This window comes from Diprion similis, chromosome 4 (genome assembly GCF_021155765.1).
Source record: "Diprion similis isolate iyDipSimi1 chromosome 4, iyDipSimi1.1, whole genome shotgun sequence".
Classification (NCBI taxonomy): domain Eukaryota; kingdom Metazoa; phylum Arthropoda; class Insecta; order Hymenoptera; family Diprionidae; genus Diprion; species Diprion similis.
In genome coordinates, this window is record NC_060108.1 from 24,720,680 (window position 1) to 24,786,249 (window position 65,570).

A 65,570-nucleotide genomic window follows, 5' to 3' on the forward strand; every position below is an offset into this window, starting at 1 on the left:
CTCGTCGAGCCCGCCGGTTTTTCACGCACGCATTTACCACGGTATTCATCGGCGACTATAATATTAAGGAGATATTGAGGTTGCCACAGCCAGTTTCCTGACTTACCGACGCACGCCTAGAAATCACCGACGGTGTTCTCACGGTGTGGTGACATATATATATATATATATATAGATATATAGATATATATATATATATTCCACTCCATCCGACCCCATTATTTTACCATCGGTACGATACGTATCGTGTGTGCCGCGTTAAATGCAAAGTGAAGAAGTGTGTTTCTATTTACTCCGAATTGAACGCGTCTTTTCTCTCCTCCTTCTCACCCCCCTCCCCCCTCCTAGTGTGACTCACTCGCCCCGCACGCTTCGCTTCGCTTCGTCTTCGCTCTTCGCTCTTCGCACTGCCGAAGAGTGTCTTTCTGGTTTAATATTATTTATTTATGTTTGTTTTGCTTTTATTTTTTCCCACCAGTTGTTCGGATTCTTTATGTTATATCTGTTGAGATTGTGAAGTGCGCTATAATCCGATACATATATATATATATATATATATACATATGTTTGTACATATATATTTATATGTATATATATTTTTTTCGCGCGCAGTTTGTATAACAAACAACATACCCACACATCGTACATATCGTCAATTCGGACCTTGTATAAAATACGTGTTTTATCATTGTGAGTGCGTGTCTTTTTAAAAGAAAAGATTTAAAAAGAGGAATTGACAAAATAAGATAAACATATAAGAGGGAAGAAGAAAATAATAATAAAGAATCGAATACGTTATAACAATAACAATGTGCTAATTATAGAGAGTGGATAATAAGATTGCCATGCTGGATGTAACCCCGTGCCGTTCCAGGTAAACGAGGCTGTCTTCTAAACGATCTCGTCATTCATCGAGTATTTAAATACACGAGTATTCGTCATTGTCTGGTAAGTACACGTAACGTAACAAGTACAAATTCATAACTCATTCATCGCTCGACTCTCTTCAAATTCTGTTCTATATCCACCATTTTCTACATTTACACTCGAAGTCGGTCTCTCTCTCTCTCTATCTCTATCTCCCTCACTCCCACTAATTCTCTTTCCAATTTTTGTCCCCAACAATGTTTTCTCATTCCAAAAGAGCAGCAGCCGGTGTTCGGTGCTTATCGAATGTATAAAACAACGACGATTGTAAGTAATTAGCGTAAGCACCAGCAGCAGCAGCAATTCTAACAGCGTGTTGTTCGTTACTCGGCGTGACTCGCCCTTCTTGGTACAGAGGTGATGTATTTATAGCTCGTGTAAACAATACTGCCCCGGGCATTAATGTAATCCTCCGAGGCACTCTTCTCGCTGGATGGACGCTTTTTAAGGGGGTGCTTCGAGGGGGTCGGTTTCAACGTTGACGTATATATATATACAATAAAAACACTACAATCCATTTGCATTTGACACAGAAACAAAGAATTCTTGCCATTTCTTTGTTTCAACGGCAAATGAAAATGCATTGGGAATGTTTTTGTTCAGAATGATGTGGAGAAGCGGGATCCTTTTGCCTTTCAATTTACGGCATCCCCTAAGAAACTAACAGAAAGACAAAACGAACCTCTACCCTAGAGGTGAGAGAGATTGTCGAGGAGAGAGAGAAGCGACGAAAGAAAGGTGGAAAAGGCTTCCTCCTCGACTTTTACTTATCGTTAGATTATAGGTACCTACCTACCTACCTACCTACCTACCTACCTACCTACCTACCTACCTACTCTTCCTTCGCTCCCGCAACGCTTCGGCTATATTTCGAACCAAGAGGACTCGTGCAGCTTCGATGTAATACGCGTACCATGTATATGTATCCATGTATACCCTCCTCTGCACACATATTTATGTATATATATTTACATGTTGCACTGCCTGATCGCCGCTTCTAAGTATACCGGGTGTCCCGTCGCGATAAGTAATTCACTCGGTAAATCGCTGTTAATTAAACGATGAAATTAACCAAAAGAAGTCTATACTTCACTGTAGTATATAGTATATATAATATAATCCTTATAATGAGGATAAAGTTCACTCACACGTGACGACGGACTCCATTTTCTTTTTCACTTTAGACTCCTTACACTATCAAAGTTTTTCACTGCGATTATTAGACGCGTTTTTATTCGACTGAAAATTCGTCATCTCGGTATATTTTATACGACGAAATCTTCATTACTCGTCAAATTTTTCGCGAGACATGTAACGTATAAACTATGGTGAAGATTTGAGAAGCTCTTGGAGTCTTTTTTCTCTCTTCTTCCTGTTTTTACACTTTTATTCATAATTTTTATCTCACTTCGGTATGATTAATAGTTTACGACGATGACTTTGCCTCTTATCGCGCTGCGAATCGTCGACGAAGATTTTTACTATCTTTGACACAGCTTTACGCTATCTACGAAACATTCAATCAAATTCTGTACCCGATTACTTGTTTACGTGCTAAAATTTTCGCTACGTAAATTTAGCTGAATTTTATAACTCTCCATTTCGCGGAAGATTAATCGAGAAGTAAAACTTATATGTTATCGTCGAACGATAGGTCAACATCGTCGATGATTTCTGGTTTTGAAAAAGTCTGGAATAATAAATCAACAAACGTAATACATATATTCAATACATCGTCATGTAGATATATTCCGAAAACTCAGCATTTGCAGAATCGTGTGCTCAGGTTGCGCAAATTAGTGATTCCCCCCGTTATTTTTTTTTAATTTTTTTGTTTATTTTTATTTTTTTGTCGATTCACGCAGACGTCGGTAACGTCGCCAAATTAATCTTCGTAAATTTTTAGTATGAAAACTTTAGCAAAAATCTGTTCATCCGAACTGCAGAGCGACTAAACATCGCTTCTAATACGCATAGGTACGTTAACGTGACTTTTTCGTCACCCTGTAATATTCGTTTATACGCTCCTTGCTTGCGCGACATACACCATAGAGATGCGTTTCTTGGTATAAGAAGATTTTTACGCCTCGACGACGCTGCGGGGACGCGTTATCGTCGAACCACAGATTTTCTGTCTGGGAGAAGTTTTTGGTTTGTCGATTCATTCCCCGTACCTTCGTACGAAAGTAGTTAATTTTTCGACACATATGAGTATTTTTCGTTTATCATGATTTAATAAATTTCAGACAATCTTAAACGTCCGAAGTAACGATTCTTCCCAAACATGCGTCGTAACTGTAACTTTATTAACTTCGGACATAGATATTATCCAGTCATCATTGTCATCAGTTAGTCGCGAAAGCCGGCGTATCTATGGATCACTCATAATTTAAGGGGGTCGTCTAGTGTGAAGGCGGTTTTTTAAAGTGTTTTTTTGGGGAATTTTTGAAATACAACTCATTGAAATGAAATTTCGCGAAATTTTCACATTTTATTTATTGAAGTTTCAACAAACTCAGTCAATTTGTTCGAGACGAAATATTGAATATAACCTAGTTTATACTGATTCACATGAGTGTGAACGCGAATTATCTAAAATAAAAAATAAAAAACAAACAGGATTTCAATCTTTAGGCTCGTGGCTATGGAATGAACTAGAATGGACTAAAAAAATTTTTCATCAAGAAAATTTGAACAGGATCGGTCCAGAGCGTTTTGAGATACCATATCAACAAAAAGAAAAATTCTGCGTCGAGAAAAACGCGTTTCAAGTTAACACGTTCAAAGTTTCGACCTCAGTTTTCACGCTGATTTAATATACAAAAAAAAAAATACACAATCGATTTTTCCAAACTTTCACACTAGACGACCCCCTTAATATTGTTCCATGGAAAGAACTTTTCACACAATTTACTCTGTAGGGTACATCCGAGTGGCCTGCAGCAGAAAGAAAAGAAACGGAGCGGTCAAACAACCTTTTTCCGTCGTCCTCGCGATCATCCGTCAGACGTATCGGCGTTACACAATAAATTAAATACCAAACGAAAGATGGTCATTGATCGTGAAAGAAAGTCTCGTGGAATGGTTAACGATATCGTTTTGGAAAATCTGAAAATCTTTTTAACAATTCATTTCCAACTACTTGTTTGCCACGCATTAGTTGCTATACTACCTATAAAAAGTTATCGAGTAGATGTGAAATTACACAGAGGTAGTTTGACCTGAGTAAACTACACGACTAATAATTTTCCAAACGGTAAAGTGTATAACAACAACAAGAGTAAAAAACCTCGAGTGTCAAAAACTTGGTCAATGTCAGGCTTTAAAATCGCACGGTTGAATCGCGTGAACCGAAGAGAAGAAACGAAATTGAAATCGAGAAATAAGGATTTCCGTCTTAATGGTGTCACAACTGCAATCAATTAGCATCCGTCCTAATCCCTCTTCTCGAAAAGACAGATGACGCTGAAATTATTAACGTTACCTTATAACGTTCCGTGTTCACAAAAAATCGTTACTTGGATCCTCAGGATTTTAGAAATTTCAGCTAGTAAACAACAGCGTAAAACGTTCATATTTTGAAAAGTCAACTGCTTGACAGTCGTTGCAAAATTGTACAATAACTGTTTTTTCCACGACGTTTACTTGCATCAACGTTAATAATTCAGGGTGTCCAGTTATTTCTGAAAACGTAATTCCCTCAGGATTTCAGGTTTTCCAGATAAGAATCATTATTTATCCAGTTTGTTCTCGTGTAAACAATAAATAAACAATACAATAGTCATACGATCACGAAAATTCTATATTTGACTGAAGTACAGCTCATTGTGAGGCGAATTTGTAAGAATTCGCTAGCACGTACAATTTTTAAGAAATGAGGGCTAGATTGACGTCCATTGCCTGAAAGTCATGAAGGAAAAATAGTTTTTTTCTCACCAAATGACTAAATTTTCATGATCTTAATATGAAAATTATTATATTCCATATACGACATGAAATTCCCTGAGATTTTCACAGCTTTTTCCCAGAGTATATCAAATGCCCTGAGAATTCCGTGATTCCACAATTTCCACGAATACTGGACCACCCCCCCCCCCCCTCTCCCAACCCTGTAAATTCAGCCTCTGAAAAAAAAAAAAACAGTCTGTTGAAATCGGTAATCAGGAAACATCGGCGCCCCGAGGGGCAAGCATATTCCGTACGAATCGCGGAGAGAGTAAAGAAACCAGAAGAACCATAACAAGTAGATTTCTCAGCAACTGCAGCGTGTATATGCATTGATTGCGAGTGAGCACCGATCAGCATGCATCGCACCGCGTTGTTCCTCGGCGCCATTGCGTGTCTGCGTTGGGCGAGGACTGCGAGGACGGTCAGGAGGACGGCGAGGATCGTCGTGGACACGCGGAGCGAAGCCGAAGTGCTGCCAGCATGTCTGCGAGAGCAGAGCCGAGTCGAGTCGAACCGAGGAAACAGCTTCGAAGCTAACCGAACCGAACCTACCGGTCCTACTACTGCCTGCCATTCCATGCCATGCCGCGTTTTGCCGCTCTTGCCGAGTCCCGACAAACACACTCGCAGCTCCATTCTCCTCTCCTCTCCTCTCCTCTCCTCTCTTCTCCTCGCCGCTCCACTCCACTCCACTTCGATGGGTGAGTTTCACGAGAGAGAGATGAATCCACGCCGCGTCCCAGCGTGCGTATAAATACTTGAAGGAGGACGATTGGGGGCGGAGGGGGGGGGATCAGACCGTCTAGGAAGAAGAGACCACGCGGCGATCGTTGTACAGAAATATTTTTATTTACAGCTAGTGTAGTACGGTTCCACTTCCGCTGACGATCTTACGTCTTACTTTACGTCTTTTTCTTCTTTTTCTTTTTCTTTTTGTTACGTTCTGCTGTGGTTGTTTGTTTGTTTGTTTGTTTGTTTTTTTTTCAATGTCTTTGAATTCTTCAACCGTGCAACACTCCTTATATGTCCCTAAATATTGGAATTATCTTGGAAAACAATAACGGATTTTACAAGATCGAAATTGTAAATTCGTAAAATTGATGCCATTTCTTTATTTCTGTATCAAATTAAAACGAGTTGCAGTGTTTTTGTTCAGAAATGCGGATAGAATGAGGCTGTTGAGCCTTTTTTCTCGTTTCAGACACGTGGACTTTGATATTTGGAGATATATACCGATACGGCAACGTCGAAATTGATCGGAGCACCTCCTTAAGTCCTGAAATAATTTGATTTGTACTCGAAAAATCGACCCAATACATTTTATGTTAAGAAATTTCAGAAGACGACCGATCATGCAGTCCCGTCCAATTCACTTTGCATGTAAACTGCTTGGATGTAAAAAAAATTTTAATTCAACACCTAACCAACTTATCCTATCTTTGAAAATTCATTGAAAATGAAATTAAGATCCTGGAATTTTTCACTCTATTATCCCGAAATTCCTGGAACAGTCCTGGAATTTTTAGAAATTTTCGACTCCAGTGTACACTTCGTATATTATAACATACATATATATTGGTCTCGATATGTGTACAGTTTATTCGATAAGCATGCTTCGACAGTCGACAATTTTGCCCGCTGCAAGTTAAGACGCACTTTGAGCTCTTGAACTGTAATCGCGATACGGCGGTTTGTTCTTCTCACAAATATACACACCCTCGCAAAAATTTTCTCGTTTCATCATCATCTTCCGTACATTTTCCTAATATTTTTTCCTCGAACGAAACATCGATATTCTTATGCCACAAATCTCTGTTATTGCATATGCAATTTTTTTTTAATGTTTCTAGAATCTCGACTATTTTCTTTTTTCTTTCCATACCTGCGTTATATATTATTTTCGAATGAATTTATGTTGCTGAATTTTCTGCAACCTTACCCCCCAAATCAACATCAAATAATTCGAAAAAAATTGCCGAATTTTTTCAGATTTCTACCTTAACTCTGGGAAAGTCAACTTTGTGATCGAAGTTTCTTATGGAAATAACACGGGAAAAAACTTGTTTCCTTAGTATATATTTTTTTTCACATTATTACTTTTACAATAAAATATATACTGAGAAAAAAACGGACTTTCTTAGAGTTGAGGTAAAAATCTGAGAAAATTAGGTAATTGTTTTCGACGACTCCGTGACCTAATCGATTCGTAAATACCTACGTACGTGTGACGATAACTAATCACGAGTAAAGTCATGTTACCTACATAATTGACGATTGGTCGACAATGAGCTATATATATCTTTCGTTCTTAGCTTTTTTTTGTTTTTGATTTCGCTCCTTTTCCTCTAACGTCTTTTTTCCTTCTTTTCTTATGATTCGGTCTTTTACTGCACTACAGTATAGAATAAGAGACATGAGGTTGAAGTAGTTGGTAACGAAACATCAACGAATAAATAATTATTGCGCAATTTTCGAATGACTTTTCAAGAAGTCGACTTTTCAAAATAAGCCCATCTTTTGTTTATCATGGTTTATTGAATTTCGTAAATTCCCAAAATGTGAAAAGTAATGATTTTTGTTAAACATGCATCGTTACAGCAACGTTATTAACTTCATGCTCACGAATAATCCGAGATAATCGTTATTAACAATTATTGTGTTTGTTACTATTGGCACGTGAACTGTTTTTTTTTTTTTTTTTTTTGCTTTTTTTCTTTTTCTATATTATTCATTTTTTTCCTATTCGTTATATCTGCGTTATTTTTTACACGCGAAATATGTCAGACTTTTTTAATCATGGTTGGTAAACAGCATCGAAAAAATGCTGAGAAGTAGGAGGAAATACGAGAGGATGAATGGACGATGTCTGCAACTGCGGAATACGGGAATTCGGTCAAACGTAAGCGAGCTTTATATGGTCGTCGCCTGTGTCTTTTAAATTGTGAAAACCGGATGTTGTCTTCGGAATTAAAAAAGGAGGGAACATAATTACTTAGCATTATATTATACTCCGCAGATTTTTATCGCTTATTCATCAACGCTTGTTAATTCTTGTTATTAAAAATCCCAGGTCATGTCGCTAATCGCGTATCTTATTGAATAATATTGTGCTTTGAAAAGCGTTTTTTTTTTTTTTTTTTTTTTTTTAATCTCTTATATCCATTCCCGTACTTAAAGATTATTCAAATTCTGCTGGTAATATCTTAGATTTGGATCAAAAAGAATTTTTATCCACAAGCATTTAATAATCAATTGGTTACGACTATCTTTTAAATTGCTGATTAGATTTCAATTGGTTTAAAATTACCTTATTGAACATCGTTGTTTTAAATACACATATATTCATATATCAAACTACAGGGTGATTGATACAGATCAAAATTATTCTTAACTACATGAACTTATACAACTTATTATATATACAAATTCAAACCAGTACCAGCGATTACGTCTACGTATAACATATCTATCGTTTGAATTTTTTTAACAATCTATTTCGAGAGGTATTTGCTTATGGAAATCGCAGATAAATCTGATTTTAATCTAAAGTGTATGAAGTTTGTTTAATGTATAATCGATATATAGTTACGGACCCTGAATAATTCGTGTATAATAAGACACACGTGGAGTTTGAGAGCAAATCTTTCATCTTCACTTATGATGCAAAATATTTTAATAGTAATAAATTCTCTTTAGGTAACAGCAATACGTACGGATGTTGCAGCGTTAATTCTCGCGATTAAACGCTTATTATTTTACACATATTTCGAAGTTTTGCGCTGACTTGTTTGCCTTTCTTTTCTTTCTTGATCTGAAATATTTTCAGTACCTCTTGAATTCGATTTCTCTACGAGTGGCGTCTTTTTCAAATTATCTTCTAGCGTTATAATTCTTCTTCTATAGTCCGTAATTTATCATCCGGAATGTATATAAATTATCAGATATACATGTCATATCTTGGTAGGTGTTCATGAGTATATACAGTAACACAATTTTTCTTATTCATCCGACTTTCTTACACGTTTTATTTCCTATTTTTTTTTTTTTCCGTTATTTGCGAAAAATTTACCGATGGATGAAATTGGGCTCACTTAAATTGCTAAGGATTAATCGGAGGGGTTTATACCACCAAAGAATAAAACGTATGACGAATTCAATTGAACGTTGTGTTCTTTAAATTTCTCGAGAACGACACGTGCTCAAATATTGATCGATCCAAGCAGAATTTTACGCCGTTTTTCGAATCTATTTCAATTTAGCAAAAATTAATTTTCACCCAAAAATTCGCCTGTAAGTCAAAAGTGAAAAAGAGAAATACTCATAAGTATATAATAACAAATCGCAAATTGCGTGGGCTTGTTTTAGCCCTGAAGAATAAACATTTCGTTCGGTTATTCAATTTATTCGATATCGTGAAACGAACCGGGACTTGTACTATCTTTTTCTATATTTATTTCTGCATTCACACTTTTTATGTCTCTCATATAATATACATATATATACGTATTTATTTTCAATGTTTTATTGCACATTTCTGAATTTTAGTTTACGTTTTTTTTTTTTTTTTTTTTTTTTTAGCTTAAATCTCGCAACGCCCGCCGTCTCGACATCGTCAATTACATCCAAATACCTCGCTGCCGAATCGTTTTTTTTACGATCGATTGATTATAAATTTTGTTATTTTTTATTTTATTTTTTTATTATTTGTTTCTTTTTTTTTATACCTGTGGAGATGTTACAGGATTTTTATGATAGGTACACGGTCTGTAAAAATATAAACGTAACTATTCTCAATATTTCACATTTATATCCTGTGTATTTATAAACTCCCGTTAAAATTCTTCATTTTATTGCATTTCTTTATTGCAGCAGAGTTACTGCGAATCTTGATGCGAATGTTACATGTGCGATCAGTCAGCGCCCCGTTATACGTTACGTGACTGTAGTAAACTACGCTTAAGAATTTTTATTATTTAGTCCGCGTATTTAACAGATGTATAATATATATACGTAGTATACGCTATTAAATGACACTGAGAATGTCACCGGAACTACTTGAGACCACTTCCTCCATCAGAGTATCGTTAAGTAATCGTGAATGTAATCTGGGTCGGAAGTTACTTTTTTTTTTTTTTCTCTTTAATTCTTCTTTCATATTTGCAAAGTAAAGAAGAAAGTTGCGAATAAAATTCGAAGTACGATTTATGATTCGAAAATTAGACTGAATTTCAACACTTGTGCAGTGATTATTTAAATTCAGTTCGATTAATTTCAAGTGAAATAATTATTTTATGACTTTTTCTCCGTTTTTTTTTTTTTTTTTTTTTTTTAAATTCTGATTCAGTGATGTGATTATTTTTTTCATTTCACTTTTGTTACTGTTACCGGAGAGTGTAAAATTTGCGATGATTTTCCGAAGATTGTTTAACCATGGTGAATAATAGTACTGATACAATTGTTCAAAAATCTTAGTCAAAGAAGAAAAGGGTCAAGTCCAATGCAGATGTAATGACAAGTAATGATGCGGTCCTCTAAAGATATATTTATCTAATCTGATGATCGTACTATCTTAACACTACTTCCGTTCCAACCTTAATAAAAGGTGTTTATTGATTCAGTTATCCGATTCGGATTTATTAACTTGTATATTTGCACTGACAATCAATTGTAGGTTGTATACAAGCACTTGTACGACACTGCAGTGGCGATACTCGATCCATTATATTACCACATCCACATACACTATAGACACAGACACTTAAACCCAATAAAAATATACCTGCTATAGATTCACTCCATCTGTTACTCTCGACGGACATTTTCATTTATTTTATTTTTTATCACCCTGAACCGAAACAATTGACCGTATAACGAGATCTATATATGTATATATAATTATACACTTGCTGCTCTCCGGATGACCAAACGAAACGTGTTTAAAACGAATTACGATCGTCGCGGCTGAATCGATGAGTAAAAAATCTAGCCTCTCGCAGACGTAATCGAGGTTCAAATTCGATCAAATGATTATTTGATTTAACCCCGGGCTACTTTAGCGCATCGACGACGTTGTATTAATAAATCTGTCACGTGACAAACACTTTGTCAAGATCTCATTCATTCATTCATTCGTTCGTTCGTTCGTTCGTTCGTTCGGATGAATGAAAATTTTTTAAACGTTAAACGAGTAACGATTTTTCCGATGAATCATTTACTGAAAGGGAAAAATTATTCTCACGAAGAAGGAGAGAGAATTTTTTATGGCTGTCTCTTGTTATTATATTATTTTTATTTATGATATTTTCTATCGTAATTGTTAGCTTTCTATATGTTCTGGTTGTTTCTTTGTTGAAATTCGTCGCGCTCTGATTCGTTGACGAATTTTTTCTTTCCCATTTTCAGGTTCCGGGTAGACGTTCGGGAATTCAAGTTGGGAAGAAGAGTCCTTTTTGGCGACGATATGCTCGCAAAGTAGCACGCCAAGTTCGACATTCTTCCTGCTGAGGCTGTCCGCACCATGTTGTGCAGGTAAATTGAACAATTTTTCTTCTCTTCTAAATTTCTCGCGGATTTAGCCTTGAATATATTATATATACATATATGTATACAGATAAGCGGTGTAAAGTCAGAATTTATGCAACAACTTTATCGAAATATTCTTTCACCGCCTGATAATATTTACCTATAATACACGGAAAAAGTCAAATTTTTTGACGTTATTACCTTACGTATCCGTTGATTTCATGTGCATCATGCGCGTATTTGTATAATATTATTTATCATAAGTCTTGGAATTTTATATAGACATTTTGATATTTGCGTCTTTCAAAATGAAATATTTTGGTCCTTCTATCGATCGACCATTCTGAATTTTTAAGCTTCACTCGAAAATATGCTGCTCCTTTATTCTCCTCATGAACAATATCTACATGTACATATATATATATACATATATTTGCGTTATACCCTCACACATGCGCGAATATGTGTGTCGTCGGTCAGTATAACCGCGTGCCGATCTGCAGCAGCAGCAGCAGCAGCAGGAATGCAAATCGAAAAGTGCAGCAGCTGATGCGATCGCCTATATATCTAGTATATACGTATATATAAACTGGGTACATATATTATATATACATATGTGTACATTTATATATAAAACATATGTGCATAATATTATACGGAGAGGGGGGCAAAGCTAGAGAAACCGGACACTCGTCGTATTATTGCGATATAAATACGTATAGACTATAGAGAAACGTACGTGCCTTTGATTGTGAGTATAATGGGCGGAGGTTTGTCTAACATGCATTACAAATGTTTTCTGTGCGTGCGTGTGTGTGTAAATATACGCACTGACGAACAAAAAGATGGTCTTTTAAAGAATTTTTTAAACTAGTTTTAACTGTAAATATTAATGTAGCTTTTGTTAGGCTTAATAAATACACTCTCGAATTACATTGAAAAATTTCTTTTTATTGATTTTAATCACTTTTTGTACACGAAAATCGTAGTTGAAAATCAGTCTGAAAAAAAGGTAAGTCTATGGTGTTGATGATTTCTCGGAGATGGTTAACCTGAAACCAAAAAATCGAATGGTTTTAGATTCAGCATGTTAATGGCCTTGGAATGAATCGTATGTTTTTTGAAATTTTGATTTTAACGATATTTTTTTTTTGCAAAAAACTGCGAACAAATGCGGTCTTTTTCACGTTTTTCGAAAAATGGACGCCATTTTTTTCATTTTGAAAATATGAACAATCGTACGATTCATTCCAAGGCTATTAATACGCTGAATCTAAAACCGTTTGATTTTTTGGTTTCAGGTTAAACATGTCCGAGAAATCATCAACACCACTGACCAACCTTTTTTCAGAATGATTTTAAACTGCGATTTTCCTGCATAAAATGTGATCAAAATCAATATAATTTTTTTTTGCATGCAATTCAAGAGTGTATTTATTAAGCCTAACAAAGCCTATATCAATATTTACAGTTAAAACTTGTTTAAAAATTTTTTTGACAAAACCCTTTTATCTTGCTCGTCAGTTGGGTAGACCCCCTTTAATACGATACGATTTAGGACTTTGTAATATTATGATGTAAGTATATGTATATTGTATATGCATAGCCTTTTGCACGCAGGGTGTTGACGCCGATATTTCTGCAATAATGCAACTTGCAAGTCCGCCAATTTGTTATTATTATATCCTACATGCGTTTTATGCATTTTTTCTCAACCGCTCGTCGTATCTACAGATTCCTAAATCTTTGCTTCACATCGATTATTTGATGAGAAGTATTTTGCATCTTTCTCTTTTTAAACATACCTATTATAAATACGATATCATACTCTCGAGCCGTTAATTTCAATCGCAATGATCTAATGTACTTGCTGAAACTGCATTATATAGAAAAACGTGCTGTTAGAAATTATTTACATATCAACCCTGCATATGCGTATTATATACATGCAGCGCAGTTGCATTATACCACCAGGCTGCAGTATATATATACAATAATAGACGGCGCGTTTTTGTAATGCGTACGTACGTATCTATTTGCCCAGATACGTGATACGTATATGCATGATACATTACACATATGCATATTATACATGGGTGAATTACCAAAGTGTGTCAATTGTCCACAAAGTTATCCAATTAACCTGCAGCGGTCGCCGTCGGATTAATTTCAATTACCATATCACTATATATATCGTTTGACATATATATATATCTCTGTATATACGCACACGTGTGTTTGTATATAGGTATACATATATTATTCGTCTCGTTGAAGATTTTTCGACACTCTAAGCGTACGCGTTTGAATGTTGATAATAAAGTTGATAAAGAAAAATGACTGCTGTGTCCTACATACTGCGTATTCGGATCAGTGTCAATTTTTATTCTCCTTGTGATGATAATAATTCAATATGTATTGAATATTGTGAGATACGTTGGAAAAAAAAATTAAAATAATGTATCATAAATTTGATCTCACGTCTTGCAAGATTCTTTAACATATCATTTACATATAATGTATAATTATGGAAACACGCATTTTATTGCAATAATTTGAAAATTCGAATGTAATATATACATATTTTTTCTTCTTTTGTTTCTTCGATATAAGCCAATAATGGTGATAATGATGATGATGATGATGACAGCGTTGCAGAAGATTTGTCACGTGCGATGCTGCGGATCTATATAAAAATAAAAAAATAATAAAGTAGTACCGTAATAAAGCTAATGGCGATGAAAGGCGAGATTTAACACATAATCGATATATATATATATATATATATATATACATATATCTTGCCACATCGGACCGCAAAATACGTTACAATCTTATATTACATGTATCCATTGAATAGGGAAAACAAAATTTCAGATGGTTTAACCAAGTGTAAAAGCACACTAATACACATTGCGATCTGTATTCTCTGGTTCGTAAAGCGATTTGCGATCGAGGATTGATCGTTCTGGCACGTATCCAAGAATATCCTCGTCTATGTATAATAAACCTGTTTATGCCTCTCGGCTTATAATATCTCGGGATAATTTTGACGGTGGTATCCAGCTTCTGTACCAATCGTATAGATCTGTACAGTTTACTTTGAGCCAAGCTTAAGCCAGTTTATTATACCATAAGATTTCATATATATATATATATATATATATATATATACGTATTTCAATTTTATTCGGAGAAATTTTTTTCAACCGAATTTTTAACAGAATTAGACAAATGAAACAAATAGAAAGAAAAAAGAGAGAGAAAAGAGAAGAGATTAAGGAAGAATGTTGCGACAGTCAAAACTATACGGAAACATTTTTTTCCTTGATTATTTTTATTTACTGTTAACAAAATACGTATCGTGCCTTAGTTTTTTCAATTTTATCATCCAGCTCATCCATGGGAGTTTCTTTTTTTTTTTTTTTTTCATATATATATATATATATCGACAAAAAATCTTGGCGATTGTTATAATACCAACATTTCTTGTCACATGCGAAATCCAGTTTTCCTGTTACTTTCATCTTCCGCAAAAGATCGTGATTTTCTATCTTTTTTTTTTTTTTTTTTTTGAGACATACCGTTGAATAACGGGCAATAATCGTATTGAAATTACACAATGATGTGAAAAAAAGAAAAAAGAAAAAAAAAAAAAAAAAACGAGAATGAATCCGCTTTTTGTACTCTCATGCATATGGCACGGCATATGTGTATGCATATACTTACGTTACGTGTATGCGCATGCGGTTTTATACCGCTGTGCAGTTTGGACTCTGAGATCAACGTACATTTTCAGTATGTTATATCAAAGTTTAAGCTGCAGCTGTGATGACGAGGCACTGCGGCAATGACAATAAAGTCAATCTGTACACATTTACCAGCCACAGACAATATTATACGCACGTCCGTTGTGTACACGAGATACTTATACACGGAAATATCGATACTATACAATAATAATAATAACAACAGTAACGGTAATATTGACAATAACATTGACATTAACATTGCCAATAGTAATAAAGTATCCACCTTGTTTTGCGCAATATTGTTCATTAACTATAAACGGTTGATATTGTTAATTATTAACGATGTTTCGTACGGACTTGGCTGAATTTATTATATCATATATCTGTGAAATTTTCAACGATTATAAATGGCTTATTTTTTTCGCGACTCATCGAATCCTCTGAATTCGTATCTGTGTGTTGGAAATAAATTTAGGATATTCAATTATTTTTATTTTATTCGTTAACTATACGCATCTGAACTTTTACTTGAAATTTCTTGACAAATGAGCCATGATGGCGCGTCGTCAATCGGACGACTGAGTTCCAGGTTTTTATCAACCAGCGGATGTATATTTCATTATTATTATTCTTATTGTTATTATTATTATTTAACCGTTGTAGAGATTATTTTACGTAAATAGCATTCTGATTATTTAAAAATAGTCGTCTCGGTAGTTGATATTGGTGAAATATTAACAAAACTGAATCACAACCTTGGGAATCAAGAATATAATATTAAATTCAACTTAATTTGAAAAGAAATTGAATTTTATATATTTACACGCAATTGTTGGCAATTATCGTTTCAAATATCACGTTAAATTACTTGTATATAAATCTAAACAACTATATGCAGGTACCGCGAATTGTTCACGTTTCAGTTACGCATGGTTAATAAAATGTAGTTGGTAAAAATAACCTTTGTAATAATTTGCCTTTATATTAAATTGTAAAAAAATTGGCCAATTAAGACGAGGACTGCTAGACTTCGTCTGTCATAAAGAAATAAAATATATAAAGAGAGTAATTAGTAATAATAATCGACAACAATTTTAGTCAAGTAAAACGTTGAAACAATTACATTAACAAAATACGGATCAGGAGCGAAATTCAATAACAGTGAAGAATGAGTGAGGAATGAACGCGGTGTGTAGAAATAATAAAAAAGGCCTTGATCGGGGTGGTGGGGGGGGGGGGGGGGGGGGCGACGTTACATGTTGATAAGAAAATAGACAATAAGGCGATATCCACTATCGTTAGAATTCCACATCTTTACAATGTGAATAAATTTTCGGCGAAACAGAAAATATTTGTTAACAATCGCATGTCATTGCAATACTTAGTATTATAAATATAAATATATGTATGTTTAGGCAGCGTGTGTTATAGACGATATTTACCACACTCGTCAATAATTCTATTTTTCCCAAAATAATATGCTTTACGTCCGTTGTCGTCGCGTCGCAGCCGCGCTTATCTTTAAGTTTATTTGTTCTTTGTCACAATCGTTCCAAAAATATACCCCGACGAAATAGAAATACTGTAGGTACCTATCGTACCGAAAACTTTGGTCTGTCGAATATTTCAAGCCAGTTATGCGTATTATAACGTGGCGTCTTCCTATAACCCAATCTTAACTATTATTTACATGCATATAGGTATATATATATATACAGTATACATATAGTAGGCTTAATGTCAATTGCCAAGTCTTGGGAGATGGAAGGAAATTTTTTCACCAGAAGAAGATAGATAGAGTCTGTATACTATATATATATATATATATGTATATATAGTAAATACTCATCTATGTATAATTAATGCAACGTATAAGCTACTTAATTATAATATTATATTATTCCACCGGCCGGCAAACGAGTATGTAGCAAGTTAAACGATGCTGCGGCGTTATCATCTTCATTATATACGAGAAGGAGAAGATAAATTCATTCTATAAATATCATCAAGGATTAATTCGCAACGTCTCGCAATATACCTACTTTGTCACCGCGGCGCGTGTCCACTGATGTCTGAATGAATGTGTCTGTGTGAATTTTAAAACCTGATCCACTTGAATGGTACATTATGCATCTGACTTTATATATTGTTAATTAACATATGTATATATATATATATATATATATATATATATATGTATATGTATATTTTGCGGTATCCGACACTCGGCGAAAATTTTCAGTGAAAAAAGTGATTTTATGGGGATTTATTTTTCTATGTTGTTTTTCTCATCTCGTTGATCATGAAGCATTATCACCATTATCACTATTATATTATCAGTTGAAAATATTTCAATTTCGTCCTGTTATTTACGACTTTTCACTCCATTTTCATTATCATGCAATTTATTTAATACAAGCGTGTATTAATTTGAAATATATCATGCTTGATGTAATTTTTATTCAAACGATCGTAGAAAGTTGAGAAAAAAAAAAAAAAAAAAAAAAAACTGCTCAGAAATTTCTCTGCCGTTTACTTTTTCATTTTTTTTTTTTGCTTTTTTTTTTTCTTTTCTTTTGCTTTGCCTTATAACGAAAATTTAAACATTCGAGTGAAGTGATAAGGAAATTTAAGCGCTGCTAGGCTTCGATCTCTACCTACTCATGTGTAATAATCACTACAGGCAGTCCTGCATAGTATCGGATACAGAATATTATTATTAAACAGGATTGATCAGTGTTTCTGGCATATTGAACGTACATACATCCCGTCGCGAAGAAAGAAGATCTGTGAACCCTGCAGGCGTATGTGTGTAATAAGGATATTACAGGCAAGTTCAACGATTTATGTATCCTTGGTTAATAACCTGCGATGCAACGGTGTCTGTCGGAAAAGGTGCAGCGATCCCTACATGTGTCCATCTCTTTTCACCGTGCAGGTATATCACGTGTATTATATACAATATACATGCACATAAGAGGCTGCAGATCGTCAGCTTAGATGCCTCGATGAAGCTTGAAGCTAGCTAGGAAGTTGTTGCATCCAGTGCAACTGATACCAGAGAGAGCCTTATCATATTATATACATATAATAATAGTAATAATAGTAATAACAATAATAATAATAGTGATAATAATAAGAATGAAATCCTGCAGCGAATGCTGCGCATGGATGCAGCAGGTCCACGCGTTACATTAGAAATGCATATTTATATTATACATAATTTACGTGCGTGTATATATATATATATATATATGTATATATATTGTATATATTAGACTGTATAAAAAAAACTGACGTATTTTTTTTTTTTAATGGTATACTGAAAATATTGTTCAAGATGACGAAAAAGAAATACCATAAAAATTTCAGATTTTAATATTGATATTTAGAAGTGCCTCATCGCGATTTTCTACTTTCCATAAGAATAACATGGCAAAAATGGTTCTTGCTCCTTGCGATTTTTATAACAAGATAACGACGCGTCGTACAGAAAATTCATAAACATGTTTTTGTAGGAAATTGAACTTTCTACAAAAAAGGTCTCTTGTCATTTTACGATAAATCTACTCCTTCCAAAGTTATTTGAGGTCAAACATCAGCAAAGGAACATCAGGCGCCTTTTTTCGGTATCCTGAACAATATTTTCAGTATATTTTTCAAAAAAAAAAAATAGTCCATTTTTTTGATACAATCTAACATATATATATATATATATATATATATATATATATATATATATATATATATATATATATATATATATATATATATATAAGATGTTATAATTATCGTACCCCATATGTATACATTTATACATATACGTATATATATATATATATACATATGATGTGGAAGCTTGAAGCGTGGAAAAAACACGGAGAAGTGATGTAAATATATATGTATATATATATAATAAGTATAAAAAAAGAAATGTCAAGTTCGTTGACGCGGGTGTTTATACATATATACATGTATAGTGCATATGATATGTGTACACGCAGACGTAATATACACGATGGTGTAAATGTGTGGGTTGCGTTGGTTGGAGAAATAATAATATGCCTATTTGCGGTCGCGGTGGCGTGTCGTTATTATTATTACCATAATAATAATAATAATAATTATTGTTGTTGTTATTGTTATTGTTATTATTATCATTATTATCATCACTATAACATAATATTATATGCACCGCGGTTTTGAGCTCCCCGTTAAATACGATGTATAAAATGTTGTTATTGTTTAGTTGCTATTGTCATTATCATGATCTTGATCATCATCATCATCATCATCATCATTGTAATGCTTAAATGAACTGTTAATGGATTAAGAATTATAATTGAACTCGAGTCGAATTGTGTGTAGTTTTCATAATTTTGTAGTTTATTTAAATTATTATTTTTTTTTTTAATTCGATCTTTCATTGGCATTTGGGTATGTATAATTGTATATATTCTTAAATAATTATTGAAGATTTTCTTTTTTTTCGATTTCTCTGATCGTTGATGGTCCAGATAAGGAAAACCTTCAATCGATGTATAAGTGTATTATATATATACTTTACAGTTTACCTACCTGATAGAAAGATTTCGATCAGGAAAATGAATTTGCGTTGCATTCAATGAATAATTTTTTTCCTGTCTTATTTTCATTCATACACCTATAGCGACGTGCCTTAAACCAAGAATACGATGAATTCAATTCATTCCCTTGAATCATACTGTCAAACAAAATGAATAATACGCTCTAATTCATGATACTTATGTTACCTACATGATAATCTATTTTTCTTCTACGCGTTCCAGAGTATTTAAACTTTACAGAATGAAAACGAATCTCTTGTTGCACAATTGTACTATACATTTTCTTCTTTTGTTTTATTGGATCATTTCTAATTTATGTTATTTCATGTTTTTAATAATCATTGTTATTATTGTTATTGTTATTGTTATTATCATTGTATAACAGTAATTATACAACAAAATTCATTCTTGGACAATTGTTTCTATACGTATTATGTAACAACGTGTAGGGGAGGGTGGGGCAAAGTCAGTTACCGGAGGCAAAGTGGGCACTTGAAAATTTTTGATATCTCAAAAAATTTGGGGGCTAAGTGGGAACCCTGAAATTTTTTGAATAACTAGGAATAAAAATAACTACGTGAACTTTTTATTAAATGTGAATGCTTCTCGGAAATCATTTACTCGGGTAATTTCACACCTCTGCATAACGCGAAACGTTTGAATTTGTGCTTTACCCTCAACTTCTCAAAGTAGAATAATTTTCTGAATTTGAATTTATGATTACTTTTTCTCGAGGAAGCTGGATAATAATTTAACATAATTGTTTATAGAAAAACTAAAGATTTCATTCCGATTTTAGGCATTATTTTCTTAAGGGGCCCACTTTGCCCTTATCCTACCCTATATTATAAATACAATTTTCAAATGAATTAATTATTACTTTCTTATCATCTGAAATACAATTCCCGGTTTCACGTTTTTTAATATGATATATACATATATTGGCGATTATCTGAAAGATTAATATAATGTTCCTTATTGACTAAATCTTCTCAGCTGTTAGAGGATGATGCTCGGTTATACGTCTGACACATTGATTTGTAGGAGAGAGAGAAACAGAGAGAGAGGGGGAGGGGGAGTTTAGGGAACTAATTTTCGAGGTTCCCCTAACGAGCAGCGGTATGCCTTAACTCACATCGTCGTTTGTATACATGCATACATACATACATACAAACATACAAACATACCTGAGTACACACGCATGCCGGGAGAGCTGCGTCAATTAATGCCAATGTCAAAAGTATGTTAAATGGTAATATTAATACATTGCGAGGCTCTAACCGACAGCTAACCACCGTTCTAAGGTAAACGAAAAGCAAGGATTATGTAATTCGCACTTGCCAAGCGCCTCACACTCACACTCACACTCACACTCACACACATACTCATCCTCAGACGCTCATCAACGCCGCGTCGCTTTGCTTGGTCCAGAATTATATATATTATTATCATCTCCTCGGGATCTCAAAGGAGAGAATCGTTCCATTTATACTCATTAATTATCATTCCGGATGAATCACTCGAATTTCATGCTTCCTCACCCCGATGCCCGATATCATCTCTTTAGGATCGGCGGTCAGCCTCGGATTTTCGATTTTAGGACGCCGCGTAGCGTCGGGACGCTGGGCGTCGGATTGACGCCGGATTTGCAGGGCTTTGTATTCTTCTATATATATATATATATATATATATATATTAGACAACTCCTTTTGCTTTGATACGATTTTTAAATGACGAGAAAGAATTTTTTATACACATTTAGAAACGTAATTCTACGTGCAGTGCTGGAATCTATTGTATATATACCTACTGTATGTAACGTATCAGGTGGAAAGAAAGATATCTAACAAAAAAAAAACATGTTTCCAAAACTTAACGTGACGGAGAAAGATTTTAGAAAAATTTTCGCAATTTCTTTAACCCTGTTACAATTCACTATATGTTATTTATTCGAAAAAAATACGTTCGTATAACAAAATAAAACAATAATTTTTGCCGCAGTTGATTTTACGAGGAATTTTATATTTTTTTTTTTGCTCAACATTTTTGGCACGAGACAAAAAACAATTTTTCCCTACACTCTATACATGTTTGTATTTTCGGTTTCTCGTCATTCGAGGAGTAAAAATTCTTACACACGTTATATGCATACCGATATTCCAGCTGCAGAAATATAAGCACGTTGGGTGTATAAATTTCGAGTAACTTTTGCGTGACTTTGCAATTCGCACAACCAGTGCAGAAAAAAAAGGGTAGAAGAGACGTACGTAGATGAACAAGATGTTTTTTCCTTTACTTTATCTTCTTACCCTCGACTTAGAAGATGCTTATAACAGGTTTATACGAATATATTAAATTAATAATAGATGTATATTAGATCCTGAAAAAAAAAACTATTTCTCAGCTGTCAGTTACAATAATACGAAATCTGTTACGCAACATCTTCCCAACGATGTTAGTAAATGTATTATAGAATTGTTACGATTTTTTTTTTTTGCCCCTTTAACACAAGACTCTGGTCTTTCCTAAATGTTTATAATGTGTAAAATTTTTATACGACTATAATTACCGAGATAATTATGCATATATTTAGGCATTGAAGTAATCATACGTCGATGAGACGTGTATAAAGTATATAATAATATAAAGTATACGCGCATATATAGGTATATATAATACGTCTACCCAAAAGTTTCCTGCACAAATTGCCGGTGATAATGTCCCGGATCCTTATAGCGCAGCTGAGAGCAAGGTACACAATTTTACCGAATGTAAACGCGCCCCGACGACTGTAAGAAAGCCGTAAAACTATCCCCCTTGGGAAGACATTTTTCGCACATTTTATGTGCACGCGGATGCCTGCAATCTTGCCTCTAGCTCTTGACAGATCCGGCTGAAGGAAACTCTTCGAAATGTAAACCGTTATACATTACATTATACGGTCTATAATTTTCTCCGATTTACGATCTCACCACTCCGGCTCAATTTAACCCAATGCTACTTTAATATATACATATATATGTATATGTATAAGGAAAGAATAATATATGTATATATATATATATATATATGTTTCATTTTATTTGTATGTAGAGTGGTTGTTGAAAAAAAAGTTCATGCTCCAATTTGAAAAATCTTAAGTTCACTTTGAGATAAAAAGATCCTGAAAGTTTCAATGATCTATTTCACTATTATAACGGGTTTCGATAGATTTTTGAAACAGTTTCTTTAATCAATGTTCTTTTTTTTTTTTTTTTTTTTTTTTTTATTTTGTATTATTTTTCTTTTTTTACGGAAACTAAGAACGACTGTTTTTTCATTCGTACCTTTTACAGTCTTTTCTAATTCTATACTCTCTTCAATTTTCCAGCGATTCGAAAGGAAGCTTCGACATATTCTATCTAAGCTTTTTTGATAAAAATTATTGTTATTTTTGTTTGTTTGTTTATAATTCCAGTATTTTTCAAATTACTTTTTCTTCTATATATATATATATATATATATATATATATATATATATATCTGGGTAGGTAGACGTAATAACAATTTGACCAAGAGTCAGACGCACGAATCGCCTTTGACAAACCCTGATTGAGAGTTTTGAGTAATTTGTTGTTCCTCTTTTTGTTCGTCGGATCAGGTGAGCCGGTGGGAGGCGCTGACCGGTGGCGACGGCGGCCATGCGCCCCGGTCCGCCATCACCGAGCTGCCGCAGGCCTCCCCGTCGTCGCCAGCCCCGGCTGATCGCAGCCTGCAGCTTTCAGGTGCTTTTGGCCCTTCTCCTCGCGGCCGCTCCCTCCCTCCTCGCCGACGCACCCCTTCAGCTTGCACAGACGGGCGAGCAAAAGGTGCAGCCGAAGATCGCCGAGAGAGGTCCGCTCAATCTCACCATCGGCTACCTCGCCGCCATCAAGGGTGACCTGAGCGACCGCAAGGGGTTGGCCATTTCCGGCGCAATATCCATCGCCCTCGACGAGGTGAGTTTTCTTTCTTTCTTTCTTTCTTTCTTTTTTTTTTTTACCTTTACGTTAACAATTCTTTTTTTTTTTATTTTTATTTTTTTTTTAAATTGTTCTTTCTTTTTATAGTTTATTTTGTACATCTTTTTCATTCGCTATATTAACTTATTGTTTTGTTACGGATCGTGATTTTTTAGTGGAAAATCGATTTCAGGAAAGAAATAATAATTTAATTGCTGTAACGCGTTTTTTTTTTTACAAATTCAGAAAAACAAAAAAATAAAAATACTTTGAAAAAAAAGTGGAAAATCAGACGAGCGCGATCTTTCACATAACGTAGAATGCTCAGCTTTTGCCAGAATCTTTTTTTTATAACCAGAAGAAACTTTTTAGGGGGTGCCATGGAGGAAAATCGTTAATGATTTTTTTTTTCTGAAACACCCTAGTACGTAATATGCTAGCAACTCGTTGCGGCTTTACACATGATTATCTTTAAATGCTTCTCGTGGCAAATGAACTATATATTAGACACATCCGTATGCTTTTTGGGCACTTTTTATAGAGTTTGTTCAGACCTTGAAATCTCTTGAACGTAACTTTTTCTTTATTTGTAAGAGCTTAGTTAATTATCCATAATGGTTTGGAAAATGGAACTTCAAAGTTTGTCTCGCGGCAAAATAAATAGAATCATTTTCATTACATTTGAGACACGGTTAGCTGCCGAATACCTATACATTTTTTAACAACTCGATGTTAATCAAAGTTGAATCTAAATTTGCAAAATTATCATCGATTTGAAACGTGTTGAAGGAAAATTTTGCTAAAGTTTGTTATAAAATTGTATATATAATATTTAATATAAACGTATTTTGGTTCTCAGTTAACTAGTCGTATAATTATAATTATAGGCAAACTTCCAACCATCCGTAAAATAATTTCTCTCCGCATAATGTGCGAAATAAATATACAAGATTTTCGGGCAACGTTGAATGTACATATGCAATTCATTTTAGAGCTTTGAGATACGGAGGAGTTCAGTCTTATTTATTCAGTTTTTATCCCAATTTTCTATATGTTGATCAAATATTTCACGCCTTGTCAGTTTTCGATTGCTTACCAAGTATCCATGTGTGTAGCATGTAATACCTGTTCATACAAATTTATTGCAAATGTCGGGTATAATGGAGGAAAAAATATCATGGGTGATATATATATATATATAATATATTTCATAAGTATAACATATATATACGATATCGCTTTTATACTGCCGTATATATAATAGAGAGATGCTTTTGGATGAAAGAGGTACTAAAATATCGGATCTCTGTTTATCGATATGGTATCCTCAAGTGGCTCGTAAAAAAAAAAAAAAGACGAAGAAGAAAGAAAGAATCAAAAAATACGTGAACCAGGCAAGCAATTTTATCGATTCCATCTTGTTAGTCACAATAAGTGACCATATCCTAAAAATCTTGGGCAATGTCGGACGTGTTTGTCGGAACGTGTCGTTCATATGCTACATCGGGGTCACTTCGTATAATACATCGATCACTTGTCTCGAATATTTTCTTTTTTACCGTCCCATTCGCAGAAAGTTTTTGGGATTTGATTTCTTTTTTCCGATGCTTTTATACGCGGTTGTATAGCAAAACTTGTCTCTTACAACTTTCTACAATGTTGAACATCCTTAATTCGACATCATGATACTTAAGTTGGTAACTTTTTCCTTGAGATTCCATGGGAATAAGGAAAAAGCGCTATTTCGCAATTTTTGAATTGTCGGAAATTTAGTAAAACGTAATAGAAATCTTAAATTCCTTAAAAATCACTGTAAAATTGAAAAAATTAAGCGAGATTTTTACCGACTTCGCAACCTCGTGATTTCTCAACTCTTCACGACGACCTTAAGGCAAGATAACGAAGGACGATCATTACGGAATCAGTCACGTTACACATTGATTGATCTGATATGATTAAAGATCTTTAAAGTTTTTTTTCATTCTCAGTCCCCGCACCTATATGGGCCTTATTTTCTCTCTGCTTGTGTCGTCCGCATTCCCTTGAATCGTATACCTTGCGGGTATAAAGTACAACACAAAGACACACTCGTACGCGCCTTTCCGCGTGACCTGCAACCGCACACGACGCGTCCTGCACTTGGAAAGTGCAGCCTGCAGCGCAGTGCGCGTGTATTGTCTTGTTGAATTAACGATTTACGTAATAAACCGCTTATACGTACTCTGATTTATGGTAATTTTTGCCATTGTAAACCCGGATGCGAGTAAAGTTCTCGATCGTTTATGGCGAAGCGAATGAAAAAAAGAAAATTATAGAAAGTTAAGGAAATCGAAAATGAGAATGAGGGAAAATCACAAACGAAATTTCATCATTTACTGCAATAATTCTCACGTGATTAGTTATAAGCTGTAAAAAAAATCGTTGATTCGGTGATTAAATTAATGTAATAAAAAGTGTATATATTTGAAACGCCTTTTAACGTGCGAATATATAATCTGCATTTAGATGACTTCATTTTAACAAAAAATTGGCTAATATTCGAAACATTAACGAAATTGATCGGCGATTTGTTTGCTATAATGTGTTATAGGCACTAGACATAGTATATTAATTTGTATTTCAAGTAAAATCATCAATTTTAATGTCAAACCCGCGATAGCAGATGAGATAAAGTATATATTATTCACCTATACCTACAGTTTAATATTCTATTATATCCTTGGCTTTATCTCAAGTAATCATTAGACCGATTAGCTTTGTCTTGCATATAATATAATCTACGTATGTTACATTTGTAATATGTATAAATATATAGCTATGCAACTTATCAAATTATAATTGACGCAGAACGAAAAGCTCGAGGCGATTTGAAAAACAGCTTTGTAGGAATCGACTGTATAAATAGAGAGATCTGTATATATGTATAAATAAACATAAGTATAAATACATCCGGAAACCATGAAGGCAAGGACAATCGATGCGTAAAGACGTCCCCGAAGGTACCGGAAGTCGTGTTCTTACTTCTTGACTGACTTCTCCTTATCGCTATTGCTTCACGCCGAGAGACTTTGACTCGACGCGTCTGTTTCAAGATCGAGAATTTATACGCTGTTCATGTAACAATGCATGCGGAATTGATTATTTTACACTATCCGCAACCTCGCCAAGGAGATCTAGGATATACTTATCTTATGTGGGTAATTTGATGAATTTATTTATTTAGTGCGTCAATCGGCGGTATATGAATTATCCTTACGATCCATCGGCAAGATCGTGATCTAGATTCCGGATAACCGCACGTGTATAACCGAATGAATTCAATTTGCCATTCTTTATTCCATTCAGATAGAAAAGTAATTTCCGAGTATTTCCGACAATTTTATATCGTTTTAAATGTTATATTAATTTATCGATGATGATATATTTTAGAAGTCTCGGTGAAATAAACTTTTACGGTATATAATTGTTTGATGTATATGGTATATCCTATCTCTGTAGTGCAAAGAGAAGAAGAATAGAAAGATTTGTTGTCGGCAGGCGAGTGATATTTGTTTGACCTGACCAAATATGGTAATCAAATACGACGAAACGAGACGTTTGTAGGTACGTCTTATCGTGATCAAAGAAGGCATCGCGATATGAAGAGGAGGAGAAAACAGAGAGAAAGTACGAAAATGAGAAAAACAATTCTCCCGACCGAACGGACTGCAGGAAAATATTCGAAGCAAGACGCGAGAACTATAGTTTACGATTATCTTTGACGGTTTTATTATACAAAATTGAAATAAGAATAATAATATCTTACGCGTAACTAAAAATCACTTTTTCTTCCATTCATTCTTGAATATTCTTTCTATAGGAAAATTCGAACGCCATGAATATTGAAGACATAAAATCAGCTGGATAATAATTGGCTATAAATTTTTACAAACAATTTGTTGAATCGAACGCGTTTTTAATACACTTTATAATATACGTTATGTATTATACACATCTAAACTCCGTGTATAAATATCCTGCGGCTGATGATCCTGTGGGAAGCACTGCGCGAAGAAGGATCCTCTAGTCGACGATTCGCCAACCCCGCTTTTTCACATCGACTCTGTGCCGAGAATAGAAACGTGTACGTAGAACGTATACCTATAATAGAGCTACGCATCGTCTCATCCGGTGCTGTTAGGATATCCGAACAGATATTTCTTCGGGTCAAGTGCAACCCGTAAAACATCTCGTCTCTCAAACCCGTCAGCAGCAAATAATAATGTATTGCTATACATATAATGGTACACATGTCTAAAAATATTTTCTCACCGTCTCGCCACGCCAGTTATATATATATATATATATATATATATATATATATATATATATATATATATATATATACTGTATGTAGTATATTATACGCAAATTTATCAAACTCGCATTCATTATTATTCTATATAACATATATGTAACGAATTAGGGATTTGTAGTCGATTTTTATTACAAGAGTTTATTTTTTGATTGATGCTGATCGTGAGTTAGTGATAAAATTGTGAGCTGAAATTATTCTCTCTAATGACCGTGTGAACGAGAAGGTGGAGGAGGCTGCTGGCGTTGGCTTCGGTGTTGTTGATGAATTCGAAAATAGAAATGCTAACGTATAGGTATATAGGTGGAACAACAGCGGATACTTTGACGGCCAAAAATTGTATGGTATTTGATCACGGCTTATGCGCTGGTCAAACCTGGGGAATAATGACGAGGGTAGAGTTTTTATTTTTTGTTTTTTTTCATTCAAATTTCCGTTTTTCTGTTTTAGAGAAAAAAAAAGGAAGATACTAGTGTAATCACCCCGAAAGTCAAAAGTGGAGTTTTGACTTTTATGTGTGTGTGTGTGTGTGTGTGTGTTTGATCAATTTTGTTTGTCCGACGATCATGTTGAGAATGAGTTACTGGATTCCAATGATTTTGGTATAAATTGACGCGGATTTTTCAAGCTCAGAACTCATTAGATTTTCTTGTTGATCGGTTTAGTACCTACTTTTTCATTTATTTGAGTAATAAAATTCTGAGAAAAAAAAAATGATGATCTTGAATATAAAATTTTTTACCGCAAGAATTTTTTGGTTCCTGATTAGGAATTTGAGGTCAGATTTACGAAATTCAATATGGTGGGGCAAAAAATCAGTAGGCGGGGATTTTTTGGGTCACCGATAACAAATCCAAGGTCAGATTTGAAAAACTTCCAATACGAAATTCGGTACAGTCGTTCAAGTTAAAAAAATCGTGATATTTTGATGCAATATGGTACGTGAGAGCTTTTAAACCGTTAATTACGAATCTGGATTCATAATTCCAAATTCCAATTGGATATTATTATTTTCGTTTCCGTGAACTCAGAACTTGCATTGTAAAAACGGAAAGTTCTAGCGTTGGCTAAAAACCGCACATTTGTTTTTCCTTTTTTATACCGAACAAAGATGCAAAAATTATTTGTATTCGCTGAAAATTCGTTCTGTCATACGTTGAAATAATCTGTTGCATAAAAAGCTTTATTTAAAATAGATAAAATATTTTTTAACAAGTTTTAAGTGAACTTTGTAGGTTCTTTCACGTCAAAGTCTCGAAGATGAACGAGATTCCTTCTCCTGACGTACGACTCGCCGCTTGGAAACGACACGTATTATTATTCTGTCTGTTCCCCGTGCGGCGTAAATATTTTACAATATACGTACCTGTAATTTATATTGTTCCAATATTCATTCCATTCACCGTGTTACTCGTATATACGTATAATAGACACGTCACGTGTAGAAGATAAATTCCGATTAAGCAGGCGGGGGCATATTATCTGTCTCGTTTGATTTTATTCATGCGACGACAGCCGCGGCCTTTTAAATTTAGGCTTTATATCTATCCAATCCAAAAGCTGCTAGGTGTGATACCCATTCGTACATGTGTGGATTTATTTTATACACTTCCGCCGGCGTTAAGGCTTGTGAGGCTGAGGCCCACATTTCGGACTTGCGTAAATTACTTTTTGCATCTCTAACGAGATCACCGGACGGTACATATATAGTCATACATACGGATTTTTCATTCCTCGCGTATGCAGAAGCCTGAGAGGTCAGCCGTGTATATATCCGATTCTTCAGCTTTTTGATCATCCGTCGAATCAGGAATATTTTACGCCCATATAAATTCGCAATGTAGGTACGTTACGTATGTACGTAGTCATACATACCGGCAAGGTGGCGATAAGATCCGCAGCCTATATTCAGCACATCGCTAATCGATTATTCGATTATTCGGGATTACGCGCAACTGTGAAAAACTAAACGCGGCGGCGTTTTTTTTCGCCAATCTAATCACGCTTTGATGTATCGTGCGTATCTATCATATATCTATCACTCTTCGGGACGAAAATTTATGCTTTTCTTCTTTCTAAAGCGTATTTTACGCGTATGTATGTGTACGCGTCTGAATCGTTTAGCGATAACTGAATTTTGTAATCTGTGAAAATAGTTTTGGCTCGATTGAAATATTTATTATTAGTCATGTGCTTTTATAATATGTACACAGTGGGAGATGAAAGAATTCATATAACGTTTCCAAGTTTTCATTAGTTTCAACTGCTCTACCAGCTGTTGTATTAAAGATCGCCAAGTTCGAAGAAGAATTCACGTGTCGACAGGCGAAAAACTTATGCTTACCGCAGATATCGTTTAGTTTATCGCTGTAGTATAATAATATTATTACGCAGAAACAGCAAATTTGCGGAATAAATCTGTCGTTATAGATTTTATTACTTGTTTTAAATAAAAGAAAAAAAAAAAAAAAATTTCTAATGTTTTTTTTTCATATTTTTTCTCTCCTCTATAACGACAATTACAAAATTTGAGCGTCTATTTTATTCGCGTTTTTGCGCGCAGCTGATGTTTCAAAAAACAGTAATAAATAATCAAACCATCGCGGGTATTTTATATTTAATGTAATTTATTCTATCAGCTTTTCTTGTTTAATAGGATTTCGGAATCGGTCGAAACCGCGCGACGTTTTCTTTCATCTAATTAGTCTTTCTCTCTTGCGATAAACTTCTTTTGCTATTTTCAGCCTCATCGAAATCGATGACGTTTATACACGTTCCTTTTTAATTCCCATTCTCATGATGCAAGCAGGGAATTGAATTAAATGACACAGGAACGCGATGCGGTCAATCTCACAATCAGCAGCCGTTTATTACATGCGCAGTCGTCGATGAAAATTCCTATCGCAATTCCATTGATAAAAACGGCGTGTAGTATATATATTACACAATACGCGTCCTTTGACGACTCATTTCTTCCTTCTTCCGTTCTTTTTTCTCCTCGTTCTCTTTGAATTATTTTTAGCACATTACTCGCGGAATGAATGATCGCAAGAAGATCTAGAAATCTTTAGTAAACTCATCATTATTCTGAAATAATTTGTAAATTTGTAAAAAATCAAAATTAAGTCAATATCGATTAGATGTAATCGAAATTTGATGTCGAGAATTCAGTACTTACAGTGAAATCGTGTAATAACGAATCGATTGCAGAGTTAATTTAAAGCCAATCGCAAGTGATCAATGAAATAACCTAACTAATAATCAACGATTTCTCAAATTTCAGATAAATTCAGATGATAATATTTTGCCGAACGTAACGCTGGTGATGCGATGGAAGGACACACGCGGCGACACGGTGGACGCAACTCGGGCGATGATCGACATGATCTGCGACGGTGTTGTCGCCTTCTTTGGCCCGGAGGGATCCTGTTACGTCGAGGCAATCGTCGCTCAATCTCGGAACATACCGATGATAAGCTACGTAAGTGTTATTCAACTTTTTCATAAATTTATGAAATTTTTTGTCTATATTGGACACTTTTCCATTTTTCAACTTTTTTCTTTTTCTTTCTTGCGAGTTTTTTCAACTTTTAAAACATTAAAAAATGTACTCGAATCTGTACATTTTATATCTACAATTGAAAGTGTGATATAAATTTTTTTTTTTTTTTAACTCTTTGAACTCTGTAACTGGTTGATTGTTCTTGTTGTCGTTGTTATTATTACTCCTAATTACATTATACTCTATACAATACCATCAAATCACCCTTCTCGACGGATTTTCCGCAACGCCGAATTTCAAGCGTCAAGTATCTGCATGTAACCCATACCTAAAACGAAAATAGCCAGAAATCATACGATATTACACGGTACGAGGTCCCTGGTGGTACTCCTGCGGACCCCGCGAACTGGTCGAATTCCTGATACGTAATTATCCCGGCAGGTCCCGGGGACCAAAACGTCCTCGGATCGAGATGTCGGGGCAATCGTTTCGTCTCTATCCGCCCACGCATTCTCGCTTAATTACAACAGCTCATATTTATTCTATTTTTTTTTTTTTCGCGAATCGTCGTGTTATTTTCAAGTTGAAGGATTTCTGGTACAGGTTTATTGTTATTATTATTATTATTATTATTATTGTTGTTGTTGTTATTTCATCTTATCATTTTTTCGCTGTCTTGCTAAATTTTGTTCGTTTTTCTCAGTTCGAAAAGCGCGCCATCTTCCGTTAGTGTAGCGCGTTAGGCGTTTGTGTGATGAATTATTGATGCCTGGAATGAGGAGAAAACGATCTTTTTAAAAAAAAAATAAAAAAATAAAAAAAATTTCTCTTCTACTAGCAATATTTATCACACATAAGTGAATTATAATCTTTCGCGTACGAATCTTGAGAGATATAGAGATATACATGAAAAAGAATAATTGACGATGCCAAATTTTTTTCTTCTCTTCCTTTTTCTCTCTTAGATACATTTTCTATTTTTTCTCCAGGCTGTAATGTAACGTATATAAATGTGACGATTCATTCAACAAAAATATAACCTCGGAATGATTTATCGCGAGATTTATGTAGCTTAAAACGTGTACCTATCACATCTGTCCAAATATTATAATCTTGATTCCTGTATCGATGCGTAATAATACTAGTAGCAACAACAACAACAATAATAATAATAATTTTGATAATCGCATTCTTGTCTTGACCACTAAGCGAATGGTGTAGTTCGTTGATGAAAAGTAGTAAAATCCTCTCAAGGTAAACTTCTTGCGCTAATTTAAAAATTTTTTTGTCAATCTTTTCCCGTCGCCATGCTTCTCATCTTGGCTTATTTTTCTTTATTTTACTTTTTATCATCTTGGCTCGTCGTTTCCTTCTTCCTTCTCACTTAGGTATCCCTATTAACTAGAACTCGAAGAATTAATCATTCTTATTAAAGAAAATTCATAGTGTTTGATGAATCAAGTGAAGCAAAGTAGTTGTCTTTCATTGATCTTGGATTCATGTTATACATACATTTTTCTTCTTTGGGTAAAATCGAGACGAATTAACAAACAACCGTTCGAACATAAAATAGTACGAAAAATTTTTTAGTTTCTTTTTTTCTCTCCTCCCTTAATAAACGTGAAGAATAACATTTAAGGAATATAATCGTCGCCGATTTTCAAACATATTTGAAATATTTTCGCTAATCAGGAAAGATCCTTGTTGTTCGTTTTAATTATTGCTTGTGGAATTTTTTCGCCAAACAACGCGCGTGTAATCATCGTCACGAATCGTTAGTCAGGCTACAATTGTGTAAAACACAGCGGTCAATTGCCTGCGGCGGATGGATGATGATGGCGATGATAATGATACGGCTTCTGCCGTTCACTTATTGGCAAACACTCGGTACACACGTTATGGTATCTGCAAACACAATGCATGAGCATGTGGTATCATAAAAGCTTCGCGTATGAGGTACCGCTGCAGTTATCGCGCGACTCTCTCTCTCTCTCTCTCTCTCTCTCTCACTCTGTCGACTGCCAACTGCCTCGATCACGACAGTCGGCCCCCGTCAATGAACTGTTGACAGCTGCAGACGGCAGTACGACAGCTCGGAAAGCTTGGCAATCAATCAAATAATGATAAAAAAATTTCCATATATATTTATACTGTGTGTTTAATAAGAATGGAATTCAATTGACAATATTTATTCAGCACACGGACGTAAGTTCGAAAACAATATTAGACGTACACAACCGATGCGGTGCATCGAAAACGAACGCATTTTCATATAATATAACAAGCGCGTGAATTTTCATTTAGGTATACGATTTTTTTTTTTTTTTTTTTTTTTTTTTTCCATTCTATCCGTAGACAAGACCGGAAATACCATCGTACGCATCATTGCGTAATAATGATAGTATAATTATCCGGTTTCTAGTATATACACATATAGAAACGCGGAAAAACGTCGAAACATTCATCGTGAAACCTTGTTCTAAATTTCTAAACGAACCGAATTCGGATGACATATTTGAAGATCAAAATTGAAGATCCTTCAAGTTTCGAGAATGCATATGGAGCATATTATGCAATGGCTGCAAGAAAGCAAGTGCCGATGATTTACCCTTCTACCAATAATCGCAATCACTGATAGGCGATTCTAACGTATCTCGATGGAAAGATCGACCAACGCGATTCCCGCGATAAAAAGGCAACACCTGACCTGCTGGTTTTTATAATCCTAACGAACCTCGAGGCAGGCGTGGGTCGCTTCTCGATCCTCGTGAAATTGCTACAGGTAAGTAGGTACCTGCACCTCGCCTGAACGTCAGTTTGGGTACGACACACACATACACACACGCGCACGCGTGCAATACCTGCAATATGAGAATGGAACAATATTATTTTATCGACAAGGCATTTGCATTAAAACTGCTGATTCTCCTGACCTTCGGGGATGGCTATTTATAGCCAGGCTTGCCTGATGCCCCACGCAGCGGGCACTTACCTGGTCCGGTCTCTCCTGGTCCCCTGGCGTGGTCTGCCTGCCTGGCTGGCTGGCTGGGCCCCTCGGATAGGACAGGGGCCTTACCAACAGCCAGATGCTCGTCGGGCTCCGATCCTTCCTTCTTCGAGATCACGGAAAGAGCCAAGACGCTCGTCGTCGTTCAGCTTGCGTCGAAACGCGATTGTTAACGACTTTGTTTACCCCGCAATGCATGCAGTCTGCAATTATAATCATACGCGATTATTAAATATTATACGCTTGACACGCTCGCGCTCGGTTACAATTGCTCGAACACTACAGTTTTCACATTTTTTACATCAGATTCTTATAATCTAGCGAATTCATGTTGAATAGTTCAGGGAAAATTAATACTTCATATCTTATATTTTCAATGTTTCTTCTGTACTAGATATATTCTGATTATTATTGGACTGGAAAAATTTTATTGAGTCAAGAAATGTCGTCTGTTTAATTTCTTAGATATATAGCTTTCTTATTTATACAGTTGCAAGTACTTTGAAGAGATTTGAATTTAAATCGTATTTTTTTTCTCGTTAATCACTGTCACATACATTGAAAAAAATTTCTCACCATATGCAACGTATAAGGTATGTATACGACGTCGACGAAAATAAACTGTTTCTTATGATATACAATATACGCAGAAACGCCGTACAATAACGTTTCGGGAATCTTTTTTCAAGTCACGTAATGCTCGGACGATGAAATATCTTGATGAAACTGGCTTACAGGCAGTGGGATGTCGGATATTATTTTCTAATCATCTACACTACGGCAAAAGAAAAGAAGAAAAATGTTTTCCTCGGAATACAAATTAGTTTTGCACACATAATCTCTGTACGTACATACATACCTAAGAGACATGTTGTTATCAGACGCATAAAAAAATTGTATAAAGTTCTCTGCGATGTTGAAGATCAAAACTGGTGGCGAAAAAAATATATAAATCAATATTACACGTTGAACTGCAGTAAAGTATTGCGAAGTACTTGGATTGTGAGTCTGAACGCGCACTGTGCGTTTAAATTTGATTCGGTTATTTTTCTTCCTCTGCTGTTTTTTTTTTTTTTTTTTCTTTCTTTCTTTCTTTCTTTGAGCTCGTACTTTTAGCACTTGCTGCATATTTGCTGTCGAATGAAAGAACGACGTGTGCGTAGGAGAACAACGTGTGTAAGAGTTCCGAGCGACGGGGGAGGAGTTTGCATGTTTAATAATAGAACTGCAGACTTGCAAGTCGGAGAGACTGCATCTTTTAGCTGCAGGGTAAAACGGGACAACTTTGCCTGCCGTTCACACTAATATTTTACTCGAGTGTCGCAATTTTTTTTGGAAAAAATCATTCCGTGACGTTGAATTTAAGCGATGGATTAAATACACGTATTTCCAACGAATGAAACCGTTGATATATATATATATATATATATATATATATATATATATATATGTATATGCCTCGCTCATTTCCGGTCGGGATTTATACTTCACGGTATGCGTGAAAGGAAGGAGAGAGAGATGCAACGAGAGGAGAGAAAGAGACAGACAAAGAAACTCTCTCGGGGATGTCTAGACTTTTGCGATAAAGAGAACATATTATACGAGCGTATCTTTGGGTTCAAACTACCGTGCATACAACTTGTTTAAATAGTATATACAAATTTCGATGAAAATAAAATGTCTCAAGCTGACGTTTTTCTACTATTATTATATCTAGAGTGAAATGAATTTTTTCTGCAGTCTTGCTTTTAACTAAATTTTATAACAATATTTCTGCACTGTTTTGCATTTCGTTCGTATAGCACAATTTCTGAGATATTCTGCATAAAGCATTATCTAGAAAATTTTCCTGCTTCGTTGAGAATGACGATTTAAAAATGAAAAATTTCCGGCTCGCAATAGCTGAGAGGACAAAAAATTGGTTAATCTTGCTCTTCCAATTGCCCGGGCGATTCGACGTAGCGAATACAAAGCAATATTACGAATTCAATGGAGTGTGCGAATCCGTATTACGTTAGGAACCGTTCCGGAATGTATCGATGGTAGATTTATGGCCGAGGACCACTCGTGAACACACGTTCAAGAAATTCCGATTCGGGTGCGAGTCTCTCGCGCGAAAAGAGACAGGATAAGGAAAAGAAGCGGAACGAAACGGCGATTCTCGGGCATATCACGCCTTACGTCTTCATCTCGTGTGCTGCTTTGTAAATACATACATACATACATACATACATACATACACAGATACCTACACGCCTCTGAAACACCAGAAGCGGACGAATGATGATGACTGGTGATTTTGCGGGCGACGAGGTCGGGGACAATTTGTCACAAAAAGCTTCCATTCCCGTTTGCTCGAGGTGTTGGTTATACCTACGTGTCTTCAACGACGAAAATAGTTGCGTTATAACTAAATCGCTTGTTAGCCTAATGTCCTACACGAATCACGTTCTCCCTCTGCGACCTGCATATATTCCATACGGCTCGAGCTACGCGGAAAAGTATGTATATGTATATACCGTGGCTGGTGTGATACGCGAACGTTCAACCTCTTCTTGTTTTCGCGAGATACAACTGGTAGAAGGAGGAAGGAGTCGTCGATCATCGTCGGTGGGTGGAAGGAAAAGAAAAGAAAAAAAAAAATGAAATGAAATGAAATTTATTCCGCTTTGGGAATACAATCTTTAAGCTAGCATCCGTCGTTCCGTAACCATCGTGGTTAGACGGTTGTACCAACCCTTCTCTCTTACCTATAGTGTAGTAAACACGTCACTCGTTGCAGCGACGATGATCACTCGCTGTATTTCTCCGCGCTGCAGCAGCAGCTGGATGCATCATGTATGAATGTAAATTCGTGATTTGAAAAAGAAAATGAGCGCACTTACGTGCGAATAAATTTAAATAAATATTTCGGCCCAGGAAAGAGACAAACGGTTCAAAGGTTGGACTGCACCTTCACGCAATGCCACCGTTGCGCTGCTGCTGCTGCAGTTACATGAGATGACTGCGCTATCTCAACGTATTTTCAGATTATTGTATGAAAAGTATCTTATCTAATATCAAATTTGCGAAATAAGAAACGGTCCGGTCTAAAAACGTCATAATTGTTCCATCCTAAAATTTGTTACGTACCAGTTCAAGGCAGTTTCGTGAGCTGTGTCTATCGAGCCTCGTCGTCTGTCCGTCATGTTTCAGTGACGATGGAAAACTCAGCGATGAAACAAGTGTAATTTCAAAACCGTGAACGATTTATGACGAGTTTCGAGCGACAAATATTCGGTGATAGATGGATGAAAAATAAAGAACACTCAACAATTCATGGGTATGATGTACTCAACTGATTGATGTGTATGCCGCATACGGGTTTAGATGAGAATATTACTTGAAATTTTATGTCACAAGGGAGGGATTGCAGACGTTTAAAGAAGGCGACGCGATGCGGGCACTTGGTGATTCAGGCTCTACTTATAAGAGAGAGAGAGAGAAAGAGAGAAATAGAGAGAGATTGAGAAAGTTTGGGTCAAATGCATAAAGTTGTACGTAAAGAAATTGAAATTAAAAGGATGAGAACAGGGCCGATGAGTGTGCAGCGTGTAACTTCATTGGGTATAATCGAGAAGATAATTTAAGTGCGTGTGAGCCAAGGAGGACCGGCACCACCGTAATCATTGTTTTAATTTGTTAGTTCGTACGGTGTCAACTTAATGTCACGTTCCAAGTATATAATATATGTATTATACATCACCCTAAACTCGCTAACTCGCTATCTATCTATCTAGTATTTAAACTGACGATGAAGATCAACAGCGACGAGGAAAAGAAATAATTGGAAAAAGAGCCCGTTTGGAGGGGAATGATGGGAGCAAAAGGGATGCTGCAAGGACCCAGGGAACAAAAGGAAGGAGAATGAACTACCTCGCGGCGTTCATTTGCGCTCCTTATTCCTTAATTTGCGACCGCGTGATGGAAAGGGCGGCGAGGGGGGGGGGGGGGGGGGGGGGGGCGATTTGTATTATACAGGACGTTGCTTTTATCGTTTCGTCCCCAGATAACATTCCGAGAAGTTTATATACGTACTCAGGTGACGTCGCTTCGAGAGACGTACCAAACCGGATTTCTAATTTTCATCTTCTCTTCTCTGATCTCTTCTCCCTTTTATTTCTCTCTCTCTCTCTCGCGGTTTCTCAAATTAACCTCCGTTCAGCATCGGTTCATCATCACTTGCACGGCGATACCGTGAAGATGATTTGCGTTGAATCTGACTTTTGTGAAAATTTTGTTGTAATGTAGGAATTAATTTTCACAAAGTAATGTCATACTGAAAACTGCAGGATTACTATTGAAAATTTGATCCCACCGTAACTTCGATCACTGCCGATCGTTGAACGCGCTTTTTTATTCGACATTTTACTTCGACTGTGGGTAAAATCTGCGCAACCGCCACCCGTCGACGCTAACTTTGCCGTCGACTGTGACGAATGGCAAACAGGAAGGATCGCGTTCCTCAGTCAAGATTGACGTAACAATTCGAGGAACGTCTGAGTCCAGTTTCGAAAAGTTACTGCCGCGGGAGCGTAACACACAAAGATACCGGAATCTTGCAGTCGCCTATTCGGTGTATTTTAGGGTTACGCAACCTGTTGAACGACCAGACTCGTTTCATTCCCGAATCGAACGCTCAGGCGTCACCTAAACCTAAACCGATAACCACCGGGTGTTTCGGTTCGGCGGGAGGTCGCGATTGTCACGTTCACGGCCTCCGCCCTAATTCCTCGTCCTACTCGTCGATCGTCGTCGATCGTCGTTGATCGACGAAGAGCAGAGTCACTCGATCTTCCAGCCTGCCTCCTCGTTATTTAAGCGTTCAAGGATACCCCGAGAGCTCCACTGGCAGTATATAGTATATACGGCTTATACACTAACTACCCGTGTTTATCGCGCCTATATTTAGACCACAACTCCTCGATTGCTCGCCGACCGACCGACGAACGAACGAACGAACGAACGAACGACCTGACTTGTGTATCTATATATATTTATATGTATATATATATATATATATATATGTGTATGCCTATGTACATACCTATACGTTGAACTCGAGCCGCTGCATACGTACTCGACACGAGACTCCGGAGAGCCCTCGAGGAGCCCAACTTTGGTACTTGAACCGGATGCTGCTGCCGTGCTGCTAAGAGATGATCTCTCTCAGTTTTCGCACCCGAACCAAATCGGCGTGACGTCAAACCGAGAAGCAGGGATCCGAGCTATCCTGCACCCAAGGTGGCCTCGAGGCTCGAATGGAAACTTCACAAGCGTAATCGGGGAAACGCAACGTCATGCCAACGCAATTATGTTACATATCTAAGAAAGATTTTACAATTCGTGTTACATGTGTATATAACTACGTTGTAAAATTCCGTTTGATCTTCGAGGCGAAACGAGATCGGCAACTGAGTTGATTTTTCGTTGTGGAAAATTTCCAGAGAGTCCGAAACGTCGAGATCGTGGTTTTTGTGTCCACCTTGTGGACCATGTGCACCGATCTACGCCCCCCCCCACCCCCACCCCCTTCAACGTCCAGCTTCGCTGCATCATCACTGCAGCACGCCTCGGGAGAGCCTCAAATCTCTGTGCGCGTATACACCGGGTGTTCGTAAATTAACGATTCGATGCACCCTGAGCAATGAGACCAATAAATCGGTCCAGGCTTACTCGTTGAAATCCTGCAACAATGCACAACGTTCATGGCGCAGTAAATTCTGTCTATACGTTTGAGATTCCGATTAAGTCTATGTTTTTCTCGTTGATAATTACACTTTTTGTCACTATGTAAGACAGCTTCAAGCTGTACGTTATATACCTATTGCAGAGAGAGAGAGAGAGAGAGAGAGAGAGAAAAGAAATATTAATGTTGACGAAATTGTGGCGTGGGTATATAGACTCGTTATGAGCGTTGTATTTATAGCTTAATATTTCGGTGAGTCAGTGGATCAGAGACACAGAGAGCCATAATTAGAAGGAACATTTAAAAATTTGACACCTCGCGTACCAAGCTCGTCTTATAATTAGATCTAATAAAAAGTCAAGTGTTACGAAATGGCGGAGGAGAGGTGTGTAGGAGGCCCTTCACGCGCTCGGTTTCATTAGCGTATAGTCTAAAACACGGAATATGTATAAGGTACACATATGCGTGTATAAATATACTCTGCACTTATGCACGCCTTGTCGTCTATATATAGAACACGGGGCGACGACGCCTGCAACGAGATCGACTGTATGTATGCCCCCCTTTGTCCACATCTTTTTTTCCGACCGCGTGTATAAGCCGCTGTATAACATGTGGACTTCACGTATTTATGCATATATATATATATATGTATATATACCTCTGTTGTACAGAGCGATTCAGATATAACTGTCAATTATTTTTATACATGTATATATATGTATAGCGGAATCTTCAATCATCAATTCTTCATTTATAAATTTTATTTTCAAGGCATTTCTTTTCCTTTCTTTTTTTTTTTTTTTTTTTTTTTTTATTTTGCTCATAGACTGAACGAGCGAATTTTTGTAATTATGCATCTTTTGGATTATATTTGCAATACGAGGATTGAAACGACACTGTGGAATGGGGAGTAGTTTTTATACTATTTAGGACAATGCTAGTATAATCGTACGCATTTTCGTACAATCGTAATTTTTATCGTACACTCGTTCGCAACATTGTTCAGTTGTCATTTTCTCTTTTTCTTCTTTTCTATTTTCGGCAATGTATCTGGGTCGTTGATTTGGTAATTGTTGAGACCTTTTGGCCGCTGAGCTTTATCACTTATCATTCGACCATCTGAAGTATACGGTTCTTGGCAAAGTTTTTCAATCCGAATCTATTACAACGCGAACCGAAGAAATGTTTTTGATATTTTTTAAACTTTATTTTGATGAAAACTTTTTCCCGTCACGTAACTTCTCGGTTTACTCGATAAAAAATTGGCTTGTCACGATTTTTTTCACTTTGATATATATATATATCAAAGTATATATATATATACACACAATTACTGTCGCGTATACATGATGAGGTGCAGATCCAGAGTATAGAAGATACGAATGTTTTCTGAGAAAATTGCGGGGAGGGGAAAATTTTCGTTTCTACGAAGTGAAGTAATATTAAAAGTGAGCGTATATGCACCTTACATACACTTACACCTACGGCTTATACGCATCCGCGGTTATACGCGTGGCAACCGCAGCGTATAGGTAGATGGAATAATATAAAGAGTCACGGAGAATTCCACACATGAGAATGAGTAGAAGAAGAAGAAGAAGAAGAAGAAGAAGAAAAACTAGCACAAGGCGATTCATTTTGGATTACAAGTATATAAGTCGCTCTGCCGTACTTGATTTATAAAATAATTTTATAAATTATATAAGAGACATGAATAAACAAGAAGGATTTACAATTCTTGCCAGAGTTATAATATTAATAGACTGAGGAAGCAAAAAAGGTTGAAAATAAAGGTAAAGAATGTGCGTGATCTTGAATGTATTTACCAATCGCCTTGCCTTGCCTTACCTTGCCTCGCAGCGCTGTAATTTACGCTAACATTAGCGCACATCGAATTCAATCTCGAATGCGATACGTGAAACGCCCGTAGCAAGGAATTTCGTATCCTGCAACATGCAGTTTTGATGGATTACGCAGAATGTTTTTTAGCGCTTTGGTTACCGCCATTCGGCAAGTGGATAATTCGTCGTGTATATACATACACACACACACACATATATGTATATATATAAACGCGAATTTTTCTTCACGCAGCGATTAATTTCTGCACGCCGCTGTTTCGCGCTGCTTATAATTAAAGGCTGTGTCAACTGCAGCAGCCGGTATACATATAGACTACAAATTTTATCGTTGCCGGCCGCAACGCGAGCTTGTTTATTTAAACAAAGGAATGCGCGATCCGACCGCAACGACGCGATTAATACGAAGAGAGCTGTGTATTGAATTAATTAGAGTAGTGCGCTGTGCGCTGTGCGCTCCTCGAGCTGACGGCAACTTAACTGCAATCAGCCGCATGCGGTTATAGAATCGCGGCGCTAAACTCGCCACGCCAATTATGAAATCTGCACTTTTATTGTATATAGACAGGCTGCCTGTATTATACACACTTTTCTACGTAAACTCGCACAGCAGAGTGCAGCAGTCACGCATTTTTACCAATGCGTTTTAGCGCTCGCTCGTTTCATCAACGGAGTAGGTAATTCGAGTCAAGAGACTCCGTGAAGACTCGCACCGAAAATGAACTTTCGATTTGGTTGTCTTTGTTATTGAGTATCAATTAACTAACCAGTTCCCCTGGGACCAGGTGGAGACAGTGAAAGGCCGATACGTTTACCCTGTATGTGTATGCATATGTATACGTACTTTTACCTATACCAATGTAGGTACGTACATATATGTATACCTGAAGTTCCGCAAGACCACTTAACGCATACAAGCTATTCTATTTCGTGTTTTGCCATTCAAGGATATATTACAACCGACGAGAGACTATCGCTATTTGTCTGATATTCTATAAATAGAATCTGTTGATTTATGAATAAATGAAAGCATGCCTTTGCCGCGGTACCGTGTGCTACCATATACAACATGCCGCTTCTGCGTGTCGAACACGCGCCCCTGTATAAACGGGACGTGAACTACGCTCGCTTGTGTGCAATGTCTTGTATTGTATGTGACGTTCGTCGCTGGTCTCTCTGTGTGTTCCTAAGTACGTATTACCCCCTCCTTCGTCATCCTCCACCTCCATCTCCACCTCCACCTCCACCTCCTACTTCTCATCTCTTCGCAAGCTCTTAGAGTTGATCGTAATGTAACCAACCGCATCAACTATAAACCGAACTACGACGATGCTTGGTTATTATATCGTGTATACACACACACACACATACACACACCTATGTGTCGCACAAAACGCGTTCTTTCGCTTCCGTCGATATTACAGATTCAAATTTTTTTTATTATAACCTGTAGTACTTGTGCAGGTACTTGCATTTTGATCTACATGTAGGTAGGCGGTACAAGTGATATTAGGATAACGAGATTCAAGTAAGAGAAACACTTTGAAAATGTTGTGTTTGTAAAATTTAGACAATCTTACAAATGATATGATTCATTTTCTTCTACGATTGAATCGTTGAGATATATATATATATATATATATATATACATATACACGACGTTACGAACTTCAACCTTGTAAGAAAAACGCTGTTTTCTCCATTATGAGTTATATGATCCATGGTCAATTACGGTGATCTAAAGTTTTTTCTATACAGTTGTTGTATTATCGTTTCAATGATTTTCGACCTGTAATTGAGTCGTATTTCAACATCTATTCAGAGTTTACACAAGGTTTATTGCCGAACTGTAGGCTGTTAATTAAGCTGAAAAGGCACAGGGCCACAGGGGAAATATGGACGTAGGTATATGAGGTATTACACTCGGTCATGTTATAGTTATATTATCGTCGAAATATACTTCTACTAACGAGGAGATGTCGGTAACGCGAACGATGACGATGGGTCAAAGCTTTCTAATTTTAAAACTCTCGTACGGTTAGCTTGCCGATTGTTATCAGTAATTCACGGTCGGTGCATGAAAATATCTAACAGTTTGACAATTTTTCGGCAAAATGAATTTAAAAATTTTGTCTAACAATAAGTTGAATCTTTGGTCTATGACGCGACTTGGATAGTCACTTTTTAATTCTATTTTTCCTAGGAGCAATGGAAATTTGGATAAATTTATTTATTTTTTATTTTTTTTTTCACTCAACCGTTTATTCATACAATTTTTCTTAAAAAATTTTCTCTTTTCTTTATTAACAAACGACGAATTTTCATCGGAAAATAATCACGCAGACTTACAAAGCCATGTATGTAATGGCTTTGAAGAACGTGATATTTTTCTTCAAAATATGTTCATGTTTTCCTTGCGCTGCACGTCGCTTCGTACCTCATTCGCATATGGAAAATAAGTCTAAATATATCAACGACGTGTCATAAGGGACCATTCACACATTGCGTAAGCATATTATGTGCCTGGGGTTGCTGCTAAGTTTTGGAAGAAGAGCAGCTCTCACGTGTAAATATTCCAGCCGCGGCTGCGATGTAAGGTGAAGATCTATCATCGTACGAAAATATTTTACATTCTCGCTGAATAGGAAATTGAATTTCCAGAGAAAGTTGCTAGAAATTTTATCTACGCTTATTATCGAAAGTGAGTGGGAAATTTTTGTTTTCTTTTTTTTTTTTTCACTTTTGAATCCTCATTTCTCACGGTCATTTAAATTTTTATTAACCAAATCACCGATTTATAACGCAACGTCTTGGTACAAAGTTTTGCAGGTTTTTTTCCGGATGATCGTAAACATCCGAAATACCAGTTCTTGTACGGTAATGTTCATTAATACCTTCCCTTTCCCGATAAACTTCTTTTCGGTCTGAAAAAAAAAAAAAAAAAAAATGCGAGTTCGATTCTACACGAGTCATGTAACAATGACACCCAATAAATCGCATTTTCTTTCGGACCGGAAAGAAGGTGGTCGGAATTAGAATTCCCTGATGAAAATCACTTTACATTAATTTTAAAGAAGATTGTTTAATCAGACGATAAATCAGTTCTGCAAGTAATAACATTATACCGAAATATTGTTCTCTTTTGCGACAGTTTACGGTGTATATAAAACCAATGTATGCACAATATACTATACCTATAAGACGATACGAGATAAAGTTAGCCGACAGAGCAGCACGCGCAGAAAAATTACCGAGTCATTATTTTAACGCGTCGCGTCCATCGTAAAAGCATAAAACTTACAATTAGTGGCAGGCACGGGTATTCCAGAGTTATGGCTGCCGCGATTATTACGAGAATTGGCATAAGAATGGTATTATAGCTTAGGTATACCCGCGAGCTATCAACCTCGAATAACAAAACGTTAATTACCATTCATTCACCTTGTCCCCAACTGCTGCATCGTCTCCATATACATACGTATTCACCTCACGCGTGTATTGAAATTTTTCGTACACCCGGTCTAAAAATAGCTCTTGAAAAAAAACCGTTACACCGTTCGATCGATCATTTATATGAATATGCGTATCTAACATTACCGATCACGCTTTGACTTTACGTGATCTAAATCATGTATTTACCATTTCGGTTAAGCATGTATGTATATCGATTCGGTGCCGCGGTGAACGGATGAACGGATGAACGGATCGTCGACGTCGACGTCGCGTTGTTCCGATAGAATTTCGAACAATAAGTCGTTGCACAACCCATCGCATCGCATCGGCCAGAGCTACAGGGTCCTCCGTCTTCAACTTCTTGTGGCTCTCTCAAGGTGGTCCTATCTAAATATAGACGATCGAGGCCCAGAATAACACCGTCGGACGACCCGTCGACAATGACCAAGCCGCCACCGCCTTCTTCTTCTTCTTCTTCTTCTTCTTCTTCTTCTTCTCCTTCTGCTTCGTCTTCTTCTTCTTCTCTAAAACCGGTGAGAATGAAGAAAAGGGATAGGGGGGGGGGGGGGGTGAAAAAACTGGGTCGACCGTGTGTTTCTCATCTCGACTTGTCCGCTGCACTTTTCCTCTTTTCCTCTTTTCCAATTCACGTAATCTTCTTCTTCTTTTTCTTCCTCCTTTTCTTCTTGTTCGGCTGCTTTATCGTCTGCAGCGGTGTCATCCGACGGCCATTTTAGTTAAATTTGCATTTCGTTTGTATAATATATAGTCATATGCAAAGTTTATTCTCATGCAAATTATCTGGACGTACTGCAGTCGCGAATTCCATCATCATTAAAACAATTTTTCGAAACGGAGTATTATAAATTATCATGGAAGATTATTGTACGTCGGAACGCAATCGGATGTTGAAAATTCAATGAATTGTTACGATTTGATACATCCTATAATCCAACGTTATACCCTGAGATTGAACTACGGAAAATTTTATTCTACACTTATTCGATTTTGTGGAATATTTAAAGTAGCGAATAATACACAAGCAAGTTGTGACCTCTGAATTTTCTTTTTAACATTAGCAAACGTATTTGCAATAGACTTCGATAGTAGATGCGACGTATTATTGTCAATATACAAAACAATCAAAACCAATCCTCACATATACTCGTATACAAGAACTTAAGCATGCTGTGCAGCATGTAACTACGAATTCTCGTCTGCAAAGTAATTTGATTTTTTATATGAAATTTCGTATATCTATAGGTAAGTAAGTATACAATCATAATCTTCACAACAAATGTGACTATCGCACTTGACGATCATACTTCACGTTACACTTAAAATTCTCAATCCTTGCCTTCGATCCTCCAGATCCTCGCTATTACCGCATGATTTATGCTAACATAAGGCGTATACTGAGGGGTATACGTATATCGTACGTACATTATGCCGGGTATAATGCACTTCGGTACCGCACCTCTAAGAATATACATACAAGTCTCCGGGGGGTCAGGAGGTCGAGCGAGGTCTCAATCCCGGCCTCCGCAGACGTCCGACAGGTGTTAAATCCGTCTTGACAACATCGTCGTCGGACGACAATCTTGTTGCTTGCCTTCTCTCCTCCCTTCCCCTTCCCCTTTCCCTTCTTCTTCCCCATCCCCTTACATGCAATGCATGCATGCATGCATCGCGAACGATGCACACACGCTGCAGCGTGGCGGGCCAGACTCGAGGATTCGTGCACAACACATGCATATACGTACATATTATGCGCAAGAATTCTCTCATGCAGTAGGCAGGTAATACCAACACTTCCATGTTGCACTCTACTGTAGCGTGTTTAGGTATATATACGTATACGTAGGACACAGGTACGTCGTTCGTAAGTAACTAGGTGGGTATATACTGCAACCTATGGATGCACTATGCACCGTGTACCAAGCACCGAGCACCAAGGAACGGCAATTATTACTGTTAGTCGCCGCAAAGCTGCTGCTGCTGCTGCTGTTCGAGAGGTGCAGGCGGCTGGACGTTTGGTATATATATATATATATATATATATATATATATATATATATATATATATATATACTATACGTAATGCCTTTTAACGCTGCATAAACTGCAGTTTACTTCCATCCTATAGGTATATGGATATTAAGTGTACAATATAGGTACCTACTCACACGGTTTTCGGAAGGAATAATCGCTCCCGAGAATGAGGGAGTGACGCGAGTGTGCGAGCTGAAATACATACAATGTGTGTGACGATTATGTGTACCTTGTATATATCGTGATAGATATGTATGTAGAGCGATGTTCATAAATGGGTTGCCAGTGGATGGATATTTTTTGTTGTTATTTTTTCTTTTTTATTGGGAATCAAAACTGAAACGATTTTTCTCTTTATAGACATACTACGGGTCTATGATCAATGTATCGTTTGATTCTTTTCATGTCACTTGCTTCGCTATTGGATATATTGGTACAAAAAATTTGCTTTGGAAAGAAAACTCGTTTCAATTTTGATTACAAAATGCAGAAAAAAAAAAAATAAATAAATGGTTAGCCACTGGGAACCCATTGTAATGATCATTACTATGCATGCCATCTACATCTATATATATTTGACGCGGAGATATCTATTCACTATCGTGACTGTCCCTCGTGCGAATAATGCCTGCAGATCTCCACCTTGAGACACAGACGAATTGTTCGATGATTGATAGTGAAACGATTTTTATGTATAAACAGATAAGTCATAACTGTAATAAGAAATTTTCAAAATGATGGTAATTTTGTTTGAAATTATTGTATATATTGCGTGATAAAAAGTAAAATTTTCCAAACACATAAGTATTTCAATCAAAATGTCATTATCGAATTATCTCGACAAATTCGTTATAGTAGCCCGATCGATTTCATCTTGGTTGTATTGTATGGGCGAGGATCGATTACCGCAGCCTATAATGCCTTTGTAATTAATTATATCAAACTGTTTATATAATATCATTTAACGATGAAAATTACAGTTCAAAAAATATCGGACGCTCAATTTACCCGGGAAAACTGATTATCCTAAAATTTGAGGGGTAGATGACTCTAAATGTGAATACATATTAGAACGATCAGCGTCGCCGTTCGGAGGTTTTAACGACGGTTAGACCGGGCTTAACGGGGTTGCGACTAATTGCCTGCTGCACTAGCTCTGACGATCTTCCTATAGGCCTGCGTGCTGCAGGCCATCGGCCTCACACACGGCTCGTTGCTGGCTGCTGCACACACGGTGACGACGACGATGCTGCTGCTGCATCCGACGCGACGCGACGTCCTCTTGGTGAAAAGAGATGCAGACAGATGGATAGAGAGGGAGAGAGTGAGAGAGAGATACGACAACAGAGAGAAAGAGAGAGAGAGAGAGAGCCAGGGTGATGGTAGTGGTAGGAGGAAAAGAGCATTTATGAATATAGATAGAACGTAGTACCGGTGGAGTTTCTCTCTCTATCTCTCTCTATCTATCTCTCTCTCCCTGTCTCTCTGTCTCTCTTTGAGAGCGACAGGTGGCCGCTGCATCCGTCATCGATACGCCCGCGGCAGCAGCATTCAGAAATAAATTCCCCGTCTAGATCCCTGCAGCAAAGATTCAGAATCGTGTAGGAAGTCGGGCTATTATACTGTATATAAGTAAGTATACTCTGCGTATGTAGGCATCACCTATGCATACGTACACGCGTATGTGTAGTGACTCTGCTACTCGAATTCAATTCAATGAACCGCAATGAGACGAATCCTTTCGATCCTACATACATATGATCTATCTGTCTATCTATCTATATCTATATATCTATATGCATACCGCGTGGCGACAAACAGCGTTGCATACTGGACTGACTGGCGGTGCATTATATGCAGCGGTGTTACAGATACGAGGGAGAAAATAAAACGCAAAGAATTATGAAAGAAGAAGAAGAAGAAGAAGAAAAGTGAAAAATAAGAATAGGAAGAAGGGTCGGGAGGGAGAGAGAACTGCAGAGAATCAAGTGCTGACCCCCAGTTGTCACATTTAATTTATATGTTAATGAGCGCATGTCACATTCCAGTCGACCGCCCCGTGCACTCCAGAGATGTCCGCGTCCTCTCCTCTCCTTTCCTCTCCTCTCCTCTCCTCTCCTCTCTTCTCCTCTTTCCTTTCCTCTCCCGCCCGCGCAGCAAGTTTATATTTAACCTACCGCCACACTGCGGCTAACAGCGCAGCCCATTTTGCTGTGCATGCCGTACGCTGCAGCAGCCAGCATTCAACTCACAACAGTTTCGTTCCTTCCCTCTTTCCAAACACCATATGCAGCCTACAGCCTCCTGCCTTTCCACAGCGAAAGGGTCCGTCGATTCTTAACTTTGAATTGTTCGGAGCATGTGCAATGCTGCCCGGCATTGCACATGCGTTGATTATTTGAAATATTGAGCGCTCCGCGATCTCATTACTTAATTACGATTAGTTAACCAACGTTTTTTCCTGATACGCTAATGCGCTAATTTTGGAGAACAGGGAAAAACCTGACAGCCTATCGACGACTATTGGTATTATAGGTATATACGATGCACGGAATATGGCGCTAATGCATTTCGTGCGTAATCTTTCACCGACCTATCGACAGGTATTCTGTATACCTGAGTGTCTCTGAGTACCTACCACTCGACCCTGTTCCGCATTAAATAAAAAATGAAAAACAAAAAGGAAAAAATTCTTCTCTTATGTAACCATCTGTATAATGCGTGCTCTTGTAACCACTTAGCGCTCACTGGCCGTCAGATGCGCTTTTTGTAACCCATTCTTTTTGTAACACTTCACCTTACATCCTACGTTATGAATGTCTAAACATGAAAATAAGGAGAAAATAAAAATTGCAACGAATTAAATAGAGAAATATTTTAGAGAAGGACACTCTTCAGGTTATTTCTTAAAATTCATTTCCAGTTAAAACATGGAAAAGTGTTCAATGTATTTATTTATATCGAACGTGGGCGTGTATTAAACGCTTTTTTTTTTACTTTTTGATTTTACAGAAATGCTCGGACTCGAAAGCATCGGCGGTCGCAACTTTTGCGCGGACGGAACCGCCGGACACTCAAGCTTCGAAGTCTGTCATCGCGTTGTTGCTGCATTACAATTGGGACAAGTTTTCTATAATAACGGAAAAATCGTGGGCGACAGTTGCTTACTCGTTGAAAGATCAGGCAGCTAAGCACAACCTTACTGTAAACCACTTCAAACCTGTCGAAGACCGGCACATTTGCTGCGAACAGAGATTGCCTTGCTGCGGAAACGATTGGTTTCAACTGATACAGGACACCAAAAACATGACTCGCAGTCAGTCCCCAAGTTTTAAACATATTTTCATTTCACCCTTACAGTATCTATATATGGTTTTAAATACCAAACACCGATGTACATGCTCTCTACTGTCCTATTTTCAGTTTATATTTTCCTTGGGTCAGCCTCATCCCTGGTAGACTTGATGAATTCAATGCAAAATCAAAGATTGTTGGACGATGGAGAATATATGGTAATACATGTTGACATGATGACATATTCTCAACGAGAAGCAGAGAAGTACTTATGGAGTTAGTATAGCCATGCTTCTTAGAGAATTTAGTCGCTTATAAAATCCGTCTTATTAATACTTACCATATATTACAATATACATATCCATTATTATACATATCATATTGTGCGAAGATACACGAATCGCGTTTAATCAATCACCTATTTATCTACGTATACATGTATATTCATACAATACTGTGTTTTTTTTTTTTTTTTCTTTCACTTTTTCATTTTACGTACATCATGATTCTGACATAAATTTACCGCTTAATTGTGTATATATATATATATATATATATATATATATATATATATATAACATGTGGATGGTAAAGAGACGCGTAGTAAGTGAATTTTGTTTGTCTTTAATTTCAATAAATTCTGAAATAAATCATCCGCAGTAGTTTCAGTTAACGTCGTGTACCGCAAAGGTCATTGAAAGGCCATTGATTATCGTTGCACGGAATGAATACGTCACCGTTTACATACTGGCGAGCAAATGATTCTTGTGTTCGTACATCATAAGATGACATTACGCGTATTAAACTCTTGCAGGAATTAATAATAATCCTGTTACGTTTGGCGGTATATAATTCATATAATTTGTCTCGGGATTTGCACGTGAAATACTTTTTTTGTTTTGCCAATTTATTGGCGTATACAGTCATTAACGCTGTGTTTATTTGACTCTGGTTCACTATAAGTATACATGTTTTTTTAGGACCGAACAGTTTTGATACTTTACGAAATTGCTTGGAGCCAAAGGATTTTTTGAAAAAGGCTCGATCACTTCTGGTTGTTGCCGCTACATCGCCGACTTCGGACTATGAAGTATTTACTAAAAAAGTTAGCGACTACAACGTAAAGGAACCCTTTCATTTCCCTATTCCTTCACTCTTCAAACAATTCGAAAAGGTTTGTAATTATTTCAGATTTTACTCTAGAGAAATAAAAAAATAAACAAATATACTCCAACGTTCGTCGATGTATTCGCGTACCTACATAAGGCGCATAATCTTATAAATGCGGAGTAAACATCATGTATTTCTGTTCATATCTTTGTTTAAAATTTTTTTTATTCTCTTCTTTTTTCAGCACGTATCTATTCACGCGGCCTATCTTTACGATTCAGTAAAATTATATGCTCAGGCCTTGGATCAACTCATTAGGGAGCACCAAGATCTTAGCGTCGAAGAGATTGCCAGCAATGGCACTCGGATAATAGAGACGATCATCAAAAGGCACACTTACGATAGTACGTATAACGGAATATATGTACCTATAATCGTATCCAGTTGCATGATAGTTAATTAAAACTGAATGGAAATTCATCCGAACGTAATATTCGTACTTCAATCACTCCGTTCATACATTCACGATGATTTTCACTGATTCACATTTCCGCAGGTATTAGCGGGGCGACGATAAAACTGGATGAAAACGGAGATTCGGAGGGAAATTTCTCCGTTCTTGCTCTGCAAAAATCACCTATGAAGCGAGATAAATTTTCATGCGATTACCAAATGATTCCCGTCGGACAATTTCAACAGGGTGAAACTATAGTGAGTGAGTTGTTCATAAAACTCGTGCAAATATACTTATATCTATACCTATTTTCAAAATTCCGCTTAGTCTCATTTTAGTAATGTTATTTATAAAGCGATAGAAAAACGGAGGACGGAACCACTGAGGTTTAGATAAATTGAATTGCGTGTTAAAGTCATCTGGAGAAAAATAATGAAAATTCACAAATTTCAATGATGATGAATAATTAAACTGTTGCAGATATACAGGCCTGTCAAGTCGATGGATTGGCCTGGTAAAAACAAACCGGAGTCAGAACCCGGCTGTGGTTTTCTGAACGAACACTGTCCGATAATTGATACGTATTCGCGGAGCATTATCGCGGCAGGAGTACTGGCTGCCTTGCTATTTTGCGCCGGAGTTATTGCCCTGAGTATATATCGAAGGTGGAAAATCGAACAGGAGATAGAAGGACTGCTGTGGAAAATTGATCCGGGTGAAATTCACGGCTACCCTCATCTGGACAACATGATGTCATCCCCTAGCAAAGTGAGTAGATATGATTTTGGCGATTTGACAAATGAGAAAAACCTGAAATATCTTGAGAGAAGAATATATGATGGAAAAGAAACTTGCAGAATGAGTGGTAAAAAATTTTGACTATCATAGTTTATATGAATAAAAATGCTATCCTTTCGTTACTTTTACAGTTAAGTTTAGTTAGTGCCACATCATACGAATCCAGGTGTGGAGGGCAAGTATTTGCACAGACTGGTCATTACCATGGGGTAGTTGTACGGATAAAGGAACTGAAATTCTCAAAAAAGAAAGACACTCCGCGAGACGTGATGAAGGAAATGCGGGTACTTCGTGAAATAAGACACGGAAACCTAAACTCTTTTATCGGAGCCTGCGTCGAACCCATGAGAATATTGCTAATTACTGACTATTGTGCCAAAGGTAGTCTGTATGTGAGTATAAACTTTAGAATCATGCGGCACTGACTGCGGAAGTTTACCCCGAGAATTGACAGTAAATATTGTAATTTTCATTGCAGGACATAATTGAAAATGAGGATATCAAGCTGGACGATATGTTCATTGCGTCGTTAGTTCATGATCTCATCAAGGTAAATTCATTATTTCAATAGTTCGAAGAATCTAACATGGATTTTACAGCGGTGTACGGAATCTAGACCGTACTTAATTTTTTTTTCACACTTTTCAACGCAGTTTTTCATTATTCTGAATCAGGGCATGCTGTACATTCACGAGTCATCCGTGCTGGTCTGTCACGGTAATCTCAAGTCTTCTAACTGCGTAGTAACGTCACGTTGGGTCCTTCAAGTCTCAGATTTTGGTCTCCACGACATGCGTCACTGCGCTGAATCTGACAGCATCGGGGAACATCAGTATTTTCGAAGTAATTGATTGCTAAATTTTGCAGATAAGATTCAAGCGTGAGTCCATTGATCGGTAGAAAACAAAAAATAAACTGACAAAATTTTTTAGGCTTATTTTGGAAAGCACCAGAATTACTGAGGAATCCCAACGCACCGATACGAGGAACTCAGGAAGGAGACATATATTCGTTTGCTATCATATTGTTTGAAATAATCGGGCGGAAGGGACCGTTTGGAGGGGTAAATCTAGAGCCCAAAGGTAATCGACGACATTTAAAGCTTTCATATTTAGTCGGATAACTTTTGAAATATAACGTAGTCTAATTGAAATTATGGGATGATCAGAAATCATAGATCGAGTAAAGAGATACCCGGAAGAAGGAGAGCCGCCGTTTCGACCGAACATTGACATATTGTCAGATTCCGAAACGGGATCTAGCGATTACATAGTCAATACTATAACCGACTGCTGGGCAGAGAGCCCCGAACTTAGACCCGACTTCAAAATGATAAGGACACGCTTGAAGAAGATGAAAGCAGGCAGACACAGAAATATAATGGACCAGATGATGGACATGATGGAGAAATATACTAACAACCTCGAAGATCTAGTCAGTGAGCGTACGCGCCTTCTCTTCGAGGAGAAACAAAAAACCGAAGATCTCCTCCACAGAATGTTACCTGAGTTAGTTATTTATCCAATTCCATTCTCCAACTGTCAACAGTTCCGTGTTTATTCGCGAGAATAAATTTCTACGTATTCACAAATGTTATTTGACTTTTTCAGACCTGTTGCCAATTGTCTAACAAACGGCATTGGAGTTGAGCCAGAAGCTTTCGATTTAGTCACAATATACTTCAGTGACATTGTAGGATTCACTGCAATGTCAGCTGAGAGTACACCCTTTCAGGTAAAACTTCATTCATATTTAGTGCTCCCCTTGAGCTTTTACAATTGTCCCAAGTAACGTTAGATTCGCTTCGTGTATCCAGATGTCGTAACGGATATATTATGAAATTTGTATATATTCGTGATTCCAGGTTGTTAATTTCCTGAATGATCTGTACACTTTATTTGATCGTATCATTAAAGGATACGATGTCTACAAGGTTGAAACGATCGGAGACGCCTACATGGTGGTGAGTGTTACGAAGCTTATAAATTTTTAACAGCCAACAATTCTCCGAATGAATATAACCGATGCACGATATTCGCGTATTTTTGTTTATCCTCAGGTTTCCGGCCTCCCAATTAAGAACGGAAACAAACACGCCGGTGAAATAGCATCGATGTCCCTGGAATTGTTGAATGCTGTTAAACATCACACAATAGCTCATCGGCCGAACGACACGCTTAAACTCAGGATTGGAATTCACACAGGTATCAAAAGCTTCTGTGTATCAGAACTTGACACGCTCTGATTATTATAGACGTTATTTTTTATTTTATTTTAATCCTGATCCGATATTTTTTACAGGCCCTGTGGTAGCCGGTGTGGTCGGTCTGACAATGCCGCGGTATTGTTTATTTGGAGACACCGTGAATACAGCGTCGCGAATGGAATCTAATGGGGAACCTCTCCGGATACACATTAGCGCCCAGTGCAAGGAAGCCCTCGACAAAGTCGGCGGATATATCATCGAGGACAGGGGATTCGTTAATATGAAGGGAAAGGGCGAGGTCAAGACATACTGGCTGGTTGGAGCGACTGAGAAAGCCATTCAGAAAAGAGAGGTACGTCTTTCTTTGACTAACGATATTGTTTGGATCAACAAATGTGAACAAATTTTTTATTTGAAACTATAAACAAAGTGTGCAATTGTGCATGTAATTAAGTGTTATTTATTCTATTCATCTGCAGGTGGATCTCGGAGAGCTTCCACCGCCTCTATTTTGTCGGCCCAGAAGAAGCCCCAAGTTTAATCCTGAATCAAGACAAGCATCGCTTTTGGCAGGCCTTGGAGGAGGTGGCAGTAGAAGACAGTCTAGCGTGCCTAGGCCGGGAAATACGGATGATTCGTCCTCCCAGCACGGAGGATCGAGTCCTGTACCACGTTCTGTGACGAGGAAGCTGGAGCGGGCTCCTCTCTACTTGCTGGATAGCTTGATGAGTGCCTCGAAAATGACATTAGATAACATTGCACTGCCTAAGGATGTGGATACTAGAGCTGCAAACGTGAAGCTTGCACTCGACGACATGTTCGTCGACGTCAAACCGAAGTTTCGTAAGAACGCCAGAGTGTTATCGACGATAGCCGCATCGTCTTCGACAAGTGATTATCCGTCACCGACAATCTTGAGAGAATCTCGATCGCTGGACCCATTCCCGATGGAACGGCAGTGCAGTCGGAAGCTCGAATCTCCGAATATTTCTACCAAGGAAAATAAAAAGAGTTTCAGATCTTTGGAGAATTGTGATAAGTGCACGAAGACTACATCGAAAACAGACGTATCAACCGATAAAGTGTTGAATAACAATTACCCTAATGGCAATGTGATAATAGTGCCTAGAACAGACAATGTAACTAGTGATGTAGAGACTCCGTTACTATCAGGTGACGGAAGTTGCGTAGGAGAATTAGTGCCTGTGAAACGATGGCGTTCGCTAGATCAAGTTGTACCTACTCCGAGTACAGGGGATGTTCCTGACAAAAAATCGTCGGCAAGGAACTCTATAAGGAGTTGGCTGGTGAATCTTTTCAATGGAAACGGCTTGAGAAGTAGCGACGCGTCTCTGCGGAGGGGAGTGATAACAGGGTACGACATACAGTCGGAAAGGGAGAGTATAGTTTGATGATTCTCTTTCCTGTTGCAATTTTTTTGTTTTTTCCTTCCGCCTTTTTGTATATAACTAAATGTGACTACGTGAAAATGTAGATCAGTTGAAAATGCAAAGGATCGTCGAAGTAATTTTATTGTTATGAGTCATAAGCATGATGATTATCTGTTGCCATTTTAGCTTACAATTTAGGTATGTGCAATTTATGTATATGAAAGTTACCGTCAGTGTATATTTTTAATATGATAAAGATATTTTATAACTTGTATTAAAATGAGCGTTGAATGATGAAGTTGATGGTGATGATGCGGTTAATACATAGTGCGGGACTGTTACTATGTTTATAAAATTAGTTTTAAAATACCTAAGCGTGTAACGAGAAATAAGAAAAAAAAAAAAATATTTTATGAAAATCATTCTAACCAAAGTATACAAACATGAAATATGATCTTCCTAAATGAGATCGCTATGTGCATTAGCACAGAAGTGAACCAACGAGACCTTAACAATCAAATACAAATTGAAAATAAGGTAAGCACCGCTGTCGATGCTTTTAGTCTCAAAAAGTGCTGTATTGCATATATATTTATATATACATATAAATATATAATACAAATAATTTTATATATGCATATACATATATATATCTATACTTGTTCACCGAAGGGAAGCAAATTATCTGTATGGCTGTGAAAAGTGAACTAGATCGTACCTAAGGTGCTTAGTAATATATCATGTTGTCAAATGTATATAATAAGTAAATAATAATATATCTATGTGAAAATGATATGTAAATTTAAAAGAAAGCAAAAAAAAAAAATTATTTCATCTTCTGTAAATGCTAATTAAAAATTTACCTTTTCGAATCTTTACAACTGTGACAATCTTGTGTAACGACTATCCCGTCCTAGAATTGAAGTAGTTTTGGATCCCGGATAGCGAAGAATTCGAGCGATTATTTATTTACGTCGTAATTGTTACAAATTATATAATAAAGAATTGCCTATCGTTATCGATAATTTTACACAAAATAAATATGTGAAGTTAAGAGAATTTCACTACACGGCAGGTGATTATGATTTACTATGTACATTTTATTTCAATAATAACTTACAGGAAAAAGACATTGCTTGTACAGATTTTTTGTCATTAGTGTGACTAAATCGATTTTGAAAAACTATAACGTTAGCTATCTCGAAAAGTGTACGCACACATTCAAACTAATCCTGCCCAGATAAAAATTTAGACAGAAAATCTGTGGGTTTCTTTTCCTCCGTTTCCTTGAAGTAGTTCATGAGCGTTCCTTTCTGCTTCCAAATCTCCACAGTTTCCTTTAGTTCCATTTGACCCTTTGTACAAATAACAAATATTTCTTAAGTGTCGACGAACAAAGCGTACGGAAATATTTCTACAATTGGATTCATTGATATATATATATATAATTATTTCTTATTTTTACATGACTATCAATCTAAGAATCAATGATCGTTCTAATTATTACTTAAAATGAGTGCTACAAAATATACTTTACTTTGATAACAAGCAGATCTATGGCTCTGATGTCTTTCACATTAGCATTCTTCATGAATTCCTCGCGAAGTTTCTGTCTGCACTGTTTCTCCGACTTCGGGATATGGTAATCCAGAACTAGATTAAAAAAAAATTATTGTGAAGTGGGCTTGATTTCAAATATACGTAACTCAGTTGTACAGTTGTAGTCTCTAGTCATAAAAATGGGGATTGTTAATAATTACAGCAGAAAATGAACAGACAGTTTAGGTTAGGTTATTTATGTAATCGATAAAATATACTTGTCACAGATACAGGACTAGTGCATTATAACATGAAACGAATGAGCTATGTAGAAGAAAAAAACATTATTAATAGTCGCATTTACATTGTAAGAATTGTGGAAAATAATACGGCAAAACAATAATTGCAAGGGAAAAACTGTCTACGCACCTTGGAACTTTAGAGGCTAGAAAACCGTTTTTGTTATAAATAGATAAAACTCAGATGTACCTACCAATAAATGGGATTTGGCGGTACCATGCTTTGTACAAGTTAAGAACTCTCGATCGTGCTTCGGGTTGATCAATAGATAAAATTGGTCGCACTTGGCGACGGACAGTCCTTACAGCGGAGGCCATTGCTATTTACTGACCCTGGTGGTGAAATAAAAAATTTAGTCTCGATACGTCGAGAAGTTCGTATATTCCTTGCTAGATGCTGCTTCTTTGTTAACTGTACAGTAGCGACGTCTTTCGGATCTCTTGAAAACTAAGAGACATGTACTCTTTTTTTTTTATCTGCAGAGAAACGGTTTAGAGGGGTGAAAAACGACCCCCAAAGATAGGCAATCAACGGGGTGATTTATCGACGCGCTTCATGTATTTGAATGAAACCAACGCTGAAATTTTTCTTTTTCAATGAATCGCGAGACTTCAGTGTTAGTTTCGTTCAAATTCATCGAGGGGGTCAAGAAATTACCTCGTTGGATGCCCATCTGGGGGGTCGTTTTCACCCCGCGAAAACCGTTTTTCCGCAGATAGAAGAACTTTTTTTCTTCTTAACGAAATCAGAGGGGGACGCCAAACTGATGTTACTTGTTAGAAAAGTTGCCTTGGGGTAAAATATCAGGCCTGTGATATACATGTGTATTCTTCAGTCAGCGTACATAATTCTATTATATATCATAGACCTCTCTTATTTCCGAATAATATTGATAACATTCAGAAGATCAATGAATAAATTTCTGCGGCCAATGAAATTTAAGGAATCTTGACCATCCGAGTGTAAACATATTTATTGTTACAAAGGGTGAAATCACCTGTTTTATCTCCCTGTCAGGTGATCTAGCAATCGGTATGTGACGCAAAAAGTCTAAGACTTCTGATGTCATAAAATGATTAGGGTTGCTGAGCCAACCAATATTATTGTAAAAACAGTCTTGTTTCTGACTCCGAAAGAGAATCACCTTATCGCAATAGAAGCCTTTTTACTAGCTTAATTGAAACGTGCCTTTCTTTGAATCAGTTTTCTTAGCTCGCGGACCCTTATTTTATTCAGTAACGCTTGCCCGCGTTACAATATTACTATTTCAGAGTTACAGTAAAGGACAAACGGCGAATTTTACAATTAGATCATTTTATCCATTGTAAAGTGCGCGAAGAATTGCCAAGCAGATAGGCAGCAAGCTGAGACTAAACGAACCCTCAGAAATCCGAAAAGGATATTGAAAAGACCGTGGGATCAACAGCTCAGCAAATACCAAGAAAATACTCAGGAATGAATTCATTCATTGATTTATTTCAATATAGCTAATACAGATGAAATCAAATGGTAACAATACGATATTATACATGTAAAAATTGTTTCCTGCGCAGAGCCGTTGCACCTGAACGCAGGCCGTAGTTGGAGCTCTACTTACACACTACAAGTACAACTATTTCATACAACATGTTTCATGTTATACATGACGTTAGGTGATTGCACGTCTACTTTATTATATAATATTTAGATTTCTTATGTAATGTTCGATGATTCTTTTGCATTTTTTATTGTCTTTCACCACTTAGGCAAATTGTTAAAGTACATACACTGACACGAGCACACTTGTACTATCATTAAGGCATATCGAATAAACTGAACCTAAAACTTTGAACCTATGACTTTGTAATGAATCTTCCACTCCTCCTTCGAAATTGGTGTGAATTTTATTCTTTTTGGCCGTCACTTTTCGTCCATGGCTCACTCAAAAAGCAATAACGAACCCTCTCAAGTAAACAGACATGTATTCAGCAGGCATGTAGTCATTCATACAGCGTCAACATCACAAGCATTCGATCGGCCAGTCCCTGTTGTCGAGCGACCTTCTCGGCTCAGGTATTCTCCTGATACCAAGAGTAGTTTTACGCTGAAATTTCTCCAATTAACTTGATTCTGTATGGATGTAGCATGTAAGTAAGCAATCAATCGCATAGCTTCTGAAAGAAACAGGCATGCATTCAGTGATACAGCATCGACATCGCGGAAAATCCCTCAGTCAATCCCTGTTTTCAGGCTACGCGGCTGGGATATTCTCCTGATACCTGCTGAAATTTCACCAAATCACTCGATTGTAACTAGACGTTGCATGTAATCATCAATCTTCTATTTCGACAAAATTTTCACTGAAATTGCGTAGGGGTTGGCCTCGCTCGAACAGCAGAGAAATGACGACGAAAATGAGCAGTTTTTCGGCTGTAACTCTACAGGCGTTGCTCGCAGCCTATTGGGACTGCGACCAATCAATTTCTCTCGCAAAATTACGTCAGAATAGTGCCTCGGAGAATTGATTTTAACACTTTTCAAAGACGTCGAAATTTTCGTCAAAAATCCAAAGGGGTTAGCCTTAGTTTTTTCGCCATTTTCGGAGCCGTAAATTTTTCGCTTGGGAATCGATCGGTATGACCCTCTCTAGAGTAATTCGACCCCAAGGAACTCAGAAAACACATAAAAAATAGCGTAGGACCAGCAGCAGAGAAATGACGACGAAAATCATGAGTTTTTCGGCTGTAACTTTACAGGTGTTGCTCGCAGCGTATTGGGACTGCGTTTAATCGATTTCTCTCGCAAAATTACGTCGGAATAGTGCCCTACAGAATTAATTGCAGCACTTTTCAAAGTCGTCGAAATTTTCACCAAAAATGCAAAGGGGTTAGCCTCGGATTTTTTTTGGCCGAAAAATCTTTTCTCTGGGAATCGATTCGTATGACGTTTTCTAGACTAATTCGACGCCCAGGAACTCAGAAGACACATCAAAAATAGCGTAGGACCAGCAGCGGAGAAATGACGACGAAAATCATGAGTTTTTCGGCTGTAACTTTACAGGTGTTGCTCGCAGCGTATTGGGACTGCGTTTAATCGATTTCTCTCGCAAAATTACGTCGGAATAGTGCCCTACAGAATTAATTGCAGCACTTTTCAAAGTCGTCGAAATTTTCACCAAAAATGCAAAGGGGTTAGCCTTGGATTTTTTTTGGCCGAAAAATCTTTTCTCTGGGAATCGATTCGTATGACGTTTTCTAGACTAATTCGACGCCCAGGAACTCAGAAAACACATCAAAAATAGCGTAGGACCAGCAGCAAAGAAATGACGACGAAAATCATGAGTTTTTCGGCTGTAACTTTACAGGTGTTGCTCGCAGCGTATTGGGACTGCGTTTAATCGATTTCTCTCGCAAAATTACGTCGGAATAGTGCCCTACAGAATTAATTGCAGCACTTTTCAAAGTCGTCGAAATTTTCACCAAAAATGCAAAGGGGTTAGCCTTGGATTTTTTTTGGCCGAAAAATCTTTTCTCTGGGAATCGATTCGTATGACGTTTTCTAGACTAATTCGACGCCCAGGAACTCAGAAAACACATCAAAAATAGCGTAGGACCAGCAGCAGAGAAATGACGACGAAAATCATGAGTTTTTCGGCTGTAACTTTACAGGTGTTGCTCGCAGCGTATTGGGACTGCGTTTAATCGATTTCTCTCGCAAAATTACGTCGGAATAGTGCCCTACAGAATTAATTGCAGCACTTTTCAAAGTCGTCGAAATTTTCACCAAAAATGCAAAGGGGTTAGCCTTGGATTTTTTTTGGCCGAAAAATCTTTTCTCTGGGAATCGATTCGTATGACGTTTTCTAGACTAATTCGACGCCCAGGAACTCAGAAAACACATCAAAAATAGCGTAGGACCAGCAGCAGAGAAATGACGACGAAAATCATGAGTTTTTCGGCTGTAACTTTACAGGTGTTGCTCGCAGCGTATTGGGACTGCGTTTAATCGATTTCTCTCGCAAAATTACGTCGGAATAGTGCCCTACAGAATTAATTGCAGCACTTTTCAAAGTCGTCGAAATTTTCACCAAAAATGCAAAGGGGTTAGCCTTGGATTTTTTTTGGCCGAAAAATCTTTTCTCTGGGAATCGATTCGTATGACGTTTTCTAGACTAATTCGACGCCCAGGAACTCAGAAAACACATCAAAAATAGCGTAGGACCAGCAGCAAAGAAATGACGACGAAAATCATGAGTTTTTCGGCTGTAACTTTACAGGTGTTGCTCGCAGCGTATTGGGACTGCGTTTAATCGATTTCTCTCGCAAAATTACGTCGGAATAGTGCCCTACAGAATTAATTGCAGCACTTTTCAAAGTCGTCGAAATTTTCACCAAAAATGCAAAGGGGTTAGCCTTGGATTTTTTTTGGCCGAAAAATCTTTTCTCTGGGAATCGATTCGTATGACGTTTTCTAGACTAATTCGACGCCCAGGAACTCAGAAAACACATCAAAAATAGCGTAGGACCAGCAGCAGAGAAATGACGACGAAAATCATGAGTTTTTCGGCTGTAACTTTACAGGTGTTGCTCGCAGCGTATTGGGACTGCGTTTAATCGATTTCTCTCGCAAAATTACGTCGGAATAGTGCCCTACAGAATTAATTGCAGCACTTCTCAAAGTCGTCGAAATTTTCACCAAAAATGCAAAGGGGTTAGCCTTGGATTTTTTTTGGCCGAAAAATCTTTTCTCTGGGAATCGATCGGTATGACGTTTTCTAGACTAAGTCGACGCCCAGGAACTCAGAAAACACATCAAAAATAGCGTAGGACCAGCAGCAGAGAAATGACGACGAAAATCATGAGTTTTTCGGCTGTAACTTTACAGGTGTTGCTCGCAGCGTATTGGGACTGCGTTTAATCGATTTCTCTCGCAAAATTACGTCGGAATAGTGCCCTACAGAATTAATTGCAGCACTTTTCAAAGTCGTCGAAATTTTCACCAAAAATGCAAAGGGGTTAGCCTTGGATTTTTTTTGGCCGAAAAATCTTTTCTCTGGGAATCGATTCGTATGACGTTTTCTAGACTAATTCGACGCCCAGGAACTCAGAAAACACATCAAAAATAGCGTAGGACCAGCAGCAGAGAAATGACGACGAAAATCATGAGTTTTTCGGCTGTAACTTTACAGGTGTTGCTCGCAGCGTATTGGGACTGCGTTTAATCGATTTCTCTCGCAAAATTACGTCGGAATAGTGCCCTACAGAATTAATTGCAGCACTTTTCAAAGTCGTCGAAATTTTCACCAAAAATGCAAAGGGGTTAGCCTTGGATTTTTTTTGGCCGAAAAATCTTTTCTCTGGGAATCGATTCGTATGACGTTTTCTAGACTAATTCGACGCCCAGGAACTCAGAAAACACATCAAAAATAGCGTAGGACCAGCAGCAAAGAAATGACGACGAAAATCATGAGTTTTTCGGCTGTAACTTTACAGGTGTTACTCGCAGCGTATTGGGACTGCGTTTAATCGATTTCTCTCGCAAAATTACGTCGGAATAGTGCCCTGCAGAATTAATTGCAGCACTTTTCAAAGTCGTCGAAATTTTCACCAAAAATGCAAAGGGGTTAGCCTTGGATTTTTTTTGGCCGAAAAATCTTTTCTCTGGGAATCGATTCGTATGACGTTTTCTAGACTAATTCGACGCCCAGGAACTCAGAAAACACATCAAAAATAGCGTAGGACCAGCAGCAGAGAAATGACGACGAATATCATGAGTTTTTCGGCTGTAACTTTACAGGTGTTGCTCGCAGCGTATTGGGACTGCGTTTAATCGATTTCTCTCGCAAAATTACGTCGGAATAGTGGCCTACAGAATTAATTGCAGCACTTTTCAAAGTCGTCGAAATTTTCACCAAAAATGCAAAGGGGTTAGCCTTGGATTTTTTTTGGCCGAAAAATCTTTTCTCTGGGAATCGATTCGTATGACGTTTTCTAGACTAATTCGACGCCCAGGAACTCAGAAAACACATCAAAAATAGCGTAGGACCAGCAGCAGAGAAATGACGACGAAAATCATGAGTTTTTCGGCTGTAACTTTACAGGTGTTGCTCGCAGCGTATTGGGACTGCGTTTAATCGATTTCTCTCGCAAAATAACGTCGGAATAGTGCCCTGCAGAATTAATTGCAGCACTTTTCAAAGTCGTCGAAATTTTCACCAAAAATGCAAAGGGGTTAGCCTTGGATTTTTTTTGGCCGAAAAATCTTTTCTCTGGGAATCGATTCGTATGACGTTTTCTAGACTAATTCGACGCCCAGGAACTCAGAAAACACATCAAAAATAGCGTAGGACCAGCAGCAGAGAAATGACGACGAAAATCATGAGTTTTTCGGCTGTAACTTTACAGGTGTTGCTCGCAGCGTATTGGGACTGCGTTTAATCGATTTCTCTCGCAAAATTACGTCGGAATAGTGCCCTACAGAATTAATTGCAGCACTTTTCAAAGTCGTCGAAATTTTCACCAAAAATGCAAAGGGGTTAGCCTTGGATTTTTTTTGGCCGAAAAATCTTTTCTCTGGGAATCGATTCGTATGACGTTTTCTAGACTAATTCGACGCCCAGGAACTCAGAAAACACATCAAAAATAGCGTAGGACCAGCAGCAGAGAAATGACGACGAAAATCATGAGTTTTTCGGCTGTAACTTTACAGGTGTTGCTCGCAGCGTATTGGGACTGCGTTTAATCGATTTCTCTCGCAAAATTACGTCGGAATAGTGCCCTACAGAATTAATTGCAGCACTTTTCAAAGTCGTCGAAATTTTCACCAA

At 37.1% G+C, this 65,570-nt stretch overlaps 2 protein-coding genes across 2 annotated transcripts; one reads left to right on the top strand and one right to left on the bottom strand.

The window, feature by feature from the left end:
• The first annotated feature begins 768 nt into the window (after positions 1–768).
• LOC124405802 (receptor-type guanylate cyclase Gyc76C-like) lies at positions 769–57,368 on the top strand. Its single transcript, XM_046881017.1, has 20 exons — positions 769–948; positions 11,278–11,403; positions 23,376–23,712; positions 31,353–31,550; positions 50,686–50,989; positions 51,097–51,243; positions 51,948–52,141; positions 52,322–52,481; positions 52,634–52,788; positions 53,012–53,299; positions 53,461–53,721; positions 53,808–53,879; positions 54,004–54,172; positions 54,262–54,411; positions 54,498–54,837; positions 54,940–55,063; positions 55,194–55,292; positions 55,389–55,533; positions 55,631–55,887; positions 56,015–57,368. Exons 3-20 carry the CDS (start codon positions 23,416–23,418, stop codon positions 56,945–56,947), a joined length of 4,293 nt encoding a protein of 1,430 aa, XP_046736973.1. The 5' UTR covers positions 769–948; positions 11,278–11,403; positions 23,376–23,415; the 3' UTR covers positions 56,948–57,368.
• Positions 57,369–58,005: 637 nt separating this feature from the next.
• Positions 58,006–59,122, bottom strand: LOC124405816 (NADH dehydrogenase [ubiquinone] 1 alpha subcomplex subunit 6). Its single transcript, XM_046881039.1, has 3 exons — positions 58,959–59,122; positions 58,464–58,579; positions 58,006–58,281 (listed from the first exon to the last, which is right to left on the bottom strand). The coding sequence occupies exons 1-3, from the start codon at positions 59,080–59,082 to the stop codon at positions 58,153–58,155; spliced, it is 369 nt and encodes a 122-aa protein (XP_046736995.1). The 5' UTR covers positions 59,083–59,122; the 3' UTR covers positions 58,006–58,152.
• Between the last annotated feature and the right edge of the window lie 6,448 nt (positions 59,123–65,570).

Excerpts from the sequence above, each read along its gene's own strand:
- LOC124405816 (XM_046881039.1), bottom strand. The coding sequence starts at position 59,082 with ATGGCCTCCGCTGTAAGGACTGTCCGTCGCCAAGTGCGACCAATTTTA. Across the intron at positions 58,580-58,958 it reads CCGCCAAATCCCATTTATTG|TTCTGGATTACCATATCCCG; the intron begins GTAGGTACATCT and ends TTTTTAATCTAG. Across the intron at positions 58,282-58,463 it reads TAGATCTGCTTGTTATCAAA|GGTCAAATGGAACTAAAGGA; the intron begins GTAAAGTATATT and ends ATTTGTACAAAG.
- LOC124405802 (XM_046881017.1), top strand. The coding sequence starts at position 23,416 with ATGCGCCCCGGTCCGCCATCACCGAGCTGCCGCAGGCCTCCCCGTCGT. Across the intron at positions 31,551-50,685 it reads ACATACCGATGATAAGCTAC|AAATGCTCGGACTCGAAAGC; the intron begins GTAAGTGTTATT and ends TTGATTTTACAG. Across the intron at positions 54,412-54,497 it reads GGTAAATCTAGAGCCCAAAG|AAATCATAGATCGAGTAAAG; the intron begins GTAATCGACGAC and ends TGGGATGATCAG.